The sequence below is a fragment of the Watersipora subatra genome, chromosome 4 (genome assembly GCF_963576615.1).
Source record: "Watersipora subatra chromosome 4, tzWatSuba1.1, whole genome shotgun sequence".
NCBI classification, from domain to species: Eukaryota; Metazoa; Bryozoa; class Gymnolaemata; order Cheilostomatida; family Watersiporidae; genus Watersipora; species Watersipora subatra.
The window spans coordinates 28,613,258-28,685,346 of NC_088711.1; the positions used below are offsets into that span (position 1 = coordinate 28,613,258).

General features: G+C 36.7%; 6 protein-coding genes and 1 long non-coding RNA gene across 7 annotated transcripts; 5 read left to right on the plus strand and 2 right to left on the minus strand.

Annotated features, from left to right (window-relative positions):
* Window positions 1-3,097: 3,097 nt before the first annotated feature.
* On the plus strand, window positions 3,098-4,131 carry LOC137394121 (uncharacterized). The gene has a single exon (XM_068080841.1). It carries the CDS (start codon window positions 3,098-3,100, stop codon window positions 4,124-4,126), a length of 1,029 nt encoding a protein of 342 aa, XP_067936942.1. The 3' UTR covers window positions 4,127-4,131.
* Window positions 4,132-4,268: 137 nt separating this feature from the next.
* LOC137392764 (stomatin-like protein stl-1) lies at window positions 4,269-31,372 on the minus strand. Its single transcript, XM_068079087.1, has 9 exons — window positions 31,292-31,372; window positions 27,753-27,890; window positions 27,244-27,343; window positions 27,079-27,137; window positions 22,861-22,993; window positions 17,857-18,006; window positions 17,569-17,747; window positions 10,741-10,869; window positions 4,269-4,818 (listed from the first exon to the last, which is right to left on the minus strand). The coding sequence occupies exons 1-9, from the start codon at window positions 31,316-31,318 to the stop codon at window positions 4,705-4,707; spliced, it is 1,029 nt and encodes a 342-aa protein (XP_067935188.1). The 5' UTR covers window positions 31,319-31,372; the 3' UTR covers window positions 4,269-4,704.
* Window positions 31,373-40,684: 9,312 nt separating this feature from the next.
* Window positions 40,685-55,292, plus strand: LOC137393732 (charged multivesicular body protein 7-like). Its single transcript, XM_068080413.1, has 2 exons — window positions 40,685-40,822; window positions 53,709-55,292. Exon 2 carries the CDS (start codon window positions 53,721-53,723, stop codon window positions 55,020-55,022), a length of 1,302 nt encoding a protein of 433 aa, XP_067936514.1. The 5' UTR covers window positions 40,685-40,822; window positions 53,709-53,720; the 3' UTR covers window positions 55,023-55,292.
* LOC137394122 (uncharacterized) lies at window positions 48,189-48,782 on the plus strand. Its single transcript, XM_068080842.1, has one exon. The coding sequence runs from the start codon at window positions 48,189-48,191 to the stop codon at window positions 48,780-48,782; it is 594 nt and encodes a 197-aa protein (XP_067936943.1).
* LOC137394123 (uncharacterized) lies at window positions 49,789-52,402 on the plus strand. Its single transcript, XM_068080843.1, has 2 exons — window positions 49,789-51,277; window positions 51,387-52,402. The coding sequence occupies exons 1-2, from the start codon at window positions 49,789-49,791 to the stop codon at window positions 52,400-52,402; spliced, it is 2,505 nt and encodes an 834-aa protein (XP_067936944.1).
* A 2,392-nt stretch (window positions 55,293-57,684) lies between the features above and the next one.
* LOC137394124 (uncharacterized) lies at window positions 57,685-58,239 on the plus strand. Its single transcript, XM_068080844.1, has one exon. The coding sequence runs from the start codon at window positions 57,685-57,687 to the stop codon at window positions 58,237-58,239; it is 555 nt and encodes a 184-aa protein (XP_067936945.1).
* A 4,171-nt stretch (window positions 58,240-62,410) lies between these two features.
* Window positions 62,411-67,658, minus strand: LOC137395214 (uncharacterized). Its single transcript, XR_010978462.1, has 3 exons — window positions 67,634-67,658; window positions 62,761-62,838; window positions 62,411-62,546 (listed from the first exon to the last, which is right to left on the minus strand). It is a non-coding gene; the product is annotated as an uncharacterized lncRNA (long non-coding RNA).
* Window positions 67,659-72,089: the final 4,431 nt, after the last annotated feature.

The window sequence follows — 72,089 nt, forward strand, 5'->3', positions numbered from 1 at the left end:
ACTCAGACAAAGTTTTTTGGCTATAATAACCACCACTAGTAAGTAAAACAAAGAAAAAAACAACGCATACAAATATTAATAATAATGGAAAGAATCAAACACTTCAGTAATTGCGATTTCAAATAAGTTCAAGACTGCTGATGAAATGCTCATATACCACATTAGGACATGGTAATCTGTGTTGGAAATATTTCAACAAACACTAACGCATCCCCTAACAGAGCAATTCTACCTTTACCTTGTATGGCAAAGGGTTCATTTCCTCATTTGATACTCAAAACTTATGCTGCCACAGCCATGGGCCTGGACTTCAATCTTTGCAGACCTTTCACCTACTAATATCTGCACCTGTTTAACTATCAAAATGCTCTGGATAGGCATTAGATAGTAAGTTTGAAAGTTTACTTTGTTGCCATGTTACTACGAGCAACAAGATGGCTGCTCGTAATTAGTTGACTAAGAATTGTTACAGCAGTGTGCTGATAAACCGCAGCAGTGTAATCGACTATTTCACCTAGTGATAATGAAAAGTTGTGTTGATATTAATAAGATAGAGGGTATTTTAGGCCCATTATCTATCACTAATTTGATTAAATGTGATGTAAGTCCAAACATCTACTTCGCACTTTTTGATCTAAGAATAATTTTGGACTGACTCAAATACATACATAGATAAAACAAGCTAATTACAAGATAAAAGTGTTTATGCAACTCTGTCCATTAGTTACTTTGATCAGGCAACAAGCAGCCGTGTCACTCTAAAACATGTGCTCCTTCTAGAACAGTACAGACTCGTGCCTACACTATATTTAGGTGTATATAATACCAAACACCGAGCTGTACGCTGTACACTATAAACTGTAAGCAGAGCGAGGTAAGATAGGTTCTTGAAAAAATATTCAAATACATGTAACTGAACACTTCTAGTAAAATATTTCTATTTTTTAATTGTTTCTCACGAAGCCTCGCAGGAATAAGGTCTTGTGCTGACATAAAAAATACTCAAGTGATTAACTATTCGTAATGCGTATTTTGAATCAGAAGTGATATTTGATGTACATATTATATCTATACTTATATATTTGATACTAGCTGTACAACCCGGCATTGCCCGAGAAATAAAAGTCTTTGGTCAAAAAATTGATTTGTATTTAACATATAATATTTGCCATTCTAACTTTCAAACTACATCTCATGAGAAAAGTGTTTCATGCAGGTCCAAAAAAAATAAAAGGACTATCAAAAGGTTTAGATGTAAATGTGAAATAATTAGCGAGTAATAGCTAAATTATGTTGATACTGGTATCTTTTGAAGACTTTTACAGTTGTTTGTACTTTCGCTCTTAATTTCTTTCAATTACACAAAACACTTCTCTCATGATATGTAGTTTGAAAGTTAGAATGGCAAATGTTGTTATATGTTAAATACAAATCAATTTTCTGTCCAAAGACTTTTGTATTACCTGGGCAGTACAGCTAGTATACATATACAGTATATACACATTTTTACATATATACACAGTACATACATATATATATACAGTATATACAAATATATACACAGTATATACACATATATATATATATATATATAGTATATACATATATATACAGTATATATATATATAGGTCATATATGGTAGGTATATTGTCATGGCTGTCTAGCTAGTTACCATGTGAGAAATCAGTGCACTAGGTAATCTAGGTAAAATTTCTTCCAACTGATTACAATATAAGATCGCAGATAACTCCACAAAGTGAAAGCTTTATGAAGTATTCCTATCTTAGAAGAAATACTGGATAGTGAATAATAACAGTATTGTCATCGTTGTCATTTTACAAATACAGCTGACTTATTTGGAGCAAAAGCCATTCGTGGTTAATGATTGACAGCACTTCGCGAAATGTTTAGCGAGTTCAAACTTTTACTAGCTATGAAGTGAAAATGTGAACTCTACAAACTAAGAAATGTAATAGTAACAATATAAATATATATATATATACATGTATATATCTATAAATATGTATATATTTATAAATATATATATATATATAAAAAAAAATATACATCATGTTTGTTTTTACAGTAAAGGCTACAAGATGCTTGCTTATTACGCTGTATCTATGGGGAGAATAACTTTCTTCTCACATTACCAAATATTTTGCAAATTGCTATGTAGTACTATGAAAAAATTACCTTATTCAAACTATAGATATAGGCTAATAAGCAAGCATCTTGTAGCATTTACTGTAAAAATATACTTGGATAAATATCAACTTTTTTAGGTACATAATAGCTACACAGAGATGTTTGTTTAAAATGATTTGTATATTAGCTGATCAAAAACCAGAACTATAAGCATCCTTTAGACTGTGTTGAAGCACACATAAGAGAAAGATGGTGTGATGCAGTAAAAGACTCGTATCTGTTATGTACAAAGTTCATTCTACTAAACTAAAGCAAATATGAACAACTGTCACAATTCACATGCAGGATTTACAGTTTTATATGCTAGCCATAGTTATTATTTGTAGAATTGGAGTCTTTACATTAGCAGCAATGGTGAGTTATTTAGTTAAGACAGAGGCCATGCCAACGACTGTCTGATGCAGACAGCAGCATCATCGACAGTGTAGCTTCAATAGAACCTATTTCTAGTCTTTCAATTCAAATCAATATACTTGAGAATTATTACCTCTGTGTCTACAGGTTTGTTGTTCGTGTTGAATAATAAATAATCAAGTCTTTAGATAAGTTTACTATTAACGATCGAGTTACCTGATTCATATAATGGCAGCAAATAATTGATTATCGGCAAGCAGATCAGATTAAGTTCACAGAAATGCAAATCATTGAACTGCCTAATATGAGGCATATCATATTCAAGGCAATAGTCAGTGATAACTAGGGAATAAGCTACCCATTTAGTTTGACATCTGCGCTGCGGTGCCTGTGGTCTTTTTGATGCTATCGATTTTCGGTCTAGGGATGAGTACCTCGAAAGCAAGCTTTAGGTCACTCACTAGCCATTGCTCTTAGAGTCGCATGAAAGCTGTGGTAAAGATAGCAATTTAATGAACCGTTAAACATTGTAGCATGGAGCTTTTTTCTCGGATGTCGACTGAAGCGCTACAGGCCATCGATGAAACCAGGCAGGAAATGAAAAAAAACATAAAGGAGAATGTCACAGCCAGCCAAGGCCCCGTGACAAATACCAAAAGTCCATCTATGGAAATGGACACACCCAATCCGAGTCTAGCTAATAAAGACCAAAAAACTGATGACACTGACAGCGCTATTGGCACAGGCAGCATGAGGTCTAACCCAGTCATTGTTGGCGAGGCTAGTGCATCTAAAACTACCTCACCCATGATACCACCAGATAAATCTCGGCCTTTGCCAAAGCGAATGTTTCATGTGATGACAGATGAAGAAATAAAAGAGCGACACGAGTCACGTCACCCCAGTCTACGACCTAGTCAGTTTGCCCAGGAATGTATCCAAAGACATATGCCATTAGCGGCCGAACCTGCGCAAACCAAAAAGCAGAGTGTTTTTGAAAGACTGTCAACTCCTGCCACCATTTCCTATAAACCTACAGCGAGACAAAGGGCACGAGCACGCTTGTCTCTATCCCTTAGTCATAACACCAACAAGCAGTCATATTTAGCCTTTGGTCAAAGGAGGGAGCCAGGTGTACGACGAGACTCGCTGAAGTCAGCATTTCCCACAGTTCTGCGATCGATGAAAGAGGAAGGAAATATCCGAATAACTGGAAAAACAGAAATAAACAAAAGAATAATGATAAACAATAATAAGCCAAAGCATACAGGCTACCCGAGTCTCAGCAAATCATATGCCAAGCTAGAACTTTGTGACAAACCACCAACCCCTCGAGATGACTACAGCGATGACAGCATTGCTGAAGTTCAAGGAAATCGTTTACATACAGCGAGACAGTTTGAAATAACGCCAATGGGTTATGACTCGCGATACCTTGCTCTACGGTATGACCAGCCACTTTATTCTAACAAGGACTTTGAAGAATGTGAGATCATACAACAGTCAAAGGAAAAATGCCAGCAATGGCTGGCGCAACAAACTACAATTCTCACAAACTCTTAATTGCCCAAGCTATTGAGTTTAACAACCAAACAGTTACCGGCAAACTGCACATCTTCTTGACAAAGAGTTTTGCATACTTGGTTTGTATTAAAAGTGAACACAAACAATATTCTTATAAAACCAAAGCAATACTTTCACTTCATTTCCTGGTGAGTTATTGTTATATTTGCTTGTGACCATGACAACATACTAACGCATTCACAGATAGCGAGTCTTGTATGGCAAAGTATAGCAAAGCAAGTAGATAGTACATCCATTCATTCCGATGATTCATATATTTTAGTATTTATAACATATAGTCAGTGCAAGCATTGCTAACCATATAGTCAGTGCAACCATTGCTGACCATATACATGAACTAAGGTAGTCCAAATACTTGTCAATACCAATACAGCGCATTTAACATACCCTAAACTCTCTCTTCCGTCTTTAATCAACCCTTCACGACTCAACACCAAACGCTAGTGCATTACAAGAACAAAATAAACATTATCTTCCAGCCTCAAAGACTGACTAATAACGCATTGAGAAGCTGCTAAGCTGATGAGGACTCCTTATTCACTAAACCGTAATAATGGCTACAAACTGTTGCCGTCTGTATTTTCCACTTCATCATCTGCACTGTCTGTATATGGTGGGGTCTGAGCAGCGGATATCTTCTGTTGGTCCAAGTTTTTATAGATAGTCATTGCCTATGAAAAGTTAATGCGAGTGAAATCACAGTGCTTAGAGAGCTAACAGAGATTGGAAGTGTAACCATCCAATCTAACACGCTCGAGACACAAATGACTCTGTGACTAGGAATGAGTGACTATGAGTGACTACAAAGGTAATAGTATGACTAAGGGTGTATTTTGATTCCCTTCATGTAAAGGGTTGCTCTTTTAGTACACTTGAGTCACTCGGATTATAATCATGAGCCATTCTTAATTTTAGGAGAAATACAGTGTTTTGCTTTGATTCGATCCATGATGGTACCACTGGATGGTACCGCGGTAACCATGTCGGGCAGACAAGCGCCTGAGCGATGATGCATCAACAAAAGCTGTGACCTGAGATTTTAATAAATATGTTAATGTTTTCAGCGGGATACCGAACATCTGCTGTGAAACAAACACATTTGGTTTATATTAAAACTGTGTTATTAAATTCATTCGTAGGTCATTGATATTGTAATTGTAGTGTCGAACGCATATCGTGGGCATATATAAGATAACGCAACATTCATGGATATGCATAGGGATAAATCAATGCTCATCGCACACCCCAGTCCATGATATTTCCATATTTGGTCATGAGTATCCTCATAGGGTGCGCATAAGGTATCCTAGGTGCAAGGATGTATGGTGGCATGCCCTGAAGGCGCCGAGCTGAGAGTAAATAATGTCCAGAGTACACTAGAAATTAAACAGGCAGGTACTCTATTCACAATATGTACGTATGTCTCATGTAAATGTTAGCTCATTCTAGTCACCTAGTACTAAAGTAATTGAGTAAAAATCAAACAATTTAGAATATTTGTTGCGCTGATACAAGATTGATTCAGCTATAAATGCGATTAAAAAAATCAGAGATAAACTATCTAGTAAGGCATGAGATGAGTGCTTCGTGGTCTTTTCGCCTTGACCAACAATAGCTTGGCATCGCTGTTAAATTTACCATCTTTGCACGCTAGCTGGCAGACATTGGTTGAACAGAAGCTAGATCGACTGCAGATAACTGCAGAAACATTTTGTGAGTACATCAAGTGCTAGTTTTAAGGCAAAGTTGAGGGCCACTTGCAGTACTATACTTGGCAACATGCATCTATAGGCCTATATTGCCTCATATTAGTACAAAACCATAGATATAACAAACGTTTATATCTACAGTATATTATTATATCTATGTACAAAAGAAATAAATTTATCATGCACGTGAGATCCACTCAGAAGAAAAAACTACTACACATGGGAGACAAAACCCATAATAAAGAGAAGCAAACTGCTGGTTTTCGACTAAATTTACATGCGCAACAACAGCATCTAATAAAACACTATTATGTCCGTGCGTCTACATGGAACTTAACTATTCATTTTTCCTTTCTAATATATTTGAGGTAAAGAAAGCATGTTAAGGAATTAATATAAGAGAAATTTTATTATGATTGTGCGAAGACTATGCTCAAACAAAAAACATCGAAAAAAGGATGCAAGCAGACAGCATAGAACATTAACATCAAATGTGCTAAGGACAAGAAGAATGTACAGCGCCTCATCACAAATATTTTGGAAATACTTTTCATAAGTCTTCACCCTCAAAAAGCTGACTCGACCAAATTGAGAAAAGAGGTCCGATGTAACGCTGTTCTTATTCTCTTTGCAGTGAAAAACTAACGCAGAGAATGACGACAATATCTCAGCAGTTGCCCAGTGGCAATGAGCTCTTGTTTGACATTTGAATAACCACAGTTCATATTTATTATTAATGAATGGCACTGCGTTGGCATTATTCCTCTAAAGAATGCAAAACAAATAATAATATTACGAGAAAGTATGTCACGTTACGCACACGACCCGGCAATGTTACATGCCACCCATTGAATTCTGTGACACTCTCAATATCCCATTGTATCCCATTGACGCGCTTTGGGTAAACACGTCGAGATGTTGCTTGATTCTATACACAAATATATTGCTTCAAAGGGCTGTCACCCCTAAAGCGGTATTGGCCATCAAATAATTGAGATGGTGGTTAATGGAGAAGCACAAAATACAAGGTGCTGCCTAGCCTGTCTTGACAAACTGTTGTTTTTTGCGGAGTTGTCGCTTTGCGAGCAAAACAACAGCCTGTCACAAGACGCACTGCACCTGATGCATCAGCTGCACTGAAAGGGAGTTGTTCTCTTCCATCTATGCAGCTTGGCTGCGATGTTATGTCGGTCGCTCCATTGGTAATCATAACGGAATTCGCGAAAAATTTATGTAGAAACAAAAAAGATATAAACGTTTAACCAGAGACCAGTCTCTGCGGTAAATTTTAGTAGAACTTGAGAATAAAATTAATTAAAAATAAAATCAATAAGAACCAATAAAACTGACTGATACAAAAATCGAAATAAAACTAACTGAGCGCACAAATAACAACATATTTAGTTGCTGTTGTGGCCTAAGTTCTTAAGTTCTACTAAAGTTTATCGCAGAGACTGGTCGCTGGTTAAACGTTTACATCTTTTCTTTTCTACATAAACTTTTGCGCAAAATCCGTTATGATTACCGACGGAGCGACCGACATAACATCGCAGCCAAACCACATAGATGGAAGAGAACAACTTCCTTTCAGTGCAGCTGATGCATCAGGTGCAGTGCGTCTTGTGACAGGCTGTAGTTTTGCTCGCAAAGCGACAACTCCGCAAAAAACAACAGTTTGTCAAGACAGACTAGGTGCTGCCATACAGAAGTTGACTGCATCTATATCTATAAATGTATATACTTTTCAAAGTATGTCCGTATGTATGCATTCCAGCTATAGCTATTAAAATCTTAGAATAAAGAATCCATACCGAAGAAGATTTGATCTCAGACCCTACCATTCATCAGTCCGACACCCTACCCAATAGACCAGAGAATTAGTTGAAAGCTTGCCAATATGTCTCTATATGAGAGCACATACCCAACGGCTTTACATAAGGCAATTGCATAAATAAGTAATTGTCATTAGTTGGCTTACTAAAATTTTCCGTTGACAATCTTCCAGTCTAATAGCAAGTGGCAGGCAACTCTCATTACTTCTCATTGTTTATAAGCTGATTTTTAATACTCGGGCAATGCCAAGTAGCATAGCTAGCACAATCCATATAATAGACATGAACTACATTTTCTGAACAGCAATAAACCTATGTAAAATCCACTGAACGTAAAGAATTTATGTCAAGTTCTTGCATCGTATTAGAGAGGCTCCATGAGAGATCGTCAGGCGTGCCGATAAAGTACAGGAAATAAGTAGCTGCATAATTAGTTTAAATACCCAAAGTCGAGAATGTCATAGTGTCGGTACACCAAGCTGAATGCCATAGTGTCGGTACACCACGCAGAATGTCATAGTGTGGGTACACCAAGCTGATTGTCATAGTGTGGGTACACCAAGCTGAATGTCATAGTGTCGGTACACCAAGCTGAATGCCATAGTGTCGGTACACCAAGCTGAATGTCATAGTGTTGGTACACCAAGCTGAATGTCAGTGTCGGTACGCCAAGCTGAATGTCATAGTGTCGGTACACCAAGCTGATTGCCATAGTGTCGGTACACCAAGCTGATTGTCATAGTGTCGGTACACCAAGCTGATTGTCATAGTGTGGGTACACCAAGCTGATTGTCATAGTGTCGGTACACCAAGCTGAATGCCATAGTGTCGGTACACCAAGCTGAATGTCATAGTGTTGGTACACCAAGCTGAATGCCATAGTGTCGGTACACCAAGCTGAATGCCATAGTGTGGGTACACTAAGCTGAATGTCATAGTGTCGGTACACCAAGCTGAATGCCATAGTGTCGGTACACCACGCTGAATGCCACGTGTTCGATTCTTATTAACAGCAATCCTTTAGTCTAATTTTTAATCCTGGATCCGTCTTAAAAAATCTGGGACAGAAAGACACCGCCATTATTATAGTAAAAATGTATTTTTTCTTCATTTTATTTTTGACATACACAATATTTTATCTTTTTTTCTTTACAACATATAATATGGAGAAAACTGGTAGTGCTGTCGAGAAAACATGGTAAGGAATAAGATAAGAGACACTTTTATTATGATTAAGTGCGAAAATATACCATATTTGTCTGTTTTTTTTTTGCATTATAAACCTTGCTGTGGAGAAACAAAGTAAAAGCTTTATCTTGAGTAGACATTGAAGGTGTGCACTCAACTTGACGCAAAATTACCGTAATAATGGACACCAAACAAAGTGAAAGTGATAAGAAAAAAGTTGTCGATACAAAGCAATAATACCACAATTACTGTAGTCTTTAAATTAAAAAGTTCAGTTTAGTTATTTTTATTTTAAATGGCTAAAGAAGTGATTTTGGAGGATCTTGATATAGATAAAGCAATTTACATGCATTTTACCCTTTATAATGCAAAATCCATATAATGTTAATGCTCTCGAAACAGAAGATTCAGGTTGTAGGAGTGTATGTATACTCCACGCAAGAACTGAAGCTTAAAACAATCTCATTGGTTGATAGATAAAAATGATTTCAAAAAGCTATAGTTTCCACTCAAGGACTTGAAGGTCAGAAAGTGGTAGATAACATCACTTAATGATACTGGAAAGGCTATTTATGTTTGGTCTTACAAGGGCTAAACTAAGAGTGCTTATTTTACAGAATGCGTGTAGGTGCTATGGGTGCATTCAGATTTTAACCTTCAGCCAATCCTAATCGTAGAATACTTTTGACAGCTTGTTAGTGCACGATTGTGATAAGCAAGTCCTTGTAGAGCTCTTGTGAGCAGTTGGTGTACACATAAAGATCTTATAGCTCTTGTGAGCAGTTGGTGTACACATAGGGATCGTAGAGCTCTTGTGAGCAGCTGGTGTACACATAGGGATCGTATAGCTCTTGTGAGCAGCTGGTGTACACATAGGGATCGTATAGCTCTTGTGAGCAGCTGGTGTACACATAGGGATCGTATAGCTCTTGTGAGCAGCTGGTGTACACATAGGGAACCTGTAAGAGCTTTAGAAGTAACTGCGGGTGGCACAAGAGAGCTCTAAACAACCAGAGATCGTCATTTCTATAAGCCGCTTCCTGTTCTACCTGATTAATTTTCACAACAGCTGTATGTGAAGTTGTCTTACATCTGCTTAAGTAATCAGATATTAGGTACAGCTGCCTTTGTTTGCTATTATCATGTTAATGAATAAGCTAAGCTGATACAGTACACTCAGTCAATATGGAGGTCAGCAGCTCTCCCACACTCAATAGCTATGGGTTAGTTTTACACGCTGCCTGATTTATCATAATGCATTATGGGCCAACACGCTGTCATTGGCTTTATTGTTATTCATGTCAGCCCACCGCACCTGTACACAAATCAGAACAACTTGAATAACCAGTGTTGATAAGAGTACACCTAGCAGCCTCAATGCTTTGATTTTGTTTAAAACGAACTAAACTATCTGATGTAGCTCTGGCTCCTTGCCTATGCACTTAGTTAGACCACCGCCGATGGATTAACCCTCAAACATTGTCACAAAGGCTACTACTGAGTCATGTCTTGGCTTACAATAATAATTACCCCTGAGTTATTCACAGCGTACCCTTCTAGTCCATCACACAATGAGCGCACATTCTGATGAACCAGACTCAACGATTTAACAATTTTCTCTGGCCTGCACTCAAACTGCTGCCAGCCGCACAGGAAGTGAGCGAAGACGCAGCAGAGTCATCTAAATAATTGAATGGGTAAGACCTAAAAATGATTCACCCCAGCAAAAAATCACATTAGGCTAGCCTCTCACCCTCCCCCAGTGACTGCATACATCTGAGGCTAGCTTATCACCCTCCCCAAGAGCTCCAAGCGCTGAAGAATACCTGCGGTGCTACTAGCGCCAACAAGTGATGCTACTAACCTGGGCAACCATGTTGCTCATATTGCCAGTGTCTGAAGGCAGCAGTACTGTGTTGCTCTCTTTGGCCAGATTACTGAATGCAGATACATACTGCTCTGCTATGTTTAAAGAGACCGCATCATGCCCATTCTGCAAATGGAACAGCACCTGAAACCAACTGATGACAACTTCTGTGATGCTCAAGTTTCCTTCAAGTGTTACGATTTGTCAAAGTCGAATTACAAAATCTCATCATCTGTTTAGGAAGCATTTTGGTTTTGAGTGAAATTAGTTGAAAGCAGCAGAATAATAATAGTGTGTATAACAGGTGTGGATGATGAGAATTGTGTGTATAACGGGTGTGGATGATGAGAATAGTGTGTATAACGGGTGTGGATGATGAGAATAGTGTGTATAACAGGTGTGGATGATGAGAATAGTGTGTATAACGGGTGTGGATGATGAGAATAGTGTGTATAATGGGTGTGGATGATGAGAATAGTGTGTATAACGGGTGTGGATGATGAGAATTGTGTGTATAACAGGTGTGGATGATGAGAATAGTGTGTATAACAGGTGTGGATGATGAGAATAGTGTGTATAACGGGTGTGGATGATGAGAATAGTATGTATAACAGGTGTGGATGATGAGAATAGTGTGTATAACAGGTGTGGATGATGAGAATAGTGTGTATAATGGGTGTGGATGATGAGAATAGTGTGTATAACGGGTGTGGATGATGAGAATAGTGTGTATAACGGGTGTGGATGATGAGAATAGTGTGTATAACGGGTGTGGATGATGAGAATAGTGTGTATAACGGGTGTGGATGATGAGAATAGTGTGTATAATGGGTGTGGATGATGAGAATAGTGTGTATAACGGGTGTGGATGATGAGAATAGTGTGTATAATGGGTGTGGATGATGAGAATAGTGTGTATAACAGGCGTGGATGATGAGAATAGTGTGTATAACGGGTGTGGATGATGAGAATAGTGTGTATAACGGGTGTGGATGATGAGAATAGTGTGTATAACGGGTGTGGATGATGAGAATAGTGTGTATAACGGGTGTGGATGATGAGAATAGTGTGTATAATGGGTGTGAATGATGAGAATAGTGTGTATAACGGGTGTGGATGATGAGAATAGTGTGTATAATGGGTGTGGGTGATGAGAATAGTGTGTATAATGGGTGTGGATGATGAGAATAGTGTGTATAACAGGTGTGGATGATGAGAATAGTGTGTATAACAGGTGTGGATGATGAGAATAGTGTGTATAATGGGTGTGGATGATGAGAATAGTGTGTATAACGGGTGTGGATGATGAGAATAGTGTGTATAATGGGTGTGGATGATGAGAATAGTATGTATAACGGGTGTGGATGATGAGAATAGTGTGTATAACAGGTGTGGATGATGAGAATAGTGTGTATAATGGGTGTGGATGATGAGAATAGTGTGTATAACGGGTGTGGATGATGAGAATAGTGTGTATAATGGGTGTGGATGATGAGAATAGTGTGTATAACGGGTGTGGATGATGAGAATAGTGTGTATAATGGGTGTGGATGATGAGAATAGTGTGTATAATGGGTGTGGATGATGAGAATAGTGTGTATAACAGGTGTGGATGATGAGAATAGTGCGTATAACAGGTGTGGATGATGAGAATAGTGTGTATAATGGGTGTGGATGATGAGAATAGTGTGTATAACGGGTGTGGATGATGAGAATAGTGTGTATAATGGGTGTGGATGATGAGAATAGTGTGTATAACGGGTGTGGATGATGAGAATAGTGTGTATAACGGGTGTGGATGATGAGAATAGTGTGTATAACAGGTGTGGACGATGAGAATAGTGTGTATAATGGGTGTGGATGATGAGAATAGTGTGTATAACGGGTGTGGATGATGAGAATAGTGTGTATAATGGGTGTGGATGATGAGAATAGTGTGTATAACGGGTGTGGATGATGAGAATAGTGTGTATAACGGGTGTGGATGATGAGAATAGTGTGTATAATGGGTGTGGATGGTGAGAATAGTGTGTATAACGATTGTGGATGATGAGAATAGTGTGTATAACGGGTGTGGATGATGAGAATAGTGTGTATAACGGGTGTGGATGATGAGAATTGTGTGTATAATAGGTGTGGATGATGAGAATAGTGTGTATAATGGGTGTGGATGATGAGAATAGTGTGTATAACGGGTGTGGATGATGAGAATAGTGTGTATAATGGGTGTGGATGATGAGAATAGTGTGTATAACGGGTGTGGATGATGAGAATAGCTGAAATGCTTAAGAGGGCAGCTTGCTGACAACCATAATAGGTATATGGATATTTATACCCTATTAGTAATCAGTCTATTAGTAATCAGTCTATCAGTAATCAGTCTATCAGTAATCGATCTATTAGTAATCGGTCTATCAGTAATCAGTCTATCAGTAATCGATCTATTAGTAATCGGTCTATCAGTAATCAGTCTATCAGTAATCAGTCTATTAGTAATCGGTCTATCAGTAATCAATCTATTAATAAACTAAAACAGCAAGATAAATCCTAGTGTATGTAAAGCGACAAGGAAGGTATAAACAACTCCAAATAGAAAATATACTACTATAAAACAGCTCATGTATTTTGACCATCCTAAATATCACAGGTTCCGCAATATCTACAAAGCAAGGTGACCTGTATGACATTCGATGAAAGGCAGCATTCTACATGCAGCCATTCCCAAGAACCATACGGTGATCACAACCATCTACATGCAGGCATTCCCAAGAACCATACGGTGATCATAACCATCAGTGCTTATACACTCTGATATGATATAATTAGTAAACAGAGGTGCTTATACACTCTGCTATCCTGACTGAGATTGAAGATTGTACAAGAATCAAAGCACATATGATACGTTAAGTTCTTTTGTAAAACAACTCTAAAAATGGCTGATTTTCTAAAAATGCTTTTTAGGACATCTAACAGAATTAGTTATCAGGATGACTGCCTTCGCTGCTCACAGATAAATAAACCATAACCTATAGCCAGTTGTTTTCATGTGTAAAATGACTTGCTGATTCGTATGTCTATGAAAAAATCCTTGCATTATGTAATTATGACATGGCCATCAACTTTGTTTGAATTGCGTTGATAAACACTATTATGTGAGTGTTTATCACCAAGAGTGTTTTCACACTCATCAAGTTATTCAATAATATTGAGATTTTACCATAAGCTGTAATTACAAACATCCCGTGTGTGAGCAGGGAACAGACACAGTCATCTTGATGAGGTATCAGGCACCAAAGTACGCAGCACAAATTATGAACGTATAATCAACTAACTTACTACAATATCTTCCTTGTACCTTACGAGCATAGCATAGCGGGTGACCGTGTCTAAATTATTAATATTATTAAAATTCTAGAATTATTAAATTATTAGAAAGGATATTAGAAAAGTTTTGTTGACCTTTTTATTGATAAAGGTTTGTATTTCTGTAGTATAAAAACTGTTTTAAATGTTAAATTGTTTAAACCAACTGCAGTTTACGAAAGCAATGTGCTCTGATAGTCAAGATGATTGGTTGCTGCAAAAATATTTTCAGAATTGAGGCCTATGAAAACAAGAATAAAACCGTTAATCGAATGAAAGATGCAATGCCAACAGTTGACCAGTTGACCAGTTGACCAGTTGACCAGTTGAACAGTTGACCAGTTGACCAGTGGTATGAGAGTTTACACGCCCCATTCGTAGTGACCATGTCAAGTTTTGTACGAATATGGCATGACATGTGCGCAGTTGCACCTTCAGCAAAAAACGCACCATTAAAATATGAGAACTTAATATACAGCCATTGCCACTGTTAGATGATTGTCGGGCTTACAAACCGATGCCAAATAAACCGAGTTGACAACTAAGACAGAATAAAAATGAAAGTTATCTTCTCTGTTCAGACCATAAATAGTTATAACAGCTCTATGGCCTAATACACATAGGATGACCTTGCACTCTCTATGTTATAAATGTGGGCATTTTCAAGCAAAAATTTATGCTACTGTCGAAAATTATATGTTTGTCACGTAGATTTTAGAGAGAAATCAAGTAATAATGGTGTTTAGTATAAATGCTATGTTAACCTACAGATACTCACCTACTCTATACACAACTGTCAGCAAGACAAACTAAATTTAAAGTATGATTCAGTATACAAGATAACATTACAGGCTCATTCAGTTCTTTCATATTGCCATTTATTGACTATGGATGGATTGCTGGCATACCCTAGGACACTTATGTATTCGCGTCATCTAACTTTCGCATTTTCGCTGTGTCATCCTCTCGCGAAAATTTCATGAGCGAAACTAAACTATCATAACGAACGAGCGAAAACGCGAAATTAAATAGCTTTGTTCATTGATATCCACAATAGAGTCTTCATATTAGAAATGCAAGCAATTTTCATCTGTGGTTGGGCTCAATGGGAAATTTCTGGTAAACTCATTATAGCTAATACACCGACTGAGCAGCATGGCAAAGCAAATTAAAATGATATCAGTTTAGTCACCGAATTTGTAACTGATGAAGACGAAAGTCTGGTAGGTGAAGTCATAAAATTGAAGAATAATTATTGTAATGAAGAATTTTATTACCAACCAAAAAACATATCAACCCTCACCAGGTCCAACCACATTATACAGTTTTGGTTGTGAACAGACACATTAAAGACAGTGCTGCTACTTTAATTATCTGTATAATCACGAAAATCTAAATATTCATTGGCTATAATGTCATCAACAACTAATTACCTATTTTATGACTCGCACGCGGTAGTTAATGAACTCACAGAAAAATGTCCGTTTTTAGATGAGAAATTCTCAAACAAAAGTTTGAAATTGCTTCGTTGTTTTAGGCTGATTTTATAGAGAAATCTTCGGACAACACAGCCAATTTCATAAAACTCTTAAGGACCGTGGGTTATGTGGCCAACAAATAATAAAATCAGATTACCACGCAATTGCTGAGAAAGTCCAAAACTGCGTTTATGGCAGTGGCCCCTAGAAAACGCATAAATGCGTTTATGGCTGCGAAAGGGTTATACAGTTTTGGTTGTGAATTTGGTTGTTACCTATATACAGTCAAACATGGATAACTCGCCCAGGGATAGCTCGAACACATGGTTAATTCGAACGGTTTCTTTGGTCCGTTCCCACGTAATGATAAATTGCTATAGATAACTCGAACTCAACACTGTTAACTCGAACTGTTTTTTGCCCAACGACTACCGAAACGATTATCGCTTTAGAAAATCACTTTATTCCAAGCCATAGAGGTAAACCTCAACTTTTCGTAATTCATAAGCGTCGTTATTACCACCATTGGCAAAATATTTTTGTCAACGACTTTTCTAAAGGTTTGGCGAAATTTGATTTATACCAAACATCCGCTTAGCGATCGCCTTTCAGAAGCAAGGAAAGTGGTATTCGTTAAGAGCAACACTCCGAGGCAGTTCAATTAGAAGTCTTACGAGGTTTTACGGTACACTGTATATCACTCTATCACTCACGCTTTTTGAATGGATACTTATTGAACGTACATGTATTCTGTGTTTAGGTCAAACGATGAATAGTTTTCCGACGTTGATTCCGTGTTGAAACAACGTCGGAATGTTGAATGTTTAAAATGTCTTAAAAATTGTTGTAATCAAACGTATACGTTGTCTTAGCTAAGAAAAACTATTCATCGTTTGACTCAAACACAGAATACGTGTGTACATTCAATAAGTATCCATTAAAAAAGCGTGAGTGATATACAATGTACCGTAAAACCTCGTAAAACTTCTAATTGAACTGCCTCGGAGTGTTGCTTTTAACGAATCCCAGGTAAAGTGAGGTAATATTTGCATAAACTTAAAAAAAAATCGGCAAAATTGATCGTGTGTAAAACGCTCAAAAGAAAGAAGATGTCTTTTCTTTTGAGCATTTCAACAACGATCAAGTTTTGCCAATGCCAATCTAAAAAACGTCCTGGCAATAACATCACCTCAAACAACAAACCAATCTCAAGTGATAGAAAAATCTCTATACTTTTTAATAAAAACGTTTTAAACTTTACATTAGAAGCATTTAATTTGAAACAAGCCATTTGTGCTTTTGATTTATGTTATAGTTTGTATATGTACATGTATCTACTAATAAATAAGTAAATACATGGACTTGTGACAGTGCCCTGATAACTTGAATGCTCTGATAATTCGAACACTTTCGCTCGGTCCCGTGAAGTTCGAGTTATCCATGTTTGACTGTATTTTCTTCTTCTTGGGATTCGAGTGTGATGTCACGGTGGGAGGGACCTAGACGTCCATTGATAGTCCAAGAAACAAATGGAAGCAAGTGATCAAATTGAATTATCGATCTCACCTACACATTTCAACCTGCGGTTTACAAATACGAACTAGTCCCAAATTGAATTTTTTTCCTTATTAGCAAACTGGACCTCAGGAATGTAATCTGTTTTTTCCACTGCATTTATTTTCACATCACTATATTTTCGCACTCATCAGAGCTGCGAAATTAAGTTGCAGCGAAATTTTACTCTGTGTGCTACTCACGTAACTAAATACTAGTGAAATAAAAGTGTCCTAGGGTACCTAGAATTATGACTCATTATACCAGTTACGGCGAGAGCAAGCTATATCAACTATTCCATACCTTTTGACCAATAGCCGCAAGCTATATTGACTATTCCATACCTTTCGACCAACATCTGCAGGCTATATTAATTATTCCATACCTCTTGTTTGACCAATAGCCGCAGGCTATATTAACTATTCCATACCTTCCGACCAATAGCGGCGGACAGGAGTTCCAGTGATGCTGCTTTAGCCTTTGCCTTGGTTAGTATAGCATTTGCCTCTCCTTCCGCTATGTTTATTTGCGCTGCTCTCTCGGCTTCAGATTTCAATATGGCTGCTTGCCTATTTCCTTCAGCCCTGTTTATTTCCGCTATTTTAATACCTGTAACAATCCAAAGGTGTTTCGGTCTCTCGGAGTATATAAAAGACAGTAAATGGAGATAATTGGAGCAAATACAAGGCTTTGGAAATAACAAAAAAGCTTGATATACCTTCAGATTCAAGGACCTGAGCTCTCTTGTTCCTCTCAGCCTCCACTTGGAGCTGCATAGCCTGTGAAACTCTGTCTGGCATTTTTATATCTCTGATTTCATATCTGAGACATGTGATTCCCCAGGCTAACGAGGCCTTGTTTATCGCATCTACAGTTTGAAATGGAAAGTGACAAAAGTATGCTCCATACCAATAAGACAGAACATCACAACATTAATCTGGGATCCAAAAGAGCAGTAAATTATAGGTACGGAGCAAAAAATCTGAAAATGACAGTTGATGGAGACAGGCCGCATCTACTAGCCCTCTGAGTTCTCTCTCATATACATCCATCTGAGCCATAGATACCACTGAGTTCTCTCTCATATACATCCATCTGAGCCCTAAATATCACAGAGTTCTTTCTCATATACACCCATCTGAGCCCTAGATACCACAGAGTTCTCTCTCATATACATCCATCTGAGCCCTAGATACCACAGAGTTCTCTCTCATACATATCCATCTGAGCCATAGATACCACAGAGTTCTCTCTCATACACATCCATCTGAGCCATAGATACCACAGAGTTCTCTCTCATACACATCCATCTGAGCCCTAGATACCACAGAGTTCTCTCTCATATACATCCATCTGAGCCCTAGATACCGCAGAGTTATCTCTCATATACATCCATCTGAGCCCTACATACCACAGAGTTCTCTCTCATATACATCCATCTGAGCCCTAGATACCACAGAGTTCTCTCATATACATCCATCTGAGCCCTAGATACCACAGAGTTCTCTCTTATACACATCCATCTGAGCCATAGATACCACAGAGTTCTCTCTCATACACATCCATCTGAGCCCTAGATACCACAGAGTTCTCTCTTATATACATCCATCTGAGCTCTAGATACCACTGAGTTCTCTCTCATATACATCCTAATGCATGTCACAATTACACATTGATTAATCGAATACGGCTTTACAACGTTGAACAAAACATATTCTTCAAATAAAAGTGTAAGTGTCCCATTCAACCCTTAAACATAATTATTGCTGAAGCAGCTCTTAAAGATGTGATTGTGTCAGAAAGGTCAATTTAATGAAATTACGACCAATAAAAGGCTAAAACATCAGCTACAATTTGATGTCATTTTTGTCTCTATAGTCTTAACCCTGTTTAGAGATATAAGCGTTTGAATGAGGCCATCTTTTAAAAAGCGCAGATTCAGGCGGGTGCTTCATTTGTGACGTAATGAGTGATACACGTGAAAAAAATCAACGAGCGATAAATATAAGATCTCTTCTTTAGCCAATCATCAGCACGAATTTTTATATAGGACATATTAAATGTTATCGCTCGTAATAAGGTTTGTCTGTGATTTCGAAGATTCTTGTTGTTACGGATTTTACTCTATTACTAGTTAGTTATGCGCATCGACTAGTAGTAGATTCTAGTAGCTAAATACACCGACATCGATATTTAATTTACTGATTTAATTGACATCGTTAATTTACTGAATTACTGCACCGACACATTTTATTGACGAACAACAGAATTGTAACAATGCTCAGTTCAGTGAAGGTGACTCAAAGTTTTCTGAGCGTCAGGTGATCAAAGATTGGGGCGGACAGGTTATGATTCGAGCTGACAGGCGTCAACAGCATTATGCTGCAGAGAAAGATAGGAAAATGTAGGTAAATTTATCTTTAACTTTGAGTATCCTTTACATATATTCTAAACTAATGGTAATAATTTTAGTACTCATGAATACATTTACTAATAGTAAAATTATAACTTTTTGTTATCACGAATCACCGTTTCATAACTTTTCAATCGTTTCACAACTTTTTACCGTTTCACCTAGCTATAATATTTGCTTAAGATTTTCTTTGGCATTTTTAGCTAGTAAATTAGATTTACGATTGGAATTTATGTTCATTTCTCACTTGTAGAAAGTGAGGAACATTGATTGATCAATGCTCATCTTTAGCTCTGAGAAACAAAGCTTCGAATTGTTGGCTTTGGGGATTTATGCTTTCGTTAAACATTTACTCATTTTGAAAATTACACTCGCAATCTATCTAACTCTCAAATTGAAAGCTTTCAGTAGATACGCGTTAGAACGCCAAATACGGTAAAACCTCTAATTGAACGCCACTTCCAATTGACTGCTACCCTGAGAGAAAAGTTGAAAACTAGACCGCCACCTCTCCAATTGAACGCCACCTCCATTTGACTGACACTTTGACATTATTTGATCTTTACGGGCCTATAATATTAACTGATAAGTAGAAAAGTGTCCACAAAATCGTATTAATAATGAATCGTTTATATCAATATCAGTAAATTCTTTCGTTGTCCAATTCCAAAGCTTTTCGATTTTTCCATTAAAACTTTGAAAACAACACCATACCAATAATCAATAACGATCTCAGGCTAGTAGTAGCTTTCTGTTTAATGCTGTCTTTCTACTTCGAAGTAGCCTCCGTTTATGTAAAAAAAAACGCCTAAATTTACGATGGTAGATGAACTTTCACAGCAACAATATAGAAATAATTACTCTCAGGCTAATAGTGGTTCCTTGTTTAACACGGTCCTGATACTTCGAAGTAATGTTATAAAAATATAAAAAACGGTTTAAATTTACGATGGTAAATGGAACTTTGAAAGCAACGTCATAGAAATAGCTACTACACTCTTTCAGGCTAACAGTAGTTTTCGTTGAACCCGGTCCTAATACTTCCTAAATATAAAAACCAATTCGCAAGTTTTGGACCAAAGGCTGCATTTATGGCGAGTAAAACTTCTACGCATTGCATTAGTGCTAAGTGCATCTCGTGAAAGTTTTGCTCTCACAAAAAATTGTTTGGACGCTAATATCAACTAGTTCAGTAGTGCAGAAGAAGAGTTGAGGCCAGAAGATATTGTGGAAGATATTGGACAACTAGAAGATGTTCGTTCCAACGAAAGCAACAATCAGAACGCAGCTATCTGAGCAAATGATGGAAATATTTCTGTTTTAAAAACGTTAATTTTTGTTTCTGTATGTAATATAAGTATGGTTCGTTTATGACACTTGTTCATAAATATTTACTTGTATCATTTGATAAATTATTGTTGTATACCTTATAAATATGCAGATTTATAGCATGTTATTTAATAGCATCCTTGCGGCTATCTTAACACGGCTTACAATGAATCGATGCTCATAACTCCACTTCTATTGCACATAAAAAGCTAGTTTTGTCTGCAAACTGTAGCAAACATATTAGTGAGTGCAATGAGCTTTTATTCAACAATGTTAAATAAATATATACAGTACATGTATAAAGTAAAAATATGTCTTCAAATTTAGAATGAAATAAATTCTAAAAATGCCGACAAATTGCAAAGAAGGACACAGGTTAAGAGATATTTGACAAGTTAAAGGTGAGTTAGCAGATTTATTGCATTCAAAATGTTTAATATTGGTCTACAGGAAAAGTGGGCGAAATATGGGTGACATTCGCTTCGCCCGTAACAGGGCTAAATTTATCTTTTGAAAATTCTGACGAGCTAATTGAAAAATAAACCGTCAGCCTTTATTTGAACGCCGCCTCCAATTGACCGCCACTATAGGAGAAAGGTTGAAAAATAGAACATCATGGCGTTCAATTAGAGGTTTGATGGTATGTGAATGACATTTATTACATTTGTTTTATTATTACAGGATGTTTAGGTAGTTCACTAGGGGAGCAGTGTGTCGGTCTGAAAACTGCCTTAAATGGGCAAGAGAGACGCGAATGTGTGTTGCACAAACCATAATATGTTTTGTTTGAGTTTGCCGCAGTAGATTAATTTGTCTTATTATATGACCTGAAACTATGTGAGTGGCCACAACTTGGATGGATGTTTTTAATAAAAACTTTATGATGCGATGAAAATTTTTTGGCTTGTAAAGATTATATAAAATAGTATTGTTGAAGACAATGCAGAGCATGATTTGCAGAACATTTTGAATACATCATAGCCCTGTCGCCATCTGTGCTGAAATCTTCTCTGATAGATGGATTTATGAAGTGTAATCAGAGCTCTGTTGGCAGGTACTTCTGCAGAGCTCGACTCAATTCCAATTGACCAAATATTCAGTTCATAAGTTTTATGCTCCAACCTACTAAGTGAAAACAGGCGAGTCCACAAACCGCCAACCAGGTGCAAGAATGGCTTTAGTGCTACTTTGCCAGAATCGGTGGGTTAATTGATTTCAACGAAATTGTTTTGTACTTGAATTAACTAATCTAATGTGACCAGTAAATTTTTTCTACAAACTGATACTGATAATGACTATATAACGTAGACTATACATGACTTTTTGGAATACAATTGGTTTCGCCATATATTCGAACATACTCTTTTTAAAGATGGCGGCGTGCTTATTTTGTTTAGTAGCTAGTTTCCGGTGTGGGTAGCAACTGAGAACTTAGCTGATACAAAGGCCGCGATGAAATAAGTTAACTCGGCAACCTAATTACCGTAGACTGGCAGAATCGTAGTCGGTACTCAGATGTTTACACAGCATTTAGAGGAAGCTAATATGACAAGTTTTTAATTTCCCTTATTTGAGGCATTTTAGACATTCATAATTATGTATCTGTAGCTGGATTTAAAATTTTATCCTAGCCAACATGAGCAAATACAAAATAAAATATATGCTAATAGAGCCGCGTAGAACTAGACTTTTATCGCAATAACCCATGGGAATATGAGAGATAGAAACAGGTTGTATCACTCGTTACATCATCTTGGACAAGCTTTTTTGGCCTGAGCATTTTTAAAGCGATCAATTTTTTTCGATTTTAGTCTTCAAATATCTTGACAATGAGCTCGTCTAACAAACAACATATCAACTGAAAAAAAATGCTTTCTTTTAAAATCAACTAAGTTTGAAGCAATCACATCTTTAATAACATGTCGGTAACAATGCAATGTTGAGTGCTGTCAGAAGTCTGAGTAAGCCAACAGTACATACCAACTATAGCTTGATTGAGAGCGTCTCTCTCTTTGAATACGTTATCCATGGTTATTCTGCCGATCTCTGACCTCATTGTTGTCTGCGCAAGCTGAGTGACAGCGTACTCGGCATCTTCTACTCCGTAGCTAGCCTATAACATACACACGCAGTCTCTATGTTCTATCGAAAAAGTGTACTATTTTCCTTGTAAAAATAGAGAATCAATTTTATCAGCAGACCTAAGAGAAGTTTCTAATAGATCAATATCAGACAGGCATCTACTGCGAAGTAGCAATCCTGTTTATCAGTTTTATGTATCATCCATTCTTATGTATACCATAATCAAATTATATTATAAAGTTAGTCAATTTCACTGCAATGTGAACTGAGCAAGTCTGTCGCCGTTGTAATCAAGCCGACTGTACATGCAGTGGATCTGTGCACTTGGCGATCCGTGCACTTGGCGATCCGTGCACTTGGCGATCCGTGCACTTGGCGATCCGTGCACTTGGCGATCCGTGCACTTGGCGATCCGTGCACTTGGCGATCCGTGCACTTGGCGATCCGTGCACTTGGCGATCCGTGCACTTGGCGATCCGTGCACTTGGCGATCCGTGCACTTGGCGATCCGTGCACTTGGCGATCCGTGCACTTGGCGATCCGTGCACTTGGAGATCCGTGCACTTGGCGATCCGTGCACTTGGCGATCCGTGCACTTGGCGATCCGTGCACTTGGCGATCCGTGCACTTGGCGATCCGTGCACTTGGCAATCTGTGCACTTGGCGATCCGTGCACTTGGCAATCGGTACACTTGGCGATGGCGAAGCACGATGACTGCCTGCTGTGTTGTCAAAAGCACAGCTGCAACGTGACAACACATTCGCTTGTCGTGTTATGAGTTGACCGTGGCATTGACGGACTCGACGGGCGAGGAGTGCCTGTGCTGCACTCGTCGCACAGCAATGGCTTGAAGTGGTGAGCTTACCGACGTCAATGGCAAACTTCACCCAGTTTGCAAATGCGTGCATTGTTTGTCATGCTGCTCGATGCCTCATGGCACATGGATCCATGCGATTTTTGGCACTCTATCCAACCCGTATTGAATCACAGACCAAGGAGTTCACTCTATCCAACCCGTATTGAAACACAGACCAAGGAGTTCACTCTATCCAACCCGTATTGAAACACAGACCAAGGAGTTCACTCTATCCAACCCGTATTGAAACACAGACCAAGGAGTTCACTCTATCCAACCCGTATTGAAACACAGACCAAGGAGTTCACTCTATCCAACCCGTATTGAAACACAGACCAAGGAGTTCACTCTATCCAACCCGTATTGAATCACAGACCAAGGAGTTCACTCTATCCAACCCGTATTGAAACACAGACCAAGGAGTTCACTCTATCCAACCCGTATTGAAACACAGACCAAGGAGTTCACTCTATCCAACCCGTATTGAATCACAGACCAAGGAGTTCACTCTATCCAACCCGTATTGAAACACTGACCAAGGAGTTCACTCTATCCAACCCGTATTGAAACACAGACCAAGGAGTTCACTCTATCCAACCCGTATTGAAACACAGACCAAGGAGTTCACTCTATCCAACCCGTATTGAAACACAGACCAAGGAGTTCACTCTATCCAACCCGTATTGAATCACAGACCAAGGAGTTCACTCTATCCAACCCGTATTGAAACACAGACCAAGGAGTTCACTCTATCCAACCCGTATTGAAACACAGACCAAGGAGTTCACTCTATCCAACCCGTATTGAAACACAGACCAAGGAGTTAATAAGCTCACACCAACTCCAAAGGCGGAGCTAAGGCAAAACAGGAATGATCTGGCAGTGGTGTGTCGATGCAACACCTGCCAAATGGGGGACTTGACACGAGTGCCCAGGGCGTACTCCTACCCGAAAAGTGATGGAGTAGCCCTATGAAAGGCCTAGTAGCTGGTTCCATTCAAAGTTTGCTCAAGATAGCTAGCACCCAGGATAATTGGTTGCATCTGGTAAGCAGATAATTATATGCACTAGAGATGAAAGGTCCGCAACCTAATCTCCAATTGTGAATAGGTAGTGCAAAGGAATCTATCATGTCCTTTTACTGTACTGTCCTTTTAATGTCCTTACATGTAAGAGGAACCATACCGCTGAGTATATATGGCAAATACACATATGTATACTCTATACAGTATATATATCATATACTGTATATCATATACTGTATATCATATACTGTATATCATATACTGTATATGATATACTGTATATGATATACTGTATATGACATACTGTATATGATATACTGTATATGACATACTGTAAATGATATACTGTATATATCATATACAGATATACTGTATATCATATAATGCATATTATATACTGTATATCATATACTGCATATCATATACTGCATACCATATACTGTATATCATATACTGTATATGATATACTGTATATGATATACTGCATATGATATACTGCATATGATATACTGTATATGATATACTGTATATGATATACTGTATATGATATTCTGTACATGATATACTGTATATCATATACTGCATATCATATACTGTATATCATATACTGTATATCATATACTGTATATCATATACTGTATATCATATACTGCATATTATATCCTGCATATTATATCCTGCATATTATATACTGCATATTATATACTGCATATTATATACTGTATATTATATACTGTATATTATATACTGTATATTATATACTGTATAATATATACTGTATAATATATACTGTACAATATATACTGTACAATATATACTGTATATTATATACTGTATATTATATACTGTATATTATATACTGTATATTATATACTGTATATTATACTGCATAGTATATACTGTATATTATATACTGTATAGTATATACTGTACATTATATACTGTATATTATATACTGTATATTATATACTGTATATTATATACATATATATACAGAGAAATATACATGTATATTTCTCAAATATACACGTATATTTCTCAAATATACATATATATTTCTCAAATATACATGTATATGATAAATACAGTCAACAGTGCGCATGCAATTAACTGCATGGAATGAGTCTTCCCGCGCTCTGGCTTGCTTGGTTCATCCGGGCATAAATCCATGCACAGTTGTACAGGATGACTGTTAGTTGTTAAAGGTTGACTTGCAACAAAATTCACATTACAGTTATTTGGTATCAAAAGATTCACCATGTCTTACTCTGTTGTGTTGAAGGTGCCAAATATGTGGGAATGTGATTACAAGATCTTAAAAGCAAAAAAATTAACATTTAATCGCAGCCACATGAGACCGCCGTAGTTTCCAAAACGCTTTCTGTAGGATTCTCTTTCCAAAACGGCTCAAATGGGACGTAGTTGTTTCAGGATGGTTTCTGTTTACACTTTCATGCAACCTCATTCGTCGAAATATTTTCACAAATATACTTTACACATTCAATAAAACTATGTCTATTGTTTTTACGCGTCTGTTTTATTGTCATTGTAACGCTGTCACTTTTAGCACTGTTATCTTATAACTTACCGCAAAAAAATCATTACACTTTTTAACCTTAGCTCGAATGAGTACATATCATTGTCTGATAATCATGACGAGCCTGTTGGTCACCTGTGATAATCGAAAAGTGCTGCAAAAACTATTTTCGGAGTATTGGGTCACATGATCAGATTACGACTTGACGATTGAATAATGCCGAAACAAAACTTTAAAGTAACGAGCATCTATATTTGTTACGGGGTCTTCGGTAAAACCCGAAGTGTTTGTCATAAACTAGTGCTACGATAAGTTTATATTGAGCTTTTTATTGGCCTTTCAATTCACGTGAGAACATCACGTGACAAGACGATAACCAAACTGTAATGAATACGTCCGAGAAATAAAGAGATTCCAATCTACGGCGGCTTTTCGTTTTTGAGCTTTTAAGAGCTTGTAATCACCTTTCCACATATTTGGCACCTACAACACAACAGAGTAAAACATGGTGAATCTTTTGATACCAAATAACTGTAATGTGAATTTTGTTGCAAGTCAACCTTTAACAGTGGAGATGTAATGATATTATATTATGGTACTATGGAAATCCTTGGTGGAGTGGGAAACCATAGACTAGCCGCTGTATAACTGTCCACTAAAAAAGCATACAATATGTCCATTTATATCCATTACTTACCTTGTTAGGGTCAATGACTTTTACATAGAGGACTCCATCAATAGTTAGTACAACGTTATCTGCAAGACAAGAGTAGATCTACCAATAACGGCTGCCAGACCACCACACAAGAGAGCAAGTAAAAATATGACTGTTAGGTAAATGTTAGCAGTACTCTGTGCTGACCTGATGAGATGGCTGACTGATGCGGTACATCTATAGCTATTTCTTTTAAACTCTGTATGTACTTTATGGAATCGACCACTGGAAGTATTATATTTAAACCCTGCAACAACAATTCATACAGGTATTGTGACGAGTAATAAAACGTTATTCCTTAGCACATGTTTTTAAGCAACAACAATTATGAAATATGGCAAACATCTTTCATCAATTCATTAAGGAAAAGCGGGTTCCCTAAAACTTGATTTATCAATTACAATAGAAAAATGACAGACGCCTCCACACTGCTTACTTTTGTTTTGCCGACAATTTGATTGGACTTTTATAGGAGTATTAATAATGTGAGTGGTCTTTCACACGTAATATAGAAGAATATCAAAAACACATTTTCATTATACACCCAAATCCTGTGCTATTTGCTCACATCTATCCAATCCATCATCCAAGTAATGTCATTAAACTTTTAGACAGCATATGGCACAAAAATGAAATTATAATGATAAGAAACTTACAGGCTCTAATGTTTTATGAAACTTCCCAAATCTCTCAATAATCCAAGCTTCTTGTTGGGGTACGAAGCATATAATAGTGTTCACTTTGGCTGACAAGAGACGAGCTTGCTGACTAAGCTGCTGCCGCTTAAGGGCCAACTATAAAAAATATTGCATCATTAACCATGAGGATGGAATTGAATTTTTTATATGAAAATATGCTGAATTGACACAGAAAGTTTTTGATTGGCAGTTATGGCTAAGTGATGTGTTTTAAAATTAATGTTTTTAAAACAATAACATTGTGTTGAGTCCAAATTACCATAAAACTTCTATTTGAGCGCCATGGTGCTCTATTTTCAAGTCTTCCCTGAAAGTGAGGCTTTGTTAGAGGTGATGTTCAAATAAAGGATGGCGTGGTATTTTTTAAACACCTCGTCCGAATATTGAGAAGATAAATTTAACCCTTTCGCGAGTTAATCGTATGTTGCCTATATTCTGTACTCGCCTTTGGGCGGTACGACATTTGTAGGCAAGAAATTGGGTACTTACCTCCAACTTGTGGTAGATATCTAAATAAATATGCATCAAGAAATACTTTTGGCACCATTTGCACAGTTGCCTCTATTTAGAACCATTTTATATTTTTAGCTGTTTAATACCTTCGACAACGTCTTCTCACCTCAACCTGTTTAATACCTTCGACAATGTCTTGTCATCTCAACCTGTCTTTTGCACAGTTGAGCTAGTCAATATTAGTGTCAAAACAATTTTTTTAGCAGAACAAAACTTTTTTTGCTATGCCATTTTGAATAAAAACTTTTGGTGCAAATAAAGAGAACCCGTGTGTAATTAAATTAGCCTCAACATAGTACATTTTCCATTGTAAATGCGAAAACTTTTTCCCACATACTATACATCAAAGTAGCAAGACTGTGTTAAAAAAGGAACTACTATTAGCCTGATACAGTTGCTAATTATTTCTTTGGTGTTGCTTTCAAAGTTTTAATGAAAAAACCAAAACCTTTGAAAAATGGACTTCGACACAAAGAGAAACATGAAGCGAATAAATTGTTATTGATGTAATCAAGTCATTATTAGTTGAGTTTTGTGGACACTTTTCAACTGATCACTCACTATTATGGGTTCATCATGGTTAAGAATGTCAAATAGTACCAGTGAAAGAAAGTGGCATTAAAATAGAAGTGGCGTTCAAATGAAGGTGGCGTTCAAATACAGGTTACGGTAACAACACAGCAATATAACCATAACCTAAATAACTAGCCTCATTGCAGATAAAATCAATTATGACTCAAAAAATATCAGATATGATTTTACAATACAGATAACTCCAACCATCATTAGGAGTATAGCAATTCAGATAAGACTTTACAATTCAGATAACTCCAACCATCATTAGGAGTATAGCAATTCAGATAAGACTTTACAATACAGATAACTCCAACCATCATTAGGAGTATAGCAATTCAGATTAGACTTTATAATACAGATAACTCCAACCATCATTAGGAGTATAGCAATTCAGATAAGACTTTACAATACAGACAACTCCAACCATCATTAGGAGTATAGCAATTCAGATAAGACTTTACAATACAGATAACTACAACCATCATTAGGAGTATAGCAATTCAGATAAGACTTTACAATACAGATAACTCCAACCATCATTAGGAGTATAGCAATTCAGATAAGACTTTACAATACAGATAACTCCAACCATCATTAGGAGTATAGCAATTCGGATTAGACTTTACAATACAGATAACTCCAACCATCATTAGGAGTATAGCAATTCAGATTAGACTTTACAATACAGATAACTCCAACCATCATTAGGAGTATAGCAATTCAGATAAGACTTCACAATACAGCCAACTCCAACCATCATTAGGAGTATAACAATTCGGATAAGACTTCACAATACAGCCAACTCCAACCATCATTAGGAGTATAGCAATTCGGAATTATTTTGCAAGATTTAATGTTTGAACTCCTACATAATGGTGAACTCATCGTTTCAAAGCCAATGTGAAAACTGTCATGACAAAACAAGGAAACTCAATCTAACAGTAGCAATGCAAACTTTATGTATAAAATAGTTCTCAGCATATTTAACCTGACTTTGGCAAATAAACGACAATTTGAATTTGGTAGTATCAGTAAAATTAGTAACTGCAGATATGTCTTCAAATATTGTGGCAGGTCTCACTAAAATAAAAAATTAAATAAATAGTTGAAAAAAAAGCCAATGTATACCTTTAAGAATGATTTACAATAAGTAAAACTGATCACAAATTGTACGCCTGACCGAGTTTTATATTCTGGATCATTATATATTTTAGAGAGGAAACTGTTGTGGTATGCGTTACATTTACCAGACACGTTCAATGGCAGAGTAGTTTGTTGGTTACGAGTAGCGGTGCTGATGTGGTCCAAAAACTTAAAAAGTTCCGGAAATTTGTGTGGTAAAGCTCCAGGAAATCTAGAATATGAATTACTGATAATTTTGTGTAGCAAGGATATGTATGTATGTTTTTTCGGTGATTTTCTAAGGCTGCCAGGCCAAATTCCTTCACCAAGGTCGTGACGCTAGTGTCACGACATTTGGCGTTGCAGATAAACTTAGCTGTTTTCCTTTGAATAGCCTTGAGGCGTAAAGATCATAGTACAGATCCCACACCTGACAATCATATTCTATATAATTGGTCCAATAAGGGATTTATATGCAATTAGTTTAAGAGCTTTTGAAACATGAGAAAGTGTTTTCTTTAAAAAAGCTTAACGTTAGGCTCGCTCTTTTAATTATTGTATCTATATGATATTGTCAAAATAAATGGCTAGAAATCGTACTGATGTGTAACTTCGTAGTTACATATCTGTACGATTTCTACCTTCATCCTTCTATCCTTCAGTACCTTTCATCCATCATCACTTTACAAATTTCTATAGGAACATTACATGTTATCACACTGAAATCTCACAAATTAATTTACATTTCCAACTGATGAACTCGTCTTTGAACCCAATAGCTAGTAGCTTCATAAACTAGCGTGACGTGGAAAATTTACGTTTAATTTAGCATTTACATATCTCCTTTGTGTTGTTTTCACTAAAGTGTTAGCACATTACTGTTTTTGATTATTAAACACACATTATGGCTTTCCTTAAGTTAAAATTCCGTTTCAAATGCATCGGTTTTCCGAGTCAACGGCTTTTTAAAAAATAGTAGGCAACGTCCGTTTTTAATTCAGCGCTTTTAGTTCACCCTTCTGATCTTTAGCATGATTTTACAAACCCCATACTGACAAATATACCAGAGATAAAACTATATCAAAACATTTTATAAACAACACTAAGCATTATAAAAAGTTGGCTCCACAAACGACCAAGCATTTAAATTATTAACAAATCTTACACCATGGATGATACACTTACATGGATGATATTATTTTGCTAGAGTTCTGTTAAAGCATAACACAAAATCTAAATTCAACCAAGACCCTGTAAATGATCTTTCTAGCAAGCGCTTAACAAACCTGGAGTACTTTCGAGCCGCGAAGCATTATATAGGCTAGTTTTTCTACTTGAAACCTACAGAAAGTAGCTGCATCAGACCGCGTTACGGCTAGTAATTAGCGCGGTACAACGTCTGAAATTTGGTTAACTGATTTCTTTTCAATATCAAGCATAAGATAGTATTTAACTCGGACTATATTGTTTAGGAAACTAAACATGTGAGGTAATGTTCTAGCTTACATGAGCAAGTTCAACTTTGGTTCGACCGAACGGGCACTTTGCGGTTATTACAACTGCAATCAAAAGTCTAAAACAGACTTTTGCAACATCGTAAAGAACATATTTGCAGACGCAGATGTTATTGCTAAATATGTTCACTGTATGGGGAAACAGTCCCAACATCGACAAGTCCGAACCTAAACAGAGGTTGGTCCGAATCTAGACAACGGTTGGTCCGAACATCGACAAAGGCTAATGCAGTTTTACAATAATTTAATCCTTTATTCTGGTGCTCTCACACACTAATCTTCAACAAATAATAAATGTCTTTTTGCAGTCTTATCCTCACTTTAAAAAAAATCAAAGCTACTCACTGAAGTTTAGATTTCAAATAAAACATACTGCTAGCATAACAGTCAACCATATTTATGATTGTTACTTGTTTTAGCATTCGTTCTATATTTAGGTTGGGGAAAAATATTGTTAGGCCTACATAAGCTGGGGAGTGCTGCATCAAATGGATCACAAGATATTTTTGCGCAAATTAATCTTTTACATATAAATCGCTCATTTACTATGAAAATAGTAGATGATAAAATAGTAAAACCGCTGTCGAGATTGGACCAACCGTTGTCGATATACAAACTCGTCCAGCTTCAAACCAGTCGAGGTTCGGACTATAAACCACTGTATGTACTAAGTTTTTGTAGTTTCAGTTACTTTCGTAATCTACTGTCGCGCCCTCGTTAACGCAAATGCACTGGAAAACAGAGCACAGTCTTTCATCAAAACGCTTGTCTCCGCTATCAATTTTCGGTCTTGTTTCTTTTGTACTGTTTTGCGAATTTCTTTCAAAATATTCAGGTTTTTTTTTTATTTTAGTGCAAATGATCGATGCTTAATGTTGTAAGTTAGATGAATAGAGTAACATCTGCTTAGGGCGCATACAGCCCCCTAAATGAAGCGAATATGTTTCTAGGAACCGCTTAGTCGAATAGATAGGAGGTTTGTCAACATATTTGGACTTTGGTTTGGCAATAGGACTACATATTTTGCGAATTAACTATTTAATAGGTGGGGTAGATGAACCCAAAATGGGTACAAGTACTCATCCAATAGGGTGTCCTCACATCCGGTAGTGTGTACTCATCCAGTACTATAGATTAATTGATGACGCAGTCTTTTTGGGTTCTGTTATTGTAAGGGATAGAAAGCTGTTGTAATAACAGCCATCGGTGCCTAATGTAGGTCCTACCTTTTGGTTTGCTTGCGATTCGTTTTGTGTAAAGATTTCAGGTTGGCTCATGATCCTCTCATCTGGTTCTGTTAAAACAATATATTCCTTCTCTTTTGCAAGTATTTTATGCAATAGCTTTATTCTGGGTTTTTGATTCTTATGTCAAGAGGCTGGAGTTGGAGCTTCTCTTAAACTTCTAACTCGCCTGTTCTGCAAGAACTGAATGAACCCTCAGCGCTATTTTGTATACTGAATCAGGCTTTAGATTTGGCTTGTCTTGCTGACAGTTGTGTATAGAGCGTATGAGTACCTGTAGGTTAACATAGCATTGATACAAAACTCTATTATTACTTTTCCCAAATCTAGGTAACAAACAGACATTTTTCGTGGTACTTAGCTATAATATGTTGATTCATAAGATAAAGTTTAAATGAAAAGACAGTTTAATGAGAACACAGACTGATTGCTCATAAACTAAGCATTCAATTATAAGGTCAAAGCTATACATAAAGCTGAATAGGCATAATAGCACATCTCCCTTATTACAAACTTCGCAAAATCGATTCTTGAATATGTCTTCACAAACTTTCACAATATAGTCTCAAAAAATTAAACAAAACAATTTTCAAAAAATTAACAATACATGGTGTCAAAATTTAAAAATTAACCACCTTATCGCTCATAATTCAAACGTTCAGGACGATGTGAAACCGGAAATGACGTTCTATGTGCGCCTGTTGGTGTAACAATTGGAGCTCCAGATGATGTTGACCCTGAAGCTGCTGCTTTACCAGGTAGCTGAACTGATGACTGTGGACCTGAGGCTAGACTTGGTAAAGCAGATAGAAAGTGTCTATATCTGCATATCATTCTGTTACCAGTACTGATTATATGTGACCTGCCAGGTAGATTGTATGTAACTGTACCAGGTCTGTCAAGGTCACATACACGTATATATACTGGATTGCATGTACTGAGTTTCGGAAGCTCCTTAGCATTGTGGCGACTGTCATGAGAGTTTTTCATCTTAGTTTTGTAATCTTGTTCTTCACCAACGATGAAATGGCCGTCTGGTGTGTTGGGCATCTCTGCTGGAAAGTAATCGTTGTGTATTGGAGTGTTGCGGTAGGAGAGTAAACCAAGATACAGGTCAGCAGCTTTCTTGAGATTTTTCAGTGTTTGCGCACATCTTCTCCATTAGCCTGAGGATATCATGGAGAGCTGGTTATACATTCAAAACACTATTCTACTGCAAACCTCTCGATTCTTGGCTAGCATAACAAGGTTCGTTATCTGACATGAAGGTTTTTCAGTGGATCTCAGTGAGTTGACAATAGCGGTGCTTGTTATGCTGGAGAAACGAGAGAATTCTATATATCTGGAGTAATAGTTTACGAGAATGTAGTCTTAATTCTTATAATGGAAGAGATCAGTAGTTACTCGTTGCCAAGGTCTGTCTGGATGGATCGTTGGTTTGAGAGGCTCACGACGTTCTGGCTTGTGCATCTGGCAGGTTCTGCAGTTCTTCACCATCTCAGCTACTTCTTGCGATATTCCGGACCACCACACAGATTGACGAGCTCTTTTTTCCACACTTTAGTATTCTTAGATGACCTGTGTGAATGCGCTTTAAAATTTCAGTTCTCTCGCTGATCGGTATCACTATCCTTTAATTGTAGAGCAATAGATTGTCAAAAAGAGTGAGATCATTCATTCCTTGCCAGTATGGTTTGATATGTTTCGACTTTAGAAAGATAATCTGGCTATCCGTAGTTAAGGAAGTGTATCACTCGTCGTAGTGTTGTGTCCTCCTGCTGTTTGATTTTGAGCTCATGTAGGCAATTTTCACTGGCGTGAAGTGTTGAGACTGTAGAGACAGCCGCAATTTAAATCTCTCAGTCAAGTCTTCAGCATCTGGTTTCGATAGGAGTTGTCGTGAAATAAGATCAACTGTAATATTGCGTTTTCTAGGGACGTGTGTGACAGTAAATGTTTATTTCAGTGTTTGGAGTCGTAGTCTCTGATTTGTGATTGTAAGGTTCTTGACAGCTTTAGATTTGAAGATAGGTACAAGCGGTTTGTGCTCTGTTTATATTGTTAAATCCATATGTCCTAGGATATACATTTCCAACTTAGAACATGCCCACGCTATTCCTAAAGTTTCAAGCTCAATAAGCGACCATCTGGATTCAGTATAAGTTAGACTTCTTGACTTTGAGGCTATGAGAGGGCGTGAGCCATCTGATTGTACTTCAAGTCAACACACACCTTGATCCTTTGGTTGACGCATCGCTCATAATGATGATAGGTTTCTGCACATCATACCACCCAAGACAGGAAGCTTTGGAGAGTGCTGATTGGACATTTTTTATAGTTTAAGTCATGTTGATATCTCATGTCCATTTTTCTCGGCTCAATAACGCTCTAAGTGGCTTAGTAAGCGTGGAAATTCTAGGAGAGAATTTACCTAGTTGGTTTACGAATCCAAGAAATGACTAGATCTTTAATACATGAAGGGTCAGGCACCTTCAAAATGTCTTGTATGCGGTTTGGGTCTGGCTGCACACCTTGCTCACTGATGACATGACCTAAGAATTTGACTGAATTCTTACTGAACAAACATTTTTTAGGGTTTAAAGTCATTGCAGCATCTTTGAGATGTTTCTCCTCACTAATAGTGCTGTAAACTAATATATCGTCTACATGGCCTACACCATTGTCGAGTCCATCGAGAATATTGAACATGCATAATTGAAATATACCGTAAAACTTCTAATTGACTGCCATAACGCTCTATTTTTCAACCTTTTCTCCATAGTGGTGGTCTATAGATGCTATTAAATAACATGCTGTAAATCTGCATATTTGTAAGTTATATAATGATAATCGATCAAATGATATATACATAATACAAAGATAAGACAAATACATATTCATGAACAAGTGACATAAACGAACCATACTTTTATTACATACAGAAACGAAAATGAACGTTTTTAAAACAAAAATATTTCTATCGTTTGCTTGGATAGCACACTTTGATTGTTGCTTTTGATGGAACGAACATCTTCTAATTGTCCAATACCTTCCACAATATCTTCTGGTCTCAACTTTTCTTCTGCACTGCCGAAACTATTAGCCTCGATATTAGCATCCAAACAATTTGTTGGCTGAGCAAAACTATCATGCGCTGCATTTAGCACAAATGCAATGTGTAAAAGTTTGCTCGCTAAACGTAACCTTTGGCCCAAAACCTGCAAACCGTTTTATATGCATGTTCTTCGAAGTATTAAGACTACATTAAACAAGGAACTACCATTAGCCTGAGACAGTTTGTAATTATTTCTCTGGCGTTGCTTTCAAAGTTCATGTACCATCATAAATTTGAACCGTTTTTTATATATGTAGGTTACTTCGAGGTCGAAAGACCGCGTTAAACAAGGAACTACTATTAGCCTGAGACAGACATTAGTTATTTCTACGGTGCTGCTTTCAAGTTTTAACGAAAAAAGAGCGAAAAGCTTTTAAAGGTTGACTTGCAACAAAATTCACATTACAGTTATTTGGTATCAAAAGATTCGCCATGTCTTACTCTACTGTGTTGTAGGTGCCAAATATGTGGGAATGTGAGTAAAAGCTCAAAAACGAACAGAAAATCGCAGCGACATGAGACCGCCCTAGTTTGGATTCATTTTCCAAAACGGCTAAAATGTGACGTATGTGTGGGAAATGGTTTATGTTTACACTTTCATGCATCCTTATTCGTCGAACTATTTTCACAAATATACTTCACGCTTGCGATAAAAACCATGTCTATTGTTCTTACGCGGCTATTTTATCGGCATCGTAATGCTGCAACTTTGATCACTGATATCTCAAAACATAGCAAAAAAATATGTTTAATTTTTTAAACTTAGCTTGAACGATTGCATATCATCCTCTGATAAAAATGATGAGCCTTTTGGTCCGCTATGATGGTCGAAAAATGCTGTAGAAGTTGTTCGCGCCATATGGCGGGAAATGTAAGTCACATGATCAGATAATGTTAGTTTCAGTTCAAGTTTGATCTATCGCAAATAACAGATACGCTTTCTCGTATTAAACTTGTTAATTTCAATTCGTCATAATCTCTAACGCGCCACATCGTGTTTGTGCAGCTGGCAAGCTGAGAAGCACCTTTTTTCTTAGCCAAGAGCAAAGAAAAGACTAGCCCTTCACCGGGCGTGGAGCAACTGGGTGAAGCTGGATGTGACAAACTTTATTTATTCGCCTGCTTACTCTTACCTTTGTTTTCGCCATTTCAAAGACGACATGTTTTCTAACCTGTTTGCATACTCCACATGCCACCAAAGCACGTGAGTAATTTATTTTATGAGCCACTTGTACTAGTAGTAGTAACTCGGGTTATTCTCTAGTATTCTCCTAATACTACTGTATTAATCTATATTTAATATTACAATATTAATGTCATTTAATTGTAATATGATATTATTAGTATTTTGTCTTTTTAATTACGTGTATTATTCTTATTATAATAACAAAACTAATTCATACTGCATATCTATCTGTAAAACGTAATATATTATCTATAATTGATAAAATAATGTTATAAGTTTCACGATTAATTTCGCCAAATTTCTTAACCCCACTCACTTATAGATATGTTATATAAAATAGTTATTGTCATTTTCTGTTATCATCGTTAATAGCATATTAGTATTATTAGATGATTAGTATTAGATGATGAAGAGTTTGTGCCAACCACTGAAGACTGGGAAGAGTTTGAGCGCTATGTTGGCCAGCGTCAAACACTCTCCAATTACATGTAAGATAGAGCTGAACTTAACCAAACTTGACAAAATATAAAGAATATCCATAGAGTTATTACTCACATTTTTATGTTTACAATATCATGGATTCTGATAAGGTTTTGTAAAATCTGTGTCATGATTGCATGGCTATATATTTATTCTTTTTCTGATCAAGCAAATGTGATATAATAACAGGAAATGATGTTGTACAAATCTCATTGCAAGTCAACTATTGTGTTGTGATTTCAGACCCGAATCCTCCTTCAAAGTGGAGAAAATAATAGTAAGTGTGACAGCACTCCAGCGACTATTTCACTGTCACGCCTCCGCCCTCCCCTGCTCATTCACGATGGTGCGAGAAGGCGGATGGGTAGAGTTCAAGGTTACATGTGCCTCCTGTCACCAGTCGTACACTTGGGAAACAACTGCCAGGGTGAACAGAGCTCACGTCATCAACCCCCTGCTGGCAGCTGCATCACTCTTTTCTGGCGGATGCCTTACGCAGAACCTCCGTTTTCTGTCGCTCCTGAACATCGCGATAACAAGCCACAGCGTTTGCCTCTACCAACAAAATGAATACTTACATGGCGTGAGTGTTAATATTTACCCATAAACTTGGAAAATGTGAGTAAAAGCTAGGCACACGAATTGAATAACGACATTTAGAAACAATTTTTTTCTTGAAATGAAAATATGTCATCCTTCAAGCGAAATATATTATAATTTGAAATTCTGATTCTTCATCATAATATAACACAAAAAGGGGGAAGAGGCTTCTACATTCTTAGACTAATGATAATGATACAAATTAATCTTGTATAATGAAGTTTTACAATATTTTACAGTGTATTGCTGAGCAGTACACCCTGCATAACGAGGGACTGATGGCAGCAATCGATTGGGAGCTTGATTTGGCAGGTGACAATATATGTGATAGTCCGGGGCATTGCGCACTATACGGGGCCTACACTATGATGGATCAGAGCTGCGGTTTAATAGTCAGCAGCCATCTTGTCAAGGTAAAACTTTGACAGTTTTTACTTCACAGCCTGACAAAAACCGAAATTCTTTAGTAGTTATTAATACATAAACATGAAGTTGCTGATCTAGCTAAATAATTCATTCAAATAATGTGAAAGTGATTGTTGGTCGTAACTTTTTTACTTTGCAGTGAACGGAGACCACCAGCTCTAACGCCATGGAGCTGGAAGGCTTCAAGCGATGCCAGTCCCATCTAATTTCCCACGGCCTGAGAGTAAGGTCCATTACAACGGATGTTGTTACAAAGGTTGTGTGCATACCGCAAGCTTGTGTTTTGGCTTATGCCGCAAATTCGTCGCAGTGAGCGGCGGCCTCTACCTGCCTGCTTGGTGTCTAAGATTCGGGCTCTTTTCCCACCAACGGATGATGAAGAAGAATTTGCAGACTTGCAAACAAGATTTGCGGCATAAACCAAAACACAAGATTGCGGTATGCACACAACCTTTTCCGAGCATTTGGCGATAGCTCTCCAAATGGGAATAGATTATCTACCAAAACAATTATTGTAAAACAATAATTGCTGATCATCAAAATAATCTCGATCTTTATATAATAAAATCATAAAACTAATAAACTCTCTACTGTAGTAAGGGTACAAGCCAAATATAACAATTCTCCTTGTGTTCCACGAGTTCAGAATATGTGTGTTCAACCGATGCATTAAATGTGTAACACAAGAATTATAGATAATGCATGACACATTAGCATAGCTTTTGTGTTATTGGCAGTAAATGAAAATCCAACTCACTATAATATCGCAGGTAATTATTCCACCCCAACTCAAGGGGCGCAGGCGCCACAAATTCGTCCACACCAGGATGCATACACAGGCATTCATGCTCCCCGCGGTCATGGAGACGATGCGCAAACTCAGCATCATGGCAGCACAAACATTCAGGAAGAGATGGCATGTCTTGACAGCGCTTGCAGACACACCACTCTGTAGCCGGTGGTATTAGCTCCTAAAGCAATGAACAGATATGTCTATGCAACCATAGCTAATACATCAGGTCGATGTTATCCAACAGTATATCAGTGCAGCACTAGATTTAAATATTAAAATTATTAATGTTGTCATTCGAGAAAAATCTGTAATTATTTTTTCGCAATATGAAGCGATAATTATCATCATTAAAATCATATACATGTATATAATAATAATATTCGTTCTATCACTCTCAAGCTAAAACTTACTACTAGCTAGCTTGGCACATAAGAACTGGCTAGTCGTGGTGCTTCTTGGGAGGTTTGATTCTGTTGAGGATCTTTTTCAGATAGAGCGTCAGGCTCGAAACGCCAGGGTCTTAACTCTTCAGAATTTGACAGTTTTTATGATCGCAACTCGGACATGTAGTAACACGTATGTTGAATAGTCGGACGAAATGGCCAAGCTGAAACTGTAAAGTAGCGAGCATCTATATTTGATACGGGGTCTTAGGTGAAACCCGAAGTGTTTGTCATAAACTATTGCTACGATAAGTTTGATATTGAGCTTTGTATTGGCCTTTCAATTCACGCGAGAACATCACGTGACAAGACAATAACCAAAATCCGCGGATACGCCATCGAAATCAAGAGATTCCAATATACAGCGGCTTTTTGTTTTTGAGCTTTTAAGAGCTTTTAATCACATTTCCACATATTTGGCACCTACCACACAACAGAGTAAGACATGGCGAATCTTTTGATACCAAATAACTGTAATGTGAATTTTGTTGCAAGTCAACCTTTAAAGTTGGGCAACGAAAGAATTGATTGTTAATAATGTAAACGATTCATTATTAATACGATTTTGTGGACACTTTTCTACTGATCACTTGACATTATGGGTACATAAAGATCACAGGTAGTCAAAGTAGCAGTCAAATGGAGGTGGTGCTCAATTAAAGGTTTTACGGTTTCTCTCGAACTGGTGAAGTCAAAGGGTACTCGATTGTAACAGTAACGTCTAAATGGTGTTTTGAATGTGGTCAGTAGTCAAGAGTTCTTGTCCTATGGTATCTGATAATATCCAGAATATGCATCTAGTTTGGTCATGAATTTTGCTCCTGATATTTTTGCTAAAGTGTTGTCTACAGAACTGCTGGGATGAGTATCACGTTTTGCTGCGTTATTCATTCAAGTCATTACACAGACTACTCGTTATTCTTCTTATGCCTTACCTTGCCCTAAGTCTACATCTACAGCTGGACACCGACTTACCAGTTGTCCAGTATTTGGAATGACTTACCAATATCGATCAGGTACATTGAAAATTCAAATAGTTTTAGGATTGCTTTTAAGAGGCATTTACTTGACTCATTGGGATGGCTTTAGGTTTTAGTATGTGAACATTATTATATTAAGAAAAATGTCAACTCGGGCCCTGCACCTTGATTAGCCCTGCTACTGTGCACGTGGGCCTTCATTGCTCCCTGTTGTATTGTGATTGCTCATTCATATATGTATATTTATTTAGTTTGTCTCTGTGTGCATCTGTTTTTGTGAGGAAAATAAACTCGAACAGACTAATTTGAGTAGGATCTTTTTTTGGTACTTGCACCATACCAGATCATCAGTCTTTAGGAACAGTTACTTTAGATATTATACCCTCACTTTCCAGTTCATCTAGTTGTTTTTTTACTATTGGTTGTCGCGGTTGAGACACCTCATACGGCATGTGTAACACAGTGGGTTTCTCATCTTTCCTTAGCTGAATTCTGTATGGCTGTGTAACATTAACTTTGCCCAAGCCTGAACATTCATCAGAAAATTAAGTAATAAACTTGGCAGATTGATCTACATTAGTATCAATATTATACACATATTTAGTATTACATTGTATGAGACCTAGAGATACACAAGCATATTTACTCATTATGGCTGACTTCTGATTATCTACTTCATAGATTTTTTCATTAATAGTCCTATTGTCAACTCGCAATTGCGCATCTATCTGACCTATCACAGGTAAATTTATACCACCTGGACCAAACAGGTTTTTATCTGATGGGTGGAAGCATTTCTGGTCACCTCCACATGCCTGCATACCACATACTGTTACCTCTGCACCAGAATAAAGTTTGAACTGCACTTCATGTTCTGGTTTATTGCTGAATCTGACTAGTAGATTTATTTTCCTTGATTTATTTTTCTGCATCTGGGAATTCATTTCAGCAAGAAAAATTGTATTACTGTCATCTTCTGCAATTTCTGTAATATGAGCTGGTTTATTACAGCATACTATCTGCCAATGTCCAATTTTCTTCCAGCATCTGCAGTTAGATTTACTTGCTGGGCACTGTGATTTGTTGTGAGGGTTTGTACTTTCACATCTGTTGAATTTGCTTTGCTTCAAACTTGGACGTTGTTTTGTAGTGTCTATTCCTTGGTTTAGGTCTGCTGTGATTTGACTTTAAGCTTTTCACTGTACCTGTAGTAGTTGGACATACAATAGTAGGATAATAGGACATACAATACTTTTTGAATTATTTAATATTAGACATAATCAGTCTTTACTGACTTGGAAATTGATTTGTTGCTGAAAACTGTGTTTGCTTCATTTTCGTTTGTTTCATCCAGTTATATTAATAATCGCAGTGGTAGGTAATATGCGTATGTCCACTACTTTTTAATAATAATAAGTATCATTATTTATAACAGTAGATGATTTATAACATTATAATATGCAATGTAACATATATAATACAATATAATATTTACTGTAAAATCTCTAATTGAATGCTCGGGCACTCTATTTTTTAACACTTCCTCTATAATAGTGATGGTCAATTGGAGGCTGTGTTCAAATACAGGCTGGTATTGTATTTTTCAAATGACTCGTCAGAATTTCGAAAAGATAATTTTCGCCCTTTTATGGACGAAGCGAATGTCGCCTACATTATGCCTTCTTTTTCTGGTGGAGCGATATTAAACCTTTTGGATGCAATACATCTGCTAACATACCTCCAACTTTACAAAGATCTCTTAATAAATATATGCATTGAGAAACCAAGAAATATCTATTCCAGTTGATATTTATTGCTTGCAATTAACCTGCGATGATATTACAGCCTGTGTCCTGCTTTGTAGTTTGTTTTAGCTTTCAATTTCTATTTCATTCTAAATTTGAAGACATTTTGATTTTATATTCCTATTTAATAATGTTGCATTAGAGCTCATTGCACTCATTGACATGTTTGCTTTAGGTTGCAGCCAAAATTAGATTTTTATGTGCAATAGAAGAGTTACGAGCGTCGATTCATTGTAAGACCAGATTACTGCAATGATGCTATTAAATAATATGTTATACATCTGTAAATTTATATGTTATATAATGAGAGTGTATTATCTGAAGTATCAAAACCTTGTTAAACAAGGAACTATACTATTAGCCTGAGACAGTTATTAATTATTTTTATGGTGTTCCTTTCAAAGTTCATCTACCATCGTAAATTAAACCGTTTTTTATATATGTACTTTGAAGTATCAAGACCACATTAAACAAAGGGCTACTATTAGCCTGAGACCGCTATTGATTATTACAATAGTAATGCTTTGAAAGTTTTAACGAAAAAAGCGAAAAGCTTTGGGAGTTGGACAATGAGAGAATTGATTGCTATTAATGTAAACGCTTCATTATTAATTGGACTTTGTGGGCTTTGCGGTATATATATAGGCCTACATATATACCGCAAAACCTCTAATTGAATGCCACCTCTTCTTGAACGCCACCTATATTCTAACACCACCTCTATTTGAGCGCCACCTTCTATTTGACCTTCACTTTGACTACTTTTGGTCGTATAAATTAAATGTTAGCGTAATTCCTTTTTTTGAAAAAGCTGAGAGATACCAGGTACATGACCAATCCTATGTTTGACCAACTCAAAAACACTCAGCACTAAATTATTCAACCCAGGAGTACTGCCAAAACCGATCTATGCCCTGAACATGAACCTTACAGTAAATGCTAAACAATAAACATTTGTGCCTATATATATATATATATATATATATTTGAAAAAATATTAGGAAGAAAGTAAACTTTTAGTACTTGCGCTACAAATTTGTTTCGTGCGATGCACTCTTCAGACACTGTTGTACTAAAATGAAAAGCTTTACGGAATGTGCCGAAATGCCAGAAATGGGCTTGTTGTGTTAATCATGTGATTTAGTGCTAAGTGTAACCGAGAAAATAACTCCTAGCATGTCTGCAGTTAGAACTCAATTCATTTTTTTTATTCCATGTGCCTAAGTGTGGTTTGCATAGTATGAAGTATTTTTCTAGTAAACATAGTTTGCATCATTTTGCTTTGTTTGTATATGGTTGTGCTGGAGCTAATATTTTCCATGTTATGTTGTATGTTGAGTTGCTCTTTCCACTTCCAAATGTGCTCGCTCAGTTCTGTGTGGTGTCGTTTGTTTTTGTGGTTAAACGAGGCTTTTGAGTTACTATAGATTTACTCCACTGACGTTTTTCACATCGGCAAGATATTTTTGATTTTCAATTTTATTTTGTTGAGAATTACTACAGTGTTGAGCACTCTCCCAAAAGCTAAAAATGGAAAAAGTAAATTTTGGTTACTCTATGAAATATGTACCAATTCCAAAAAAATATCAAATTACCTACAAAGATTAATAGAAATGACTGAGAAGTTATCTCACCGAATGAGATGGAAAGCACATTTTTACTTGAACCCAAATCAGCAATCAGAACAAAAAGAAACCTATGGATTTAAAACAAAGCAACTGCCACCTTTCATAAAAGAAATGTCAGATTTTGAAAGTAAGATAACAAAAATGATACAAAACATCAAATTCAAACCATACAACAATGAGCTTCAACGAAGACTGCTTCAAGACACTAAGACAATACAAGCAAACAGTAAAATACTTGTCAAAGCCGACAAAACGACCAACTTTTACAGACCTGAAAATGATGAATACAGCAAAATGTTGCAAAATAATGTGACTAAAACCTACAAAAAAGCTGACGAGACAGCAGTAAACCAAATTACATCAAAAGACACAGAAATAGCGCACAAATTAGGACTTGAGAAAAGAAGTGAGACAGTAGCAGAGAAACAGCCCTTCATAACGTTAAAAGAACACAAAGATAACTTCACAAACCATCCCACATGTAGACTAATCAATCCAACAAAATCTGAAATAGAAATAATTAGCAAAACCCTGCTCACAAATATCAACAACAAAGTGACAAGAGAAACTAATGTAAAATTATGGCGAAGTACGGGTGATGTACTGAATTGGTTTAGAGAAATAAATGAAAAACAACAGCAAGCATTTATTACTTTTGATGTTTATGAATTTTACCCTTCAATAACAGAGGCACTATTAAAAAAAGCATTAGACTTTGCAAGCAACATAACAGATATCACAAAAGACGAAAAGACAATCATACTACATGCAAAAAAATCACTTGTTTTTCACAACAACACGGCTTGGTCAAAGAACAACTGTAATAAATTGTTTGACAGGACTATGGGTAGCTATGACGGAACGGAGACTTGTGAATTAGTAAGGACTTACTTACCGACTCGAATACCCAGGGAATTGACTTGCGATATTATACAGGATTATGGACTATACAGAGATGACGGACTTGCGGTTTGCAAGGGTACACCACAAGCTATAGAGAGAACAAAGAAGCTAATATGCAACATATTTAATAGAAACAACTTGAAATTACTATTGATGCAAACAAATGATCAGTAAATTTTCTTGACGTAACTTTAAAGCTACAAGATGGCAGCTTCAAGCCTTTCCAAAAACCAGGTAACACAATACTATATGTGCCCAAATAATGCAACCATCCACCTTCCATATTGAAAAGCCTACCAGACAACATAAACAAACGATTAAACACACTTTCATCAAATGAACAACAATTTGGCAGCACAATGCAACCCTACCAAGAAGCACTCCACAAGAGTGGATACAACAGCAAACTACAATATGACACTAACATGAAAAAATCCAGAAAACGTAACAGACAAAGAAAAATCACATGGTACAACCTCCCATGCAGCGCCAATGTGGCAACTAATATCGTACAAAAATTCTTCAGCATAGTTACGACATGCTTCCCAAAGAAACACCCACTCCAAGCAATATTTAATAGACAAACCTTAAAACTGAGCTACTCAGTAATGCCAAACATGAAAACAATCATTGATGCCAGCAACAAAACCCTCACTAAAACCATAACACAACAAAGAGAAGACAACGAAAAGAGTTGCAACTGCAGACTAAAGAACAATTGCCCTTTGGAAGGAAAATGCAGAGCCAAAAATGTGATATACCAAAGGACAGTGAACAACCATGCAAACAACCACGTAGCGACCTACATAGGACTTTAAAACAGAATTTAAAACTAGATACAGCAATCATAAAGCCTCGTTTAACCCCAAAAACAAACAACACCACACAGAATTGAGCAAGCACATTTGGAAGTTGAAAGACAGCAACTCAACATACAACATAACATGGAAAATATTAGCTCAAGCACAACCATATACAAACAAAACAAAATGATGCAAACTATGTTTACTAGAAAAATACTTTATAATATGCAAACCATACTTGAGCACATTGAATAAAAAAAATGAATTGACTTCTAATTGCAGACATGCTAGGAGTTATCTTCTCGTTTAAACTTAGCACTAAATCACATGATTAACACAACGAGCCCATTTCTATTATTTCAGCACATTCGGTAAAGCTTTTTATTTTAGTACAACAGTGTCTGAAGAGTGCATCGCACGAAACAAATTTGTAGCGCAATTACTAAAAGTTTACTTTCTTTTTAATATTTTTTCAAATATTTTATACTCCACTAATTATCTCTTAGGTTTTTAGTGTAGAGTTCTCTTCTTGTATGCTTTTGCACCTGCTTATAGTTACTATATATATTATATTATATATAATATATATATTATAATATATATATTATATATTACAATTTTGTATCATTTTCAAAAGATAATTGTAATACAGCGCACACTCAAGATACAATTCCCCTGATCTACGATTTTTTCACCTTGCGAAGTTGAACATGATGATTTTTCACCTCACCATATAAATCTTATTTCACCATACAAATTCAACCTAATTTTCGCCCGAGTTCAAATTTGGCAGCTGGTGTGCTTATTATGCACATCAAAATAACAAAGACATCGAAATGCTATTTGCCAAAAATATATTCACGACGCCTGAAAGAGACACGATAACTGATTTTTTTCACTTCTGCAAATACACACATGTGCAAAATCGTAATATTTACCCTTCAGAACTAGAAGCAAAGTTGGAGTTGTTATCTATTCAAAATGAAGGATAGAGAACTTTCCTTAACCTGCTAAAAAATCTACTTCATTACGAAAACGACATCGCTTGGGCTTTTTCAACGAGTTATATTGGGAAAGGTTTGAAACAGGTCCGCTAAAAGTTACAGCGAAGCGGAGACAGGATTTGATTGATGAAATTTTAGTGATAAAAAGTTGAAATTCAGTAATATAATTAGAAATACATATGATAACTTAACTTAAAGTGTGTTCGCGCGCGTGTGTGTGTTTAGTAAGCTTAACATATTGGAGGTGAATTCAAAGTTAGTTAGACAAATGCATGTTTTGAAGGTAAGAACTCCCTACGGTATGTGCTGCTTCTACTGCTCATACACGTTGTACATTGTGATGTTACATTTTATTGCAGATCATACTCACTAAATACACTTAAGTCACTATAGATAACTATAGTTACTAAGGTTAACATACTATTTTGTTAGTAATTTTTAATATGTACGCACTTATATGAGTATGCACTTATATAAAGTGCACAGTATGCACTTATATGAAATTTTGACATATTTTATCAGGGAATGTTTGCATTATGCAAGTACTATGGCATTTAATCCTCTACATATGATTTTTTCACCATGCGATATTAACCCTGGAATGGATCAAATTCGTATCCTGAGGTTGTGCTGTACTATTTTATGTTAATTTTTCTTATGGGAAGTCCATCATTGTATTTGATGCCATTCAAGTTATGTGGTGGGTCATGACATGTATGCTGTTATACTAACAACCTATTCAAAAAGTTAAATTGTGAACTCAACATGACTCTATTAGTTATAAGTTAAGCGAATGCTGGAGAAAGGCTGGCTCACACTATATCGCAGTAGGTCAGCATTAATCTCACAATGCATCGGTGATTGTTTGTAATAATGTTGTTCACACTCAGAAACCGATCTGCATCGGTGAATAGTCTGTGACATCCTTCTCTGTTCTCATTGCACAATGATGAAATACTAATTCCGCAACAGGTATCATGAATGGAAATGTAGACTTGGCAATCCATGACAGCCAATCACCATCACCAAAGTGGCACACATTGTACATATTGTTGAGGATGCCGGGCGAAATACTGGGGAGTTTAACAACTGCAATGTTTCTCAACAAATACCCATTGTCTCGGCCATGTCATCAGTTTACGGCGCACACAGTCGATGTACAGTGATACAGTGTGAACCAGTCTTACGGCATAACCTACGTGTTTGAATGATTTTAAATGCAAGGCTTAATCAACTGATACTGTTCCTGCTTGATAGTCATGATCACAGTTATGGTCACTATCACAGCTATGGTCACTATCACAGTTATGGTCATTATCACAGCTATGGTCACTATCACAGTTATGGTCACAATCACAGCTATGGTCACTATCACAGCTATGGTCACTATCACAGCTATGGTCACTATCACAGTTATGGTCACAATCACAGCTATGGTCACTGTCACAGTTATGGTCATTATCACAACTATGGTCACTATCACAGCTATGGTTACTATCAAAGCTATGGTCACTATCGCAGCTATGGTTACTATCACAGCTATGGTCACTATCACAGCTATGGTCACTATCACAGCTATGGTCACTATCACAGTTATGGTCACAATCACAGCTATGGTCACTATCACAGCTATGGTCACTATCACAGCTATGGTCACTATCACAGCTATGGCCACTATCACAGCTATGGTCACTATCACAGTTATGGTTACTATCACAGCGATGGTCACTATCACAGCTATGGTTACTATCACAGCTATGGTCACTATCACAGCTATGGTCACTATCACAAGAGATGCCCTGATTCTAAATTCACGAGCCGATTCAGATACCGATCCGATATACCGATCCTAATTGAAAAATAATCCGATTCAGATACCGATTCAGATCTTTTGTGTTGCAGAGATAGTTGTTCATTTTATTATGCAATACAAACATAATGCAAAGAAAACATGAATATTATTGTATTTATTTATTTGTTTGCATATATGGAAAAATTATATATACATATTCACATACTGACATACCGTGCATGTAGTAACAAAACAGTCCATGTTTCTTGTAATTTGTAAATAAAGGTAATTACTGTTAGTGGTACAGTTCTATCTGTGGTAACGAAGTCCCTCTTCTATTGTTGGATGAACTGCTGCGCCTGTACAAGTTTAGAGCAAGTCAATGTTTCTTTTAATTACCGTTAGTGATTCAATTATCTCAGTAAGACGTCTCTTCCTTCCATCATTATCAATGTAGCCAAGCGTAATGAAGGGGGTATTCACTTGCCACAGATATTGGAGGACAGGCTACATACCGATACGCCACTGGGTTCCTGTTTTTTGTACAATACAAACGATCCATTGTATCGTCAGGATCAAGAGAGTGATAGATAACTTTATGCGTTGACTGTTTAAATTACTTTCGTAATGCTAATAAATAGAAATATTACACTGCGTTCTTGTCTCCCATTTTTGTTATCTTGTTCGTGATTGCCTGCAATAAATCCTATCACTGTAATTGGGAAACACCACACTTTTTGTTTACGTTCTGGCTAAAAAGTTTCCTTTGCTGTGTTGATCAGGCTATAGACATGAAATAAATTGTGTGGCAGGCCTGAAATTCATTAAGTAAAAGTAAGAAGCTTACAGCTGATGATTTTTTATTAGTATGGCAGGCTAAAATACAGTTTTCTGCTAGATGGTTGATCTGTAAAAAGTATCGGTTCAGATAGTAAGGTTCAGGTTTTTTAAGAAAATATCGGCCGACACCGATTCAGATACTTGACACCCATATCGGCACTGATACCGATTCCGATACTAAAATCGGGGCGACTCTAACTATCACAGCTATGGTCACTATCGCAGCTATGGTCACTATCACAGCTATGGTCACTGTCACAGTTATGGTCACTATTACAGCTATGGTCACTATCACAGCTATGGCTACTATCACAGCTATGGTTACTATCACAGCTATGGTCACTATTACAGCTATGGTCACTATCACAGCTATGGTCACTATCACAGCTATGGTTACTATCACAGCTATGGTTACTATCACAGCTATGGTCACTATCACAGCTATGGTCACTATCACAGCTATGGTCACTATCACAGCTATGGTCACTATCACAGCTATGGTTACTATCACAGCTATGGTTACTATTACAGCTATGGTTACTATCACAGCTATGGTTACTATCACAGCTATGGTTACTATCACAGCTATGGTCACTATCACAGCTATGGTTACTATCACAGCTATGGTTACTATCACAGCTATGGTCACTATCACAGTTATGGTCATTATCACAGCTATGGTTACTATCACAGCTATGGTCACTGTCACAGTTATGGTTACTATCACAGCTATGGTTACTATTACAGCTATGGTTACTATCACAGCTATGGTTACTATCACAGATATGGTCACTATCACAGCTATGGTCACTATCGCAGCTATGGTCACTATCACAGCTATGGTCACTGTCACAGTTATGGTCACTGTCACAGTTATGGTCATTATCACAGCTATGGTTACTATCACAGCTATGGTCACTATCACAGTTATGGTCACAATCACAGCTATGGTCACTGTCACAGCTATGGTTACTATCACAGCTATGGTCACTATCACAGCTATGGTCACTATCACAGTTATGGTTACTATCACAGCTATGGTCACTATCACAGCTATGGTTACTATCACAGCTATGGTTACTATCACAGCTATGGTCACTATCACAGCTATGGTCACTATCACAGCTATGGTTACTATCACAGCTATGGTTACTATCACAGCTATGGTTACTATCACAGCTATGGTCACTATCACAGCTATGGTTACTATGACAGCTATGGTCACAATCACAGCTATGGTTACTATCACAGCTATGGTCACTATCACAGCTATGGTTACTATCACAGCTATGGTCACTATCGCAGCTATGGTTACTATTACAGCTATGGTTACTATCACAGCTATGGTTACTATCACAGCTATGGTTACTATCACAGCTATGGTCACTATCACAGCTATGGTTACTATCACAGCTATGGTTACTATCACAGCTATGGTCACTATCACAGTTATGGTCATTATCACAGCTATGGTTACTATCACAGCTATGGTCACTGTCACAGTTATGGTTACTATCACAGCTATGGTTACTATTACAGCTATGGTTACTATCACAGCTATGGTTACTATCACAGATATGGTCACTATCACAGCTATGGTCACTATCGCAGCTATGGTCACTATCACAGCTATGGTCACTGTCACAGTTATGGTCACTGTCACAGTTATGGTCATTATCACAGCTATGGTTACTATCACAGCTATGGTCACTCACAGTTATGGTCACAATCACAGCTATAGTCACTGTCACAGCTATGGTTACTATCACAGCTATGGTCACTATCACAGCTATGGTCACTATCACATTTATGGTTACTATCACAGCTATGGTCACTATCACAGCTATGGTTACTATCACAGCTATGGTTACTATCACAGCTATGGTCACTATCACAGCTATGGTCACTATCACAGCTATGGTTACTATCACAGCTATGGTTACTATCACAGCTATGGTCACTATCACAGTTATGGTCACTACCACAGCTATGGTCACTATCACAGCTATGGTCACTATCACAGCTATGGTTACTATCAGAGCTATGGTCACTATCGCAGCTATAGTCACTATCACAGCTATGGTCACTATCACAGTTATGGTCATTATCACAGCTATGGTTACTATTACAGCTATGGTTACTATCACAGCTATGGTCACTATCACAGTTATGGTCACTACCACAGCTATGGTCACTATCACAGCTATGGTCACTATCACAGCTATGGTTACTATCAGAGCTATGGTCACTATCGCAGCTATGGTCACTATCACAGCTATGGTCACTATCACAGTTATGGTTACTATCACAGCTATGGTCACTACCACAGCTATGGTCACTATCACAGCTATGGTCACTATCACAGCTATGGTTACTATCACAGTTATGGTTACTATCACAGCTATGGTCACTACCACAGCTATGGTCACTATCACAGCTATGGTCACTATCACAGCTATGGTTACTATGACAGCTAGGGTCACTATCACAGCTATGGTCACTATCACAGCTATGGTCACTATCACAGCTATGGTTACTATTACAGCTATGGTCATTATCACAGCTATGGTCACTATCACAGCTATGGTCACTATCACAGCTATGGTTACTATCACAGCTATGGTCACTATCACAGCTATGGTCACTATCACAGCTATGGTCACTATCACAGCTATGGTCACTATCACAGCTATGGTCACTATCACAGCTATGGTTACTATCACAGCTATGGTTACTATCACAGCTATGGTCACTATCACAGCTATGGTTACTATCACAGCTATGGTCACTATCACAGCTCTGGTCACTATCACAGATAGGGTCGCAATCTATGTTCGATAGCTTTAGTTCAAACAGTTACACTGATTGGTCTGCAAGCACAAATGTTTTTAAATTGTGATTACTTATAATTCTATTTCTAATTGTATGTTGGCAGTTTTAATAAACTTTGTAGCTGCCTTCATTCCTGTTGAAATGCATTGGAATATTCAATTGTTACTTGTCTTTTGAATGTGCTAGTAACACTTTAATACAATTAACTTTGCTAGAAGCTAATGGATAGAATTAAACATGTTTCATGGCCATTTTTTTGTTTTTCTCTTTTATTGAGTATGTCTATTCAATTGGTATCACCAGTCATGGAGCTGTATTTCAATCGCTAGTTGTTCTCATTAACTTTTTTGCAGAGTACATTGATCACTAACTTGAAGGTTCATGCAGATGCTTTTTTAAGCTTTCCGTTGTTATTGTTATACTGGACATAATCATATCCTTGACGCTCACATTCCCATCATTTATATATTTAGCAATAGCTGACTATAGGATTCACACACCAAATAATCAGCGAAAAAGCAAGTTTTATTATAGATATTTCACTGGATATTAATAAGCCTCCATACATCGCTGTCTTTAAATGCAGTGTATACAAATAAAGCTTGTCTTCATACATCTATCAGGTTAAGGTAGATTTGCTAAGATTACTCTATGTAAATGCTGTAAACACTTACTTTTTTGCACAAATCTACTTGCTAGAAGAACAGAAGTTGAGAAAGATAATTCACAAAGTCGTTTTATATTTTCGTACTAGTAAACTCGATTTAAACACAACTGTCAGGATCAAATCATCAAAAATAATTTTCAAATTTATTCATAAAAGCTTGCATGTATCATCAGTGCAAAAGATACCAGTAAATATATCTGTATTTATAAAATTGTTTCAAATAAACTATATTAGTTTAGTGTTGTATTTTTAGAATGTCTGCCAAATGAAATAAACCGGTTTGCTTACGTATTACAATCAAGCATAAACGAATATAAAACTAGTAAAACCAACTAAAAAAGAACAATAGAGGGAATGGATATGATATATGTATGACAAAATTGACTGTTGATTAGAACCCAAGCATGAAAATTAAGTCATATTTTTATCAACCAATTCAGTTCTCTTCTTTTAATCTGCGTCACGTCATCTTCAATTATCAAACTATGCAATGGACTCTACAGTCTGATTGACATAGCATTTTTAATCTTTATTAAGTCTATTATATTTAGTCGTAAGCTTTAGTAAATAGTCATATCAAATAAGAACAACAGTTAAAGATGCACTTATCTACAGTAAGTGTAGGAGATATTATTGTAATCTTTTCAGGCCCTTCTCAAGATGTCCTTTTCATTCCCTAATTGTTGGAGTGATGATCAGATCATGAACTTCCGCTTCCAAAGCTTCAACGATCGACACTCCAATCCACTCGCTTATGATGCTAAAATGAACTTTTGGAAAGCTCTAATCATGGAGCTTAGTCATTCCAATTTACTCAAAAAGCGAGATGGTGGAGTAGGCGCTCTAACCCTTACTCATCAGATGCTTTGTGATGTTTTCACCAGAAAAGGTGAAACACCCAAATGCTTGGGTACAGTTTTAAAAGAGTTGCAAAAAGAAAAGCACTTAACCGAGTATGAAGCATATCGGCATGGTCTTGAAGAAGCTTCACGAAGGCAGGAGGCTAGTTGGCCTTATTGGGGTTACGATGTATTGGTTGCCTCTCCCCTTAAAAAACTCGTCTCAGTAGTTAGTCCTAAAAAGGCTAACTTGGATAGCAGTTGTTATGTGGTGAACACAAATGTAAAGCAAACAGCTTTAAAACTTTTAAAATTGGTTCATCGTCAGGCTGATTCTGGATGTGTCGGGGCTGATTATAGGCTCATTCTTAGTCATAAGGACGTACTAAACTTGTCGCAGGTAGATAACGAAGATCTGGATCTTCTTCTTTTATGGCTAGAATCAGAAAAATTAGTAAAACACATATTAATTGAGTCTTCTGATACTGTTTATAAATTTGCTCGCAGCGCAAATGAAAAAGTGCAAAACTTGACGGAGATTGAACAAGGAGTTCTTCAGATTCAAGCTACCAAACTGCAGTTAGAGACATCTGTCGCAAATCGGCAGCTAAAAATTGAGCAATATATTTCAGAGTGCAAGAGTATAGTGAACAAAAACCGCAAGCTTGCTCTTCGTATTCTGCGTAAAAAAAAAACTTTAGAAAAAAGTATTGATAGGGAAGAACAGCACATACACAAACTTGAATGTATACTTGATGAAATATGCCTGTCGTCTACATCTCAGCTAGTTGTCAACGCGTATGGCAAAGGTGTCGCAGCTCTGAAGAGTTTAACTGACGCGTGTCCCATTGATCACGTTAACTCTACAATGGATGAGCTTTCAGACATGCTTGCTGCGAGTGCCGATATTAATGAGGCTATTAGCACTCCCTTACCAGCTACAGATGATGATTCTGAATTACTGGAACAAGAGCTAGAGAGCCTTCTGACGAAAGAGATTTCAAGTACAAAAAGGAAGAGTCTAGATAATGAACTCTACCGCGTCAATTCACTCTCAGTGGCAGATACTGTTCTTGAAGAAACAAGAACCAAGAACTCACGGTATAAAATGTTAGCTTCCTAAATTTTGTATTCTATGTTTTATGGAATACTCATTTTCAATCATATACACAGATTTTGTATGTCATGCCAGACGTGCATGCGGTAACCTGCTGATTATGATATCAAATCCTCAGTTTTTTTCCAATACATATAACACTCGTAATCTTCGACACTGAAAGGCATGAGGTTTCAGATATCTTGTAGTTATTTACAAATTTATGTACAGTATTCAGTTATTTATTTCCTATTAGATACTTTGCTTTAGTTATTCAATAAACTACTTTGTAGTTCATACATATGCAGTACTGTTTGCTATTGAACTCAACTAAGCTATTCCTGTTTGCCTTCTAAAACCTAATATGTATTCAGAAATTTTCATATAAAGCAAGAAATCTTTAGTATTGACTGGCACAAGTTAGTCAGCAATGCTTGTATGCTGGGTTTAAAAATACAATTTCAGTAAGTTAAGTTTTGAAGGCAGTTTTGTGTGATGGCATTTAGGTTTTAGCCTTAGTGGTGCTCATGAAATTATGACAAAAATATTGAAAGTAGATGTTGATCATATAGTGACTGGTGACCTTAATTATTACATAGGTGATATTTGGGTCAACCAAACAATTTCATCATCCGCTAAGTTGAGCTTGCTGAAGCACAGAAGAAGTTGAGGATTAGATAAACTCATGGGAAACTACATGAATCGGCGCCAAGAGATTTTGTTATTTGGCACAAGCGAACAAGTGGTTACAACAAATGAATTGTTCTCATTATACAGCAAGCTTTTAAGGCACCAGTAGCCAAATGGCTACGAGTTGTTGAGTTTTATTAGGTTTTGCAGAGGGTTGACATTAGAATAAAACACCAGTTTCCATGTGTTCACAAACTTTCACAGCCATCACCGTTTCACCATTACATTTAGTTGTATGGCTATTCAGCATCAGGATTTTAGGTTCTGGGTCATCGGAAAGCTATCCTAATCTCCTTGCACTGCTGATTGCACACATTCTGTATCAAACAAAGCTCTCATCTTGACACCACAGATTGTTACATACATTATTGTTAGTCCTGATTGGTCTACATGGAGACACCTTTTAGCAGTGAACTTCTTGTTTGACTTCACGCTATTTATCTACTAATTTATAATTATGCAGAAACTTTTGACCTTAACAGTGGCCCTTACTGTAACAGGTAAGGGGACTAACGGAGAGGCCGCAACATTAACCAACAAAAATTACTCCCATTGGCAGTCGCTCTGAATTGATTGTTATATTATGTCATATATTTCAAAGAAGACAAAATTCCCTACAAAAAGTTACTAATAATTTTTCTAATTCAAAAGAACTGAATGGTAGCTCAAATTATAGCTCATCTTACCTAAATTGGCATATAGCTCTACTTCTCATGTTCTGATATTTGCAACCAGTTCCTGGTTAGGGTTTCTAAAAGAATTATATTTATATGTTGTGATGTCTGTGTAAAAGCTTTAGGTGCTGCTGCTAATCAGATATAACAAAATAGTGGTTAGTGGCAATATTCATTTGAATACTGCATGTGGATACCTTTCCTTCAATTCCTAATCTCACAAATGCACCAAGGTAATATTAGCTGAAAATCAAATAAGCAAAATATATATGCAATATATATAAATATATATTATGCAAAATATATCGCATACGGTAACGCAATACATATGCAAAACCAGGCTCACGTAAGCAGTTACAAATCATCTATATGAAAAATATAACTTATGTAGCAGAAACAAACAAAAACAAAAAACAGTAAAATTTGGAATTCTGTGAAAAAGAATTCATTCAAAAATGCTGTATTCGCAACACTGGTTTTAGGTAAGCAGTTGGATACTACTAATATTTTGACAATATACTAAGATGAAAAATATTAGGCAAAGACATACAAACATAGAGCGAGTAATGCTTCGGCTCTGCTCCTGAACAGAAGCTTTAGGTTAACTGATGACGCTAACTCCTTGCACAGCATCCCCATTGAAGCACTCCTACAGCTAACATTCTTCAGCGCTTCAGGGACTTTTTTATACACACAGTGCAGTCGTATCGTGACAAACTTTTTCGCCTTAGCAGATAGTAGCTTGACGATGTCAGTGCATGTCACCCTGCACGCATAGCAACTTGAGCATCTTTATCTCATGCTGTCCAAGCTTGGCATAATCTGCCCTTTTCTCTTTGTGCCCAAAACAACAATATTATAAACACAAACCACGCAAAGACCTTTAGTCTGGTGGGCGTGAACAACCTTCTTTTCACCAGGTAGTTGCTCCTGTGGTTGACCAACTTCATGGATTGTCATGGGTACCAGGACAATCCATGGTTGGTCAAGCATAGGAGCCACTACCTGGTGAAAAGAAGGTTGTTCACAGCCACCAGACTAAAGCTACTCAGAGCCATCAACTGAGTATAGATTACAGCAGGTGCAAGACCAACAAGAGACTTGTCTGAGTCTTCGCTCGACTCCTAGCTATCAAAGATGGCAGATCTTTCAAAGCTGGCAGAATCTGCAATATTACAGTCAAACACCTTGAAGAGAGCAAAAAACCGATTATCAAGGATGTGCAAGCTACAATGAAAGCAGATCTTGAACAGGTTGTACGTGGTAGGTATGCAAGGTTGAAACCAGTTATAAATAAGGATGGAATCTAGGTGATAGGTGAGCAGATGGGAGACAACAACCCTCTGCAACAGAGCTCAGATGATCCACCTCCCAAGTTGCTACCTACCAACCACTCTTACACAAGACTCCTCATGGATGAAGCTCACACTGAAGGTGGTCATGGAGGACGTGATACGACATTGGCACGCTTCCGTCATGCTTACTGGACCCCACAAGGCACAAAGTTAGCCAAGTCAGTAAAGACCAATTGCAGACTATGCAAGATCCGAGACCCTCAATTACTAACCCAAGAAATGGGTAAGCTCCCCAAAGGACGATTGACACCTGCACTACCCTTCAGCCAAATAGTCCTCGATTTGTTTGGCCCATTTCTTGTAAGGGGCGAAGTACAGAAATGTACCACCGGTAAGGCATGGGGTGTCATCTTTACCGATCTCGCTTCAAGAGCGGTGCACATAGAAGCTGTGTTCGACTATGATACAAGTTCATTTATTTTAGCATTGAGAAGGTTCACAAATATGCGTGGGTGGCCATCGGTCATCCACTCCGATCCTGGATCTCAGCTTACACATGCTGAGAAAGAGCTCAAAATGCTATGAAACAGTTTGGATCAAAAAATGATCTACAAGGCAAGTGCTGACCATGGACTACAATAGGTGTTTGGTGCTGCTGACAGTCTAATGGTACCAAGGCGCAGTGGAAAGCTTAATCAGGTCAGCAAAGAGATGTTTTCCTTTCAGTAAAAGTGGTCAAAGGTTGTCCCCTGCTGAATTTCTAACTCTTTGTACGGAAGCAGCTAATATCACAAATGAGAGACCACTTGGGAGGATTCCACATTCAACCTACTTACACCAAACTCCCTGCTATTAGGTGGAGCACACTCAAACAGTGTAGGTGGTGCTGCCATGACGGTGGAATCTATCAAAACACGTGCAGAGATGGTAAACAGGTGATATCTCGTGCTGTCCATGCTTGGCTTAATCTGCCTTTTCCTGTTTGTGCCCAAAAAACAACAATATTATAAACAAAAACCTTGCAAAGGGAAGTATTTTAAGATACATATTACAGAACTATATGCACGAGTTAATGTGCAAAAACACCACTCACTAACAATTAAAACCAAAAACATTATCCCATGACTGAACATGAGCGAAGCGATTGTTTGGGAGATTTATGATAAATGCATATGTGCACACAACTCACAAAAATTATTCATCAATGGCCGTCGCAAACCCTTGTACCGAAACCTCATTAACAAATTTAACCATTTATCAATAGAGTCATTTAAGTATAATAACGATACAAGACACTTATAAACCTATTTAAATATGTTACCAAATGTTTATTATTTGTATAAAATTTCCTAAACCTTACCCATCTGATTGGATTATACACAAGTAGACAGATTAATTCGGCCTAAAATCGTTATTAAAACTTGACAAGCATTATTTTTATCAAAATTAAAACCGGCAAACGAAACGCCGAGCGACAGAGAATATAACCATTAAGTCGTGTGCATTTCACGAAAAAAACGTGCACATTTCACCAGTCTATAGCATTGTCCAATTGCCGAAAGTTTCTGTAATTAATGTAGAGGTACTGAAAAGTAATCGTTTCTTTTTTGCCGATTTCAAAGTAACTGATAATTTGGACACTTATGAGTACTAGGGTATTCCAACTGAAATCCAAAGCAGTGAAAGGAAATGATGATATTTTTTCTAACGATTCTTATGAGATTATTACAATATTTAATTATAAGAATAATTATTCGATTTTATAAGATTTAATTATAAGAATAATTATTCGATTTTATAAGATTTAATTATAAGAATAAATATTCGAATTTACAAGATCGAAGTATATAGTGACTGATGTTGGGCAATATGTTACTGCTATTATTTTTTCTAAATAGTTTTGTTAAATAGATTTTCTAAAAATCTATATAAATATCACAACTTCTTGATATTGTTAGCTATGACGTTTTGAAATGTAAACAAAATTGTGCATTGGTTTTCCATTATTACTGTCTTACTATATTAATAATATTGGTTATTCTAATAATATCAGTGCATTTTACTTCTAATATTGCATTTCTCCTATTGCAGGGGAAAGATATAAACATAATTTTTTTCTTTCATTATTGCTGTTTGTTGTACATAGTAACACCCAGTACATCACAGCTACCATTGCAGCTACCATTGCAGTTCTCCTATTGCACTGCAGCGCCATTTGACTGCTAATGTTGCATTTCTCAGCCATCAGTACCCTTTCTTTTTTCCAATATCACTTTGGTCGTGGGCTGTATGACAGGGGAATTTCTAGTATATAGATAGTAAATTTTATCAACACAACCACATTACTGGTACACTGTTTGTATATACCATGTCAAAACACAGGCTATAGACGAAAAATGGGTGAGCGCTGATTAGTGTTTTAAGCATGTAGGAGGCTCCATTTAATAAATGCTGGTGATAGCAAAATATTTTGTAGAATTTCTCAAAACATGCAAAATCTTTCAATACTGCCCATTTGAAGAGCTTCAGTTTGCCTAGCAATGTCAATTTCATTATCAGCTCTCTGTACAAAAATAGGGCAACTCCGATTTGAGTGGTTCGAGACTGATGCATTGTAGACTAGCTGTCAAACACATTGCAGATTTCTATTGTTCTCCCCAACATTATTGACATGTATGACTGCATATGTGTATGCAGTCTGATCAGGGAAACAATTTCAGTAAACTGCATATTTGGAGTTGTTTTACAGTATGTAAGACAACTCTCAATAAACCTCTAGCTGCATGTGAATCTATTCCCATAGACGGGTAATGCAGCTAATATTAATATATTACAGCGAAACCTCGGTTCTCGAACACCTCGGTTATCGACCAAAAAAATTGAGATTTGTTCGTCTCGGATCTCGAACATAAATTTGGTTCTCGACCAAACCGGAGCATGCGCATTGGAATTAATCATTCGGAACAGCTCCGGAAACAGCATGGAAACAAACGTTAACAAAGGGACAAGCAAGTTACGCTTCATAAATTCTTTACAAAAAGGAAGGAACCATCTGGGACGACGTTTCTCTACCAAAGATATTTGCTAGGGAGACAACTCCTCCAGTCGAGTTGCCCTAAATTGTTTTGGAGGATTCTTCTTCAAATATGTGAAGTAAACGTGCCATTGCTGTTTATACTTTTTTTTTCACACAATTTTTGATGTAATTGATCTGTTGCATTCTTTGCTGTTTCATTATCAATTTCTGCAAATTTTGGTACTAGGTTAAGATACCATACCAAAATTTGCAGAAACCAAGTTATTAATAATTTCTGTATGGGACAAACAATGCCATCATTTAAAACGATGTGATAATAATTACTATAAATATTTAAAATAAACTAAAGGATGAAAAAAGCAAACTCTAACAATCACCCCAAATCTATTAATCCAGAACATGTGTTTGTATTGGCACGATCCCGGGCATTGTTGGTTATCTAGAATCCTAGTTTATTATTAGCGCTCTCCGGGTTTAAGAGCACCAATTGTCACAAAACAGCGCAGCCTCAATGGCAGCGAAAGGGATCAACAACCTAAGGCTAAATGCTAATTATGACATCACATCGTGGGAACCACAACCAAGTATTTTTTTATTGCAGGACATACTTTTGGCACCCTGTTTTTCATAGTTCTATTATTCTTTGTGTATGGAATATAGGCTCATTCGAAAGCCAAGACTCTGAAGTACTGAAATATATGATAAAATTACTAATATAATTGATTTGCTTTAACCACATGTGCTTTAACCACATGTGCTTTAACCACATGTGCTTTAACCACATGTGCTTTAACCACATGTGCTTTAACCACATGTGCTTTAACCACATGTGCTTTAACCACATGTGCTTTAACCACAGGAAAGGTCATTAAACCTTCCCAACAACTAGTTCATTGCCAGCAACAGTCAAATCACAGGCAGCACAAAATGTCTCACGCAGTCTGGTTCTCTGTTCTCCAGATAATCAACTAGATCCACTAACATAGCAGCAACGCTGGTCCCAAAAAAGCAAGCGTATACCATTGTAATGTAAAACTCGAGCACTTGTGGTAGCGGATCAGTGCAGCAGAATAGTAGCTTGTTAAGCCCAGAGTTGCGCCCTTTTGGCAGTAAGGGCAGCCATGATACATACAACTGGTAATGTTATCAATTTAACATCAATATATGTAAAATGAAAATTTGGTAATTTAATAAATGTATCGAAACCCTATCATTGATCAGCTTCATAGGACCAGATCTATAAAAAGTTAAATTCAACCTAACTGAGTGCCATATGGGATTACAAGTAATTGACAAGTCTGAGGAACTTACTAGGACAGTAGGTTTTGTAGATAAACACCTGCAGTGGTTTTGTACTTTGAGTTTAAAACTGAACATGTAGACTGTGTTTATCAAGTTAATAATCTTTGTTCATCAACACTTAGCTCAATATTTCGTATGACAAATCACTGTTGAAAATGGTGATGAAGAATGAAGCGATTGTTATAACAGTTAACAATATAATATATTTAGTAACTAATTACTACCTTAGTATACAAGGAATAAATATTGAACATGTAATACACATAGGAATATAAAACATGGTACATACAGATATTGTTAAATATATCTTCTGACCATGTATACTCTATGTATCAACTGTTAAACTCAGGTTCATATAAAGAGTTACTCATTTTCTTGCTATGACTCGACTGCGATGAAAGACAACTCCAACTAGCCTGCCGTCACTTGAACCATTAACTCTAGGTATGCACTCGACATTATAACTTTCCCTAATCGCCTTTCCAGAAGACGCTTTGTGTTTCAGCCGTGTAGAAATTGCTGAAGAGGTTAAATCATGCTCCATCCCTTCCACCTGTATTCAACAAAGACAGAAGCTGAACAACAAAAACACATGCTACACGTTTTACGCAACAAAGTGTTTCATGATTCCCATGTTTCCAATAGCACTAACATCTCAACTTTTTGATTGTTCCACAAGTACAAAAAAAGATTAAGTTAACTGGAGACAGCAATGCTACCTAATCACAGGCATTATTGTACACCTCTTAGTTAAAATACAAACATACCAGAGAGTGTCAATATTCTGCTACGCTTTACTTCGCCATGACTAACAGGTGAACACGACTTCCTTTTTCTTCCAGCAACTATAAAATTAACAGAAAACATGATTGAACTTACATCTACATCCACATATTAATGAGACGGAGATTACTAGACTCTCCCATGAATTCATAATAATAATTATACAGAATAATCTTGCGGAAAGCGCAAAGAATTATGCTGTTTATACTGGGGGTTTACAGCCCCAGTTCCCAGTAACACTGGCATCTCCAATCCTTTAGGTTTTTCTCACCAGTACAAATATAGCTTCAGGGTTGACTTGCAACAAAATTCACATTACAGGTATTTGGTATCAAAAGATTCACCATGTCTTACTCTGTTGCGTTGTAGGTGCAAAATATGTGGAAATGTGATAACAAGCTCTTGAAAGCTCAAAAATGAACAGAAAATCGCAGCCACACGAGACCGCCGTAGTTTGGATTCCCTTTCCAAAACGGCTCAAATGTGATGTAGTTGTGAGAGATGGTTTCTGTTTACACCTTCTTGCAACCTTATTCGTCAAAATATTTTCACAAATATACTTCATGCATTCAATAAAACTATGTCTATTGTTCTTATGCGTCTGTTTTATTGTCATTGTAATGCTGTCACTTTTAACAGTGATATCCTATAACTTACCATAAAAAATCATTAAACTTTTTAATCTTAGCTCGAAGGAGTACATATCATTGTCTGATAATCATGACGAGCCTGTTGGTCACCTGTGATAATCGAAAAGTGCTGCAAAAATTATTTGCGAAGTACTGGGTCACATGATCAGATTACGACTTGACGATTGAATAATGCTGTAACAAAACTGTAAAGTAGCGAGCATCTATATTTGATACAGGCTCTTCGGTAAAACCCGCAATTTTTGTCATAAATTAGTGCTACGATAATTTTTATATTGAGCTTTGTATTGGCCTTTCAATTCACGTGAGAACATACGTGACAAGAGGATAACCAAATTTCGTGGTTACGTTAGAGAAATAAAGAGATTCCAATCTATGGCGGCTTTTCGTTTTTGAGCTTTTAAGAGCTTGTAATCACATTTCCACATATTTGGCACTTACAACACAACAGAGTAAGACATGGTGAATCTTTTGATACCAAATAACTGTAATGTGAATTTTGTTGCAAGTCAACCTTTAAAGTCAACTGAAGACAACAATGCTATCTAGAGTTGACCCTTGTTTGTTCAGACTAATGCAGACATGGCCATGTCCAGATATTAAGAAGTCTAGACATAAAAACTTGAGTACTGCACAGTACCACATTGTATGTAAAACTGCCTATATATTGTCTCATGCATATACTCCTAGGCTACAATAAGGTACAATATGCATATACAGAATACATGAGAGAGTAAAATACGGTTGCACCAGCAATATGGTACAACAATTATAATATCAACCCTTTGGCAGGTGCAGCAACATGTATGTCGCCTATACTTTGCATTTTCCCATGAGCAATGTGACATAGATGTTGGAGGCGCAAGCATTTTTTTAAACAGGTTTCCACATATGTAGAAATAGCAGACCGAGTTAAGCAAGAGTTTACCAATATTGTGCTCTGAGTAAAATATATTCAAATGATAGAATTACTACTTATTTTGATTATACATGTCTTAAGCTTTAGAAAAAACTGAAAACTTTGGAGCTATAAAACAGACTACGATACACCATAGCAATGGCGGCTCCTTATGCTAGTACAGGAGGTGCTCCTATAACATAAAGTGTCAAGTCGATGCAAGCTCTCAAATTGGATTTGAATAACGAGAACATTTAAGTTAGCCTTAAAAATGTTGCTTTATCTTTCCTTGCGCTGAGAAGAAAACCGACGCGCGTATCACGTATCTCTATTGTATATACAAAAGTTCCGTGACAGTTTAGTTCGTTGTGATAGATCGTCAGATGTGTTGACAAAGCTCAGAGGATATGTAGCTGCGCAATTTTTCATAAATACTTGAAAAGCGACTGATTGGTGCGGGTGTTACAGGGTCAATCTACCAATCTGGTAAATTACATGTATTTTAATGTTCCGATAACATAAAATCCTTATAATGTAAACATACCTGTAATGGATTATTTATGTTGTAGGAGTGTCTGTATGATGTATCTAAAGAGTATTTTAACACTTGGAAGTCTGAGCCTGAAATAACTAGGAAATAACCTCTATTTGAACGCCACCTCTATTTGACTGACACTTTGACTATCTTTGATCTTTATGAACTCATAATATCAAGTGATCAGTAAAAAAGTGTCCACAAAATCGTATTAATAATTATTCATTTACATTATTAACAATCAACTCTCTCGATGCCCAACTCCAATGCTTTTCGCCGTTTTTTGTTAAAACTTTGAAAGCAACACCAAAGAAATAATCGATAACGGTTTCAAGCTAATAGTAGCTCCTTGTTTAATGCAGTCTTTCTACTTCAAGGTGCATGTCCATATATAAAAAACGGTTTAAATTTACGATGGTAGATGAACTTTGAAAGCAACACCTTGGAAATAAATAATTACCAACTGTCTCAGGCTAATAGTAGTTCCTCGTTTAACACAGTCTTAATACTTCGAAGAACATGCATATGAAAACGGTTTGCAAGTTCTGGGCCAAAGGTTACCTTTAGCGAGCAAACTTTTACGCGTTGCCTTTGAGCTAGTGCAGCACGTAAAAGTTTTGCTCTGCCAAAAAATGGTTTGGATGCTAATATCGACTAGTTCTGCAGTGCGGAAAAAAAGTTGAGGCCAGAAAATAATGTGGAAGGTATTGGACAACCAGAAGATGTCCGTTCCATCGAAAGCAACAATCAGAACGTAGCTACAGAGTTGTTAAAATATTTTTCCACCTATTCCTACCCACAGTAAACTCAGACTCGCAGAATCGGTTGTTTATATGTTCTTCCGGTTTACAGAAGATAACGAAACTTTGGTGGCTTTGGGTCGTATAGGACTTTAGCATAATTCTAAAGTATCAAGTTTATAGGACTACCGGGTTCTTAAGATATAGTAAAAATACCGACGACACTTCTATCTGAATGAGAAATAAAAAATGGCTGCTGACAGAACACTAGTTCTTTCAAGACTTCCGGTTTACTTAGAATTAAAAGATTTTGATCACGTTGTGCGATATATATTTTTAGCGCAGTTAAAAAAAACTTCAAATTGACAGGACTATTGCCGTATTTTCCGGACTATCAGCCGCTACCTTTTTCAGACGTTTCAAGTCATGCGGCTTATTTCGAGGTTGCGACTACTCTGTGGTTTTTTCTTTCACCGCTAGGGTCGCACTATATGTGGTAAATATTTTCAGTATAATGCAAAAGTTTCAAGTTGTTTAGAATATTAGCTATAGAAACTGACCGACTGAGAAATGATAAATGGCAGCTGTCAGAATATTAGTTTCTAATGACATACTGAGTGAAATTCTGTGTCTTGAAGATCAAACATAAGCAAGCTAATCAAAAACTAAAAAGCTTCTCCTCAGCAACAAAAGCTTAACACTAAACTAGTTGTTTTTCTATTCTTCAAAGTATACACATTTATACACTCTATATATCTTCAAAGTATACACATTTTATCAGGCTCGGTTTACATCTACCATTATGTTTCTTCACTCTATATATATCTTCAAAATATACACATTTTATCAGGCTCGGTTTACACCTACCATTATGTTTCTACACTCTATATGTATCTTCAAAGTATACACATTTATACACTCTATATATCTTCAAAGTATACACATTTTATCAGGCTCAGTTTACACCTACCATTGTGTTTCTACAGTCTATATATATCTTCAAAGTATACACATTTATACACTCTATATATATATATCTTCAAAGTATACACATTTATACACTCTATATATATCTTCAAGTATACATATTTATACACTCTATATATATCTTCAAAGTATACACATTTATACACTCTATATATATCTTCAAAGTATACACATTTTATCAGGCTCGGTTTACACCTACCATTATGTTTCTTCAGTTATCTCTAAAACATTACATATTTAAAATAGTGTGAAAAAAATTGCTATATTTAATTTCTGACTTTTTTTATTGAGTTCTACAAGCTTGGAGCTTCAATATGCTATTCAGTACCAAAGGATTTGTGTTACTGCAAGTACTTTCACGGTAGATTGAAAGTTATTAATACGGTCTACGATCAACGGGCTTGCTTGTGTATACGAGGTTACGTTTCAAGGTGTTAATAGTTCATCTAGACATTTTAAGGTATTCAGATCTGGTTATGAACCACCGTACGAACAAAGCTGAAGACCATAGGACAAATGTAGATCTTTGCGACTTCAAATCACTGTGTAGTTATAATTATTATGGTTACAGAGCTTCTCAGACACACGCATCACTGAAACCACTGTGACTACGACAACAACGAAAAATTTATTTTGTGGATGATGCTGTCATCAAGTCACTATTAATACCATTTTGTGGAGAATGTTTTGCTGATGACTTTTTATTTCGGGTACGCAAAGATCAAACAAACCGTTTTATAAGTTATGATCAAAAATAGTGAACGTATAATATATCAATAATTTTTTTCGGAATTAATTTGCAAGGAGTGGCGGAACACTAAAAATAAAATTGCCCTCCCCTGAAGGTTTAATAGCAGCAGCAACAACAACAAACAAAAATTACAGTACAACATTCTTCGGAGAGACACAGCCGCATCGGATAATCATCCGTTTCAAGATGTTGTCAGGGCATTTGAAAGTACGGGGAAGTAAAGCCTGAAGAAGCGGGAATTGACTGTCTATCATGGGCATTATATCATAACTCTTATTGTTAAAATACAAACATACCAGAGAGTGTCGATATTCTGCTGCGCTTTGCTTCACCATCACTAACAGGTGAACACGACTTTCTTTTTTTCCCAGCAACTATGAAATGAACATAAATTATAAGGCAACTACATGTATATATAGTAATGAGACAGAGAGATTACTAGACTCTCTCTCAAGACTTAGTAGTTATATAGAATATATTACAGAGTAAGGTGTGTCATAATACCTAGTACAATTATATTAGTAAAAACAATAAACATATTCAGCTACTAACTACATGTACAAGATAAAACAATAAAAAATTCTTCCAAGTATAAAAGTATATTTCTACTTTAAAGTAGCCTACATATATAAAAAATGGCTTAAATCTACGATGGTAGATGAACTTTCAAAACATAGCTATAGAAATCATTACTGTTTCAGGCGAATAATGGTTCCTTGTTTAATGCGGTCCTGACACTTCGAAGTATTTGTACATATGGAAAAAACGGTTTAAATTTACGATGGTAGAAGGAACTTTGAAAAAACGCCATAGAAATAACTACTAACCGTCTCAGGCTAATAGTAGTTCCTTGTTCGACGTAGTCCTAATACTTCGAAGACATGCGTATCAAAACCGGTTCGCAAGTTTTGGACCAAAGGTTACGTTTGCCGAGCATACTTTTATTGCGCTAAATGCATGGCGTAAAAGTTTTGCTCGGCCAAAAAATGTTTGGACGTTAATATCGACTAGTTTAGCAGTGCAGAAAAAGAGTTCAGGCCAGCCAGAAAATATTGTTGAAAATATTGGACAACTAGAACATGTTCGTTCCATCGAAGGCAACAATCAAAACGCAGCTTTCCGAGCAAACGATGGAAATATTTTTGTTTTAAAAACGTTAATTTTTGTTTCTGCATGTAATATAAGTATGATTCGTTTATGTCACTTGTTCATGAATATATATTTGTATCATTTAATAGATTATTATCGTGCAGGCTTATAAATAGACTTACAAATATGCAGATTTATAGCAGGTTATTTAATAGCATCCTTGCGACCATGTTAACACAGTTTACAAAGGATCGATGCTCATAAATTCACTTCTATTGCATATAAAAGCTAGCTTTGGCAGTAAACTGTAGCAAACTTATCAGTGAGTGCAATGAGCCTGTACTCAACAATGTTAAATATAGATATAAAATAAACATATTTCGTCAAAATTAGAATGAAATAATAATAGAAAATGTCAACAACAAATTGCAAAGAAGGACACAGGCTATAATATCATCGCAGGTCAATTGCAAGCAATAGATATCAACTGGTAGAGATATTTCTCAGTTTCTCGATGCACATTTATTTAGAGATCGTCGTCAAGTTAAAGGTAAGTTAGCAGATTTTTTGCGTCCAAAAAGAGGTTTAATATCGTTCGAATGAAAAAAAAGAGCAAAATATAGGCGACAGTTGCTTCACCCGTAATAGTGCTAAATTTATCTTCCCAATACTCCGACTAGCCATTTGAAAAATAGACTGCCAGCCTTTATTTAAACGCCGCCTCCAATTGACCGCCACTATAGAAGGTTAAAAAAATAGAGCGCCATGCGTTCAATTAGAATTTTTACGGTAATAATAAAATACTAAGACTAGAGATTGGAAAAGAGGATACTACAGCAAATACTTAAACTTTATACACAGTTTGGAGGTAGGATATCAGTTGAGAATATACTATATTTATTAGTACTAAGTAAATGGATTAGTTATGAAGTAGAGAAAAACACAGGTAAGAGATGCTAGAACTCTAGCAACCCTCTTTGAGGATAACTGAAATCTTACCATCTTCTCTTGTAACAGTGGTTGGTTCTAGGTCAGATGGTACTGGAGTGGTGAGAGAAGCCTTAGGTACATCATGGACAAACTCCAAAGAACCACCATCATCAATGATCTCTTCGTGATCATATGTGGACCCGTCATTGATGTCTACACCGATTATATCATTACACGATGTCCAATATTGAGCATCACCCTCGAGTTCTAACACAATGACGGCTGCATCTTCAGGGACTAAAAAAGATAAATATTTGGGAATGTTTACAAAGAGTATGTATTGCGCTCAACCAATCATTATGGTATGTGTTGCGCTTCACCAATTACAAGAAGTATGTGTTGTGCTTAACCAATCACAGAGAGAGCGCATTACATTCAACCAGTCACAAGCAGTGCGCGTTGTGCTTAGACAATCGAAATTAAAATGAGCCCTATGTGAGAATAACATTAAACAAATGGTTAGCTGCTCACAATAAAATAACAACTAACTGAAACCTACAAAACCAAACAATGAAAAACACTGCAACACACACCAGGGGGAATGCGATCCTCAGAGGATGAATGAGTGATGGTAAGACCAGAATCAGAAGAAATCGATGAGCTGTCAGAATGAGGATTATAGAAGGAAAGGATTGAACCACTAGACTCATTGTCAGAAACGCGAGAAAAACGTCTTCGTAGTTTCCTACGAGGAAAGACTGGAAGTGTCCTGGTCACGACTCTAAACAAATAATACACACCTTTTGAGAATATGAACACTGCATGAATAGTTGTAATTTTGTACGCATGAAACGAAGAGAACTTCGTATTAAATTTTAACTTGTATCTCCCATTAACTGACACATGAAAGGAATGAAACTGTGAAAGTTTTCCTTTCACGATGAAAGTAACACGTTTGAAGAGTTCTAATGGCATTGTATCTAACAGCAAATATTCCATATAAATATACAAAATGGTGGAGTTGCCTTCCACCAGCCCTCAATTGTGATTGTTAATATTATGATTATATGTAAACCAGCTTTTTCATAGCCTACAGGATGAAAATATTCGTTGGTTATAAAAATTCGCGATTTCGCGAACAGTCATTTCTGCGAATTATTAAATTCCGTGAATAGTTAGTTCAATTTTTATCACAAGGGAGAATAACTACTGCATCAAATTAAAAACTAGTCGCCACGCTAGTTTTTAATATAAATACTAAACGTAGTTGAGTTCCAAAACATTTTTAAAATCATTGCCTGGGCTTTGAGCTAACACCATTGCCAATGCATCACATTTATTTACAAAATTATTCAAGGTTGTCACACGATATGCAGAATGGCGTCATCCCGAAAATAGCCGCTAGGCCGAAGTACTAAACGTAGCCGAGTTCCAAAACCTCATCGCTGGGCTTCGAGTTTTATTGCCATTGCATCAAATAAAACTTTACAAAATTATTCAAGGTTTTCACAAGTTATTCGGCATGGCTTCGTCATCGCAAAAAGTCTCTCCTAGTCTTTTTACGTTGAAATCAACTCCATCAATCGCTAATACCGAAGTTGAGGACGATCATGATTCTGATCTGGACATTATGGTATGTACTTGATTTGCAGTGCAGATACATTTTTCCATAAGTAACTGCATTAGTTAATTATTTTGTTTAAAAACTGATCGCTTTCATTAAATACTGCAGCTATTGTTTTTGTACTTCCTTAACACTCATTAATATTTTTTTCTTTATTTTGTGTTTACTGCAGGTTGAGAATTAAACAACCTACTCCGATTACGAAAGCTAGAGACAAGTAGTAATATTCATTAGGGCAGGAATATTGGCAGAGAAGCAACCAGTCAACCTAGACCCCTTCATCAACAACAACTCCTTGATATCGCTGCAGCAAACATGATTATATTATATATTTTATTTCATGTATAGATATATTATAATTTATTACAAACTTGAGTGTACAAATAAAATTTTACAAACGATGAATGGAGTAAATATAAACAGTTTAGTCCATATGGTGGTTGTCTAGCAATAAAATTAAACTGGTACTCTTGATAAGTGAATACTAGCGTGTAATGGTGCTCTGACTAGTTATTTTGGTAATAGCAGCTCTGTCGCTGTCACTGTCTTGGGTAGATGTTAAAGGCGATTCTCTCGCTACTACATGACTAGTAAGGAAGTTATCATCAGAACTCTCCTCGTGGCTTACTATTGCAAAGTTCTGCCGGTTAGCCAAAGATTTGTGCTCGTAAAGGCGTTTTTGTTCCTTTTTTAAAACAGATATATTCTTCTCGTTAGCAGCTGCGGTCACTTCTACCGCAATTTCAAAACCTCCCTGAATGATTGGTGATCTTCTAAGAATGACATCTACCACCCTTACATTCATTGTGCTGCCGTGTATGATGAAAAATCTCTCTCACACTAAAACAAATAGCGAAGCGGTAGAGATGTAAAAAATAAATATTGCGTTTTACCGAAGAACCAAAGTAAAATTCAACTAATTTAGTAAATGTGAAAAACTCATTACTTACCACAAATTGATGGTTCATCAAAGCCCTCCAAATCTATGAATATTCGTGAAAACCTCTGAGCGCAGCAAAAAATTTACAGCTTAGCACGATCGACTCGTACGTGTAATTGTAAGCTAAATAGAAAACGAAACACGCAATGTGCGCATGTGTAGGGTTAAT

Bases quoted from the DNA above. Each gene is read 5' to 3' on its own strand.
- LOC137394122 (XM_068080842.1), top strand. From the start codon at position 48,189: ATGATCACAGTTATGGTCACTATCACAGCTATGGTCACTATCACAGTT.
- LOC137394121 (XM_068080841.1), top strand. From the start codon at position 3,098: ATGGAGCTTTTTTCTCGGATGTCGACTGAAGCGCTACAGGCCATCGAT.
- LOC137394124 (XM_068080844.1), top strand. From the start codon at position 57,685: ATGGGAGACAACAACCCTCTGCAACAGAGCTCAGATGATCCACCTCCC.
- LOC137393732 (XM_068080413.1), top strand. From the start codon at position 53,721: ATGTCCTTTTCATTCCCTAATTGTTGGAGTGATGATCAGATCATGAAC.
- LOC137392764 (XM_068079087.1), bottom strand. From the start codon at position 31,318: ATGCTTCGCGGCTCGAAAGTACTCCAG. The intron at 27,138-27,243 runs GTCAGCACAGAG...CTTGTCTTGCAG, and splicing joins TCAGTCAGCCATCTCATCAG to ATAACGTTGTACTAACTATT. The intron at 17,748-17,856 runs GTATATCAAGCT...GGATTGTTACAG, and splicing joins TCAGGTCCTTGAATCTGAAG to GTATTAAAATAGCGGAAATA.
- LOC137394123 (XM_068080843.1), top strand. From the start codon at position 49,789: ATGGTCACTATCACAGCTATGGTCACTGTCACAGTTATGGTCACTATT. The intron at 51,278-51,386 runs GTTATGGTCACA...TTACTATCACAG, and splicing joins CACAGCTATGGTCACTCACA to CTATGGTCACTATCACAGCT.